General features: G+C 35.2%; 4 protein-coding genes across 4 annotated transcripts; all 4 read left to right on the top strand.

Moving 5' to 3' along the window:
- The first annotated feature begins 14,332 nt into the window (after positions 1-14,332).
- LOC145951677 (uncharacterized) lies at positions 14,333-15,439 on the top strand. Its single transcript, XM_083063501.1, has one exon. It carries the CDS (start codon positions 14,333-14,335, stop codon positions 15,437-15,439), a length of 1,107 nt encoding a protein of 368 aa, XP_082919627.1.
- Positions 15,440-35,332: 19,893 nt separating this feature from the next.
- Positions 35,333-36,480, top strand: LOC145951674 (uncharacterized). Its single transcript, XM_083063464.1, has 2 exons — positions 35,333-35,915; positions 36,008-36,480. Exons 1-2 carry the CDS (start codon positions 35,333-35,335, stop codon positions 36,478-36,480), a joined length of 1,056 nt encoding a protein of 351 aa, XP_082919590.1.
- A 20,874-nt stretch (positions 36,481-57,354) lies between these two features.
- On the top strand, positions 57,355-61,033 carry LOC145949253 (receptor-like protein EIX1). Its single transcript, XM_083063375.1, has 2 exons — positions 57,355-60,624; positions 60,872-61,033. Exon 1 carries the CDS (start codon positions 57,355-57,357, stop codon positions 59,245-59,247), a length of 1,893 nt encoding a protein of 630 aa, XP_082919501.1. The 3' UTR covers positions 59,248-60,624; positions 60,872-61,033.
- Positions 59,662-61,033, top strand: LOC109788737 (receptor-like protein EIX2). Its single transcript, XM_083076241.1, has 2 exons — positions 59,662-60,628; positions 60,882-61,033. Exon 1 carries the CDS (start codon positions 59,662-59,664, stop codon positions 60,592-60,594), a length of 933 nt encoding a protein of 310 aa, XP_082932367.1. The 3' UTR covers positions 60,595-60,628; positions 60,882-61,033.
- Positions 61,034-72,089: the final 11,056 nt, after the last annotated feature.

Here is a 72,089-nt window from a genome sequence, read left to right as displayed (position 1 = left end):
TACGTGACGACGTAATCCAACTGTATATTTTCCATGAGAGGTTAGGTGTGTTACATGGGTTGATGACATGTTTCACCGAATCAACACTTGGTTTGGATGTGTTGAGGCCAACATTTGGTTTGGATGTGTTGGTTACATCATGGAATTATACAGTGGTGTGATTTTGGATTGGATGTGGAATATGTATGCATTTGGTATGGATTGTATACATTGGTTATAGATTATTTATTATCATAGAATATGTATGCATTGGCATGGATGTGTATACATTGGATTTTGGATTGGTTTATATTTGGCATGAAAATAACTGTTTATAATGTTGTCATTTCTTTGGTATGGATATATACTGTTAATGAAACATCTATTTTAATGATATTTTATTAAACTATGGTTGGTTTTATACGTGCTAACCCTTATATTTCCATGATGTGGACTGCGATGATCTCACTATGTGGAGGAGCAGATAAGGTGTGATGCTTTGAGATAACAAGGAGTCTTTTTGGGTAGCTGCTTTGAGAAGTGGCTAGGCTTAGAGCTTGACCAGCACCTAGGGTGTCTTATTTTGATGTCTTCATGACGTTGTAATTATATTCTTTTTGGATTACTGTATAACCTTACTGAGGATATTGACTCTGCTATAAAAATGTTATATATTTTGGAAACAATTTATATGTTATTGTATATTTACACTCTAGCGTAGCTGTCCCTTGCTCTATTTTCTTTATTATATATTATTTTATTTTGGTTGGTTCTGGATGTGACGGCCTAGGGTGGGTCGTTACAGAGTCCCACAAGAAGAACAAGAAGAAGGAGTCCCTGAAGTTGGAGACCCTGAAGTTAGAGTTCCTGAAGAAGAAGTTGGTCCTTTTAGTGAGGGCGAAGATGATGAAAAACTCCAACAAGAGGATGAACAAGATCGTCTTCTACAACAATCTCAGCATGTAAGCACATTCAGTTTCCCATCACACATGCCTAATGTTGATTTGCAGACAGATTTCACCAACCCAGAGTATAGACATGCACTTTGTAACGACCCGCCATGGTCTCTACACTTAGTGGAATCGCACTACTGCTAGTTAAACTAAGAGAAATATTAAGCTGGATAACTCAAACATACATGTACAAATAAAAATGAAATAACCAAGTTTCTGATTATAAAATAGAACTCCATATATGTATAGTCATCCCAAAAAAAATATTCCCTAGTGTCGGTCAAACACAGAAAAAAAACTGTTACCCAAAATGGTAACTCTAACACGAGGATCAAAACTCCCCGTCTCGCAGCGGACACCTCAACTCCAAGCTAGCCCTGACCTGCTCCCATACCAAGTATGATCATCGCAGTTCCACCACATGGAAATAGAAGGGTAAGCTAGAATTTAAAATCAATCATACAAGTACAGAATAAAATCTATATTACACATCATCCAACTATCAATCATATTCATAGTGTAACACCCCAATTTTCAAAAAGGTTATTATTATTATTATTATGATTATTATTATTATTATTAGATGGTATTTGGTCATAATTATTTTAATAATTATAGAGGAATATTATTTTGTACGTTTTAAATAATTATTATTTTGGACAATTATTTTGTACGTATTAAATAAGTATTTTTATTAGCATTTTTAAATAAATATTTATATGTTTTAAGAGAAGGTTGATTTTATATGATATTTTGTTATTGAAATTATATTATTATATTTAGGGTCATAAATATATTATTATTATAGAGAAAAAAAAATATTTTATAATATACATGTATTTATTTTATTTAATTATTTTGAGGAAAATTAGAAGTGGGTTAGAAGAGAAGGAAAATGGGTTGGGTTGACCCAGTCCAATGGATTAATTTTAAGAAAGGAGTCAGGTGGTGCTAACCCTATCTGCCTCATTTGCGTTCTGAAGGGTTAGGGAAAAAAAGAGGAGAAACAACGAGCTCTAAGGAAGAGTACTCAGGAACGATCTTAGATCACACCAAGACCATTCATCTTCTGCTCATCCAGGTACGGGGGAGATGGGTTTCTTCATATGTGAATATAGGGGTGTTCGGGTAGTGAGGGCAACCCCTAAGTCCCTCTAGGAACTCTATTTAAAATTCTGAACGATTATCTGTGCAATCGATGTTCTAAATTCTTAATTCATTTGGAAGAACTTATCTCTTGAATTGTCTTTGAATTCCATTGGGGCTTTCTTGTTAATTCTTTATCCTTAAATTTGATGACTTGAATTTTATGTGTTAAGAAGAGTTTAGATTTTTTTTGTAAAACCAATCGAAACCAATTTTTGAGGCTTGAGATGAGTATGGATTGATTTGGAACGTATGAAGAATATAAATGGAGTTAAAGTGAACCAACGGGGTGTAGAAGTAGTGAAAATTGGTAAAAATCTTGTTGAGACTCGTAAAACGCAGGTTTAATTTCACAGAGGGGAGTCTGGGCAGAGATTTGGGCGCTCAACGCCAGTTTTGGGCGTCGGGCGTCGAGACCCCGACATACGTTTGTAATTTTGCGATACCTTTCTGTGTAGTTATCCAAATCGAGTGTCGTTTGTTTTGTTAGAAACAAGACATCTGGGGCTACCATTTAGACACAAGAATCCTGTAAAAATATTAATATTTGATCAAGTTATGTGAGTTTCAATTTGAGCCTTCCAATCTGTGTGCGAACCACAACATCAATTTTTGTGAGCCCTGAATGGTAACCTAAACGACTTTATTAGGATTTGTGTTCTCCATGAAAGTTGTAGATATTGATGTTAGGATTCTAATGGAGTTGGGATCACTTAGAAAGGATATGTATATCTCGAGTTATGGTTAAATTATTAACTGAATGTCATAGATATTGTGATTTGTGTGAAGAATTATGTGAAATTTGTGGTCTATGATGTTGATAACTTAATGATAGGTACCTAGCATGTGAGGATGATATTGCATGGATTGTTATTGACATGTGATGATGTTATATAATGGAGATGCATTAATTATGAGTTACATGGGATGCATGAGTTGCATGAGACTTATGAGTTGCATGTGGTGCTTGAGAAGCCAGACGTGGCTATATTGCATTGGACCCTGGGCCCAGAGAGGGGTTGAGACAGGGGGGACCATGACGGGAGGCATTCCATGCGTGGGCCGTTGGGTGTTTAACTGCGCAGCTCACTGGCCACAGAGGGTTTAACGGTGGGTGGATTGCCTTTGCACGGGCCGTTGGGTGTTTAACCATGCAACATACCGGCCCTGGGAGGGTGTGAGAACGGTATGCCCGCATTGGCAACAACTAAGGGAATTGATGAGGTACGCCCATTGTGCAGAGTGCCAAGTTGAGACTCTTAGGAGAGGAGATGTGTATGAGCGTATAGTGAGCATGTGTATGAAAGCTTGTATGATTGAAAAAAAATGATGTTTGGTAATTATATGAGATGTATTTGTTGTTTATAGTTAATGATGATATTTTGGTGCACGGTGTGGGGTGGGAATTGGGTAGCTCTATGTTCATATATGATGTTATCTATCTCTCACCGTCCTGTTTTTATGTGGTTTTCTTTTAGGTGAAGATGAAGGCACTCATAGTGTTGAGTTCTAAAGGGAAAGGGTTCTGCTCTGATAGGATGTGACATTGGGGCATGAATTTAGGATGCTTTAGTTATGAATTGTTATTTGTCGTTTGAGGAGACTTATTTTTAGGAGTTTTATATTCACCTTATATTTGTAAATTCTGGATCCTTTTCATTTTTCTTTAGAGACCTTGATAATTTTCTTTTAAGAGTAAAACTTTATTATTATTATTATTATTATTTCTATTTATTTCAAGACTTGTGAACCTATGAGTTTTTATTAAAATATGTGGACCCTTCTTGATGTTATATTTATTGAATTATTCTTATTGTTGTTACTTATCTATTATGGGGTAGAAGGGTGTCACATTTAGTGGTATCAGAGCAGGTCGATCCAATCGGCCGTGAGTTATGAGTCTACTATGCTTGTTTGGTAGATGAATGATGGAATATGTTTTGCTTTATGATGAGGATAATGATGATGATGATGATGTTTCCCTTGTGTTGTTAGTGTTGTGCTTACACTTAAATTGTTTTCTCAGAATTTGGCTGAAAGACATGATATAGCTTAGTTGAGGCTATTCATGATTGCTTATTTGTTTTGATACTTCTTGCTTACGTAAGAAGTAGTGGTTGAGTGGTATCGCTCGTATTGCAAGCATATGTGCCAGTAGTAGTGGACGAAGCCTTGCTAATCAACTAGAAATTATTGGGACCTTAGATTTGGGTGAGACATTGATTTGTCGAGAGTTTACGGTTAATGGAGTTTCTAGAATCTATAGTTGTAGCGATTGAATCCAAGGAGGTTGTATATGAGAATTGGAGTTTTGGTATCCTTGATGAGAGATTGAAATGTTGGTAATTCCCTTGAGTGTTGGTGTTGGCATGTTTACCATTTATGGTTTAGGTAGCATGTGAGTTTTATTTTCTAAGTCTGTTGTGCTAAATATGTGAGTTGTTTGGTTTAGGATTGTAGTGGGAAGCTTGAATATGAAGTTGAGGTGTGAGTTTGGAAGGGTTGATGTATTTTTGTGGCCTTAGATATATTGATATACTATTGCTGTTTGGTGTAGAGGATATTTTCGCTGCAGTTTTGTTGTGCCATTATGACTACCATATTGACAGATTTAGATTTTATGATCATCATAAAAGTTGTAGCCTTAGACGTTATCTTTCCAATGGAATTGGAATCAGGTAAAACGGAGGTCTAGAACTCCAGTTATAGCTACTTTGGTGATCAAAGGTCTAGCTGTAAGCGCCGAATATATCTGCTGCGGTTTTTGAAATTTTTAGCTAAGAAGAGGATCTTTTAGAATTTTATGTCTTCATAAGAGTTTTAACTTATTCTCTTAGCTTTCTTTTGAGATAGGTTTGAGATCATTTGGATGAGTATAACTCTCTAGGTATCATTTTCTTTGATCATTGTTGAAGGGATATGTATGGTGTCATGATATTTTTGAATCGTTAGACAATGCAAGGATAAAAATTGATTTTTGTCATGATTCTAAGATGTTAGGTGGATTGAGAGGTTGTTTAAGATTGTATGATGTTATGTGGTAAAGTTGATTCATGCTTTATGGTGTAAACGATGATTGATTCGTATATGCTTAGGGATAGTATATATGAAGATTTTAAAGTAGGTATTCTAATATGATTTGATATGCATGTATGTATATATGAGGATAGATGACTTTATGGAACAATTAGTGGATGTTTGTGTATTAATGAGATTGATCTTAGGATGCGATATCACCATATTAAGAGTTAAGTGTGAAGATATATCCAAGATAAATTTAGGATAGATTATCTAAGTATGATTTTTGACTGTATGAGATGAGTGTTCTAGGCCATGTAATTTTCTTGCGGAGGTATAACGTAGATCTATCTAAGATAGAAGTTGTGCTTAAGTGAGAGATACATGAGTCTATTAGCGAGGTTATGAGTTTCTTGGATTAGCTCATTGTTGTTGGATATTTATTGAGTAACTTTCTAAGATAGCATTACCTTTGAACATATTGAGTAAGAAGAGTGTTATTTTTGTGTGAGATAGTAAGTGTGATAGTAGTTTCCAAATTCTTAAGGAAAGATTGACTAGTGCGCTAGTGTGAGCATTGGCCGATCTTAGTAAGCCTTTTGTGATATATAGTTATGCTTCTAAAGATATGTTTGGGAGGAGTATTGTGACAAGAAGGAAAGGTAGTAGGTTATGATTTTAGGCAATTGAAAATTCATGAGAGGAATTTTCTTATCTATGACCTTGAGTTAGTAGCTTTAATATTTATACTAAGATTTGGAGACATTATGTTTATGATTCTAAGCTTGAAGTATTTTTTGATCGTTAGAGCCTTAATTATCTGTTGACTGAGTAGTTAATTATGTGACTAAAGAGATAGTTTAATTTCTAGAGGACTAATATTTCAAACTTAGTTGTTAATTGAGTAAAGCTATTGTGGTGACCGATGTTTTGTGTAGGAAACCTTTATATTTATCTTCCCTTATGATTAGAGAGATGAATCCTTTTGGCTCAAATTAGAGATTTAAGTTTGGCTTATAAGGTTACTCTTAGTAGTGTGAGACTAAGTATGACTTGAGTAACGAATGGATTGTTGAAGGAAATTGGAGAAGCACAATTTTGGTGACAAGATATGACGCTATAGGATAAGGTGATGGATAAGAGTTTGACTTGGGTGTAGATGGAGTGGTGAAATTAGAGATTTGATATGTATACCTAGTGAACTTACGCTTAGGTGCTTAATCTTTAGAGATGATCATAGAAGTAAAACCAATGTTGTAGCAGATGCCTTGATTATGATAACCTCTGGTATATCATTTATGATGATTTAAGGGTTGGATTTGATTGAAGAATTTAGAGACTTATGCTTTGTGTGTGAGATTATCCTTAGGAGCATTGAATTGATTATGTTGAAAGTGACTAGTGAATTAATGGATGAGATTAGAGAAGCCTAGGAGTTAGAGCCTTTCTTAGAGAACCAAGTGGAAAAGATTGGTAGGAGTGTAGATAATTTTTTTGAGTAGAATCGATGTTATTTTGAGGTGCAAGAACAAATTTGGGTGCTTAGTAACCTTCAATTAAGAAAGATGATTTTAGAGGAAGGACATTCATTTAGGAGCTACTGAGATGTATCGGGACCTTAGGAGGATGTATCAGAGTGGTGCAGCGGAAGCATGGTGGCCTAAGGTGAAGAGAGGAGTAGAGAAATTGTATGCTCGTGTTTAGTATGCAAGAAGTCTTTTGGAATTTTGTAGCACTTAGACGTCCCATTTTGGAACTGTAATGGTGAGTGGATAGACCTTAATTGTAGGTTTGTCTGAGATACTTAAGAGATCGATTCTATTTGTGTTTTAGTGGATAGACTCGCCAAGTTTACTTGTTTTACCTTTAGATATCCTTTGGTGAAATTGATAGAGTTGTACATCAATAAGATAGTGAGGTTGCATAAGGATTAGAAAGTAAGAAGAGAGAAGTCTACCATTACAAAAATTTAGGGGACGAAATTTCTTAAAGGAGGGGAGTATTGTAACACCCCAATTTTCAAAAAGGTTATTATTATTATTATTATTATTATTAGATGGTATTTGGTCATAATTATTTTAATAATTATAGAGAAATATTATTTTGTACGTTTTAAATAATTATTATTTTGGACAATTATTTTGTACGTATTAAATAAGTATTTTTATTAGCATTTTTAAATAAATATTTATATGTTTTAAGAAAAGGTTGATTTTATATGATATTTTGTTATTGAAATTATATTATTATGTTTAGGGTCAGAAATATATTATTATTATAGAGAAAAAATATTTTATAATATACATGTATTTATTTTATTTAATTATTTTGAGGAAAATTAGAAATGGGTTAGAAGAGAAGGAAAATGGGTTGGGTTGACCCAGTCCAATGGATTAATTTTAAGAAAGGAGTCAGGTGGTGTTAACCCTATCTGCCTCATTTGCGTTCTGAAGGGTTAGGGAAAAAAAGAGGAGAAACAAAGAGCTCTAAGGAAGAGTACTCAGGAACGATCTTAGATCACACCAAGACCATTCATCTTCTGCTCATCCAGGTACGGGGGAGATGGGTTTCTTCATATGTGAATATAGGGGTGTTCGGGTAGTGAGGGCAACCCCTAAGTCCCTCTAGGAACTCTATTTAAAATTCTGAACGATTATCTGTGCAATCGATGTTCTAAATTCTTAATTCATTTGGAAGAACTTATCTCTTGAATTGTCTTTGAATTCCATTGGGGCTTTCTTGTTAATTCTTTATCCTTAAATTTGATGACTTGAATTTTATGTGTTAAGAAGAGTTTAGATTTTTTTTGTAAAACCAATCGAAACCAATTTTTGAGGCTTGAGATGTGTATGGATTGATTTGGAACGTATGAAGAATATAAATGGAGTTAAAGTGAACCAACGGGGTGTAGAAGTAGTGAAAATTGGTAAAAACCTTGTTGAAACTCGTAAAACGCAGGTTTAATTTCACAGAGGGGAGTCTGGGCAGAGATTTGGGCGCTCAACGCCAGTTTTGGGCGTCGGGCGTCGGGACCCCGACATACGTTTGTAATTTTGCGATACCTTTCTGTGTAGTTATCCAAATCGGGTGCCGTTTGTTTTTTTAGAAACTAGACATCTGGGGCTACCGTTTAGACACAAGAATCGTGTAAAACGATTAATATTTGATCAAGTTATGTGAGTTTCCATTTGAGCCTTCCAATCTGTGTGCGAACCACAACATCAATTTTTGTAAGCCCTGAATGGTAACCTAAACGACTTTATTAGGATTTGTGTTCTTCATGAAAGTTGTAGATATTGATGTTAGGATTCTAATGGAGTTGGGATAACTTAGAAAGGATATGTATATCTCGAGTTATGGTTAAATTATTAACTGAATGTCATAGATATTGTGATGTGTGTGAAGAATTATGTGAAATTTGTGGTCTATGATGTTGATAACTTAATGATAGGTACCTAGCATGTGAGGATGATATTGCATGGATTGTTATTGACATGTGATGATGTTATATAATGGAGATGCATTAATTATGAGTTACGTGGGATGCATGAGTTGCATGAGACTTATGAGTTGCATGTGGTGCTTGAGAAGCCAGACGTGGCTATATTGCATTGGACCCTGGGCCCAGAGAGGGGTTGAAACAGGGGGGACCATGACGGGAGGCATTCCATGCGTGGGCCGTTGGGTGTTTAACTGCGCAGCTCACTGGCCACAGAGGGTTTAACGGTGGGTGGATTGCCTTTGCACGGGCCGCTGGGTGTTTAACCGTGCAACATACCGGCCCTGGGAGGGTGTCAGAACGGTATGTCCGCATTGGCAACAACTAAGGGAATTGACGAGGTACGCCCATTGTGCGGAGTGCCAAGTTGAGACTCTTAGGAGAGGAGATGTGTATGAGCGTATAGTGAGCATGTGTATGAAAGCTTGTATGATTGAAAAAAAATGATGTTTGGTAATTATATGAGATGTATTTGTTGTTTATAGTTAATGATGATATTTTGGTGCACGGTGTGGGGTGGGAATTGGGTAGCTCTATGTTCATATATGATGTTATCTATCTCTCACCGTCCTGTTTTTATGTGGTTTTCTTTTAGGTGAAGATGAAGGCACTCATAGTGTTGAGTTCTAAAGGGAAAGGGTTCTGCTCTGATAGGATGTGACATTGGGGCATGAATTTAGGATGCTTTAGTTATGAATTGTTATTTGTCGTTTGAGGAGACTTATTTTTAGGAGTTTTATATTCACCTTATATTTGTAAATTCTGGATCCCTTTCATTTTTCTTTAGAGACCTTGATAATTTTCTTTTAAGAGTAAAACTTTATTATTATTATTATTATTATTTCTATTTATTTCAAGACTTGTGAACCTATGAGTTTTTATTAAAATATGTGGACCCTTCTTGATGTTATATTTATTGAATTATTCTTATTGTTGTTACTTATCTATTATGGGGTAGAAGGGTGTCACACATAGAGTCACACCATACACTCTATCCAATACTACTCATGCATAAAATACAATCCACCAATCATGAAGTCAAACACCACACTTCATCATATTAATAATCATGCAATAAATGCATCTCATGATTGATATCAATGCATATCAATCATCTAATGCGTCGTTACGCATACAACTAGGAGATCTCCATAACAATAGAGTTGTATAAGTGACATTCCATCCTACCGAAACCACCCCAACTGTTTTCATGCCCAATGCACCCGCTCGGTCACAGCTAAACAGGATATAATCCTCACTCGGGTTTAATCGGATGATGTCATCTACACAATTGGAAGTCCAGATCCACCGTCAGGTATAACACAGCTGGGTACGGGCTTACCACGACCTTGGCATGCATAACCAAGTCAATTATGGAGTTCGCCCACCGACTATCCGCAAGGATACACACAACCTTCCCGAGTACTTGGTTAAAGGAAAAACCCTCGACCTCATACCCCGCTCCAACACTAGCTAAGGACTTAGAGGAGACTCACCCAACCCAGTGGCCTATCTGAGCACCACTCTCCCAAATCCAGTGGCCTCCCAAAGCACCACTCTCATATATCAGTGGTCTATCCAAGCACCACTCTCAAGAGACTCTATGTGAGCTCTTCCAGTTCGAAAATATTTTTCCTCTCCTCAAGTCCTAGGCTAGACTCATGCCATAAGGCATCACATACAATTATGCATCATACATCATACATGGTCTACCCACCATCATGATCAATAAACATACTCATGCCATAAAGCATTACATGCAATAGTGCATCACACATCATACATGGTCTACCACCATTATGATCAATAAACATACTCATATGAACATATGCACATGTCATATCGTATTCAAACATTCATATATATCATCACTATGCATACATATGAATCACACCTCACCATACATCATATATCATACATACATGATCCAAATCTTCAACTTTAAACATGCATAAGCATAAATTTAAATCACTTACTTATAAACATATTCACGCACAGCGCAGTCAAGAGCTCTAAGCTCTTCCTCACCCGGTGCGCTCAACCTGTGCCGGCCTAATCCCATTCAGAGAGTTCAAAACTCACATCCAAACTAACAAATCCAACCATATGCAAACACAAAACACAATGCATAGGCTCCATACAACATAGAACAAACTCAAAATCAACATGCACCTCAAATTCACCAAAAACCCCATTTTTCCCAAGACCCAAAAAAATGAGCGAATTCTCCAATCCAGCCATGGATCCTCAACTTTCATGCATCAATTGAGTTTCTAAACTCACATGCTGTTGAGTGCATTTTTAGGCTTGTTTTGCACTCAACTTTTGGCACTCTTTTTGGGTAATTAGAGATAATATGTATGTTATTTCACTCTTTTTATTTAAATAATTAAGTTATATTATAAGAATAGAGGAGTAGTAGCAATTTTAAGGAATTTCCTCATATTTTTGCAGAATTTTTGGCTAGGCAGAAATCCACAGCTATAGTTGTGGATCTGGAGCTCGAGCTGTGAAAATTTGGGGAGAAATTGTGAAGTTCCAGAGACTTGAAGCTATAGCTGTAGATCTGGAGCTCGAGCTGTGAATCTGGAGCTCGAGCTGTGAATCTGAGGCTCGAGCTGTGGAAATCTGGAAAGCTGAAGCTCGAGCTGTGAATCTGGAGCTCGAGCTGTGGAAGTCTGAAAAGGGTCCAGAAAGTTGGAGCTATAGCTGTGAATCTACAGCTGTAGCTGTGGAGATAAAAATCACTTTTCTGCCCCTATTTTAAAGCTAATATAAACAAAGGAAAAGAGAGAAACAGTGGGGGCACAAAATTAAGGAAAGAAACAAGAAGCACATGAGCACTCAATTAAAAAGAAAGACAAGGAGCCTTAAAATAAGGAGAAACAAACAAGGAAAAAGGGAAAATCATTAGTGGAAAAACCACTAATTGAACCACTAATGCAAAAACAGCTGTATATACATTGATTGGAGACTACAGCTGGAAAAAAAAACTGATTGGGGGGGCTGCAGCTGGGGAGTCACGTAGGAGGAGTCCGGAACCTCTGTTTTTCATCTGCAACTTTGTACTCTCTTATGGAAGTGGCTGCAGAATTTGTAATGGCCATGAGTGGCTAATTTCATTGAGGATTGGTTGGATGTAACTACTAACTCTTCTCCTTCTTAAATATATGCATTTTAATCTCATTATTTGTGTATGATTCTTTACTTAATGCTTATATCGGCTTGATCACCCGTTGTATGAATTTTTGGTTTTTGAATCCAGTTGGAAAACGTTTTTGAAAACCCGAACTGAATCTTGCACCTAATCAATTCTTGTTCTAGGGATAGACTTGATTTGGTTAGTCACATTGTTCAAGTTCTTGTTCTTAATGCGAAGTGTTGAACTCAAAACATAGAGGAATCATGTTTTGAGCTTAATGACTTTAGGATTCAACCTTGAGGAATCTTGTTGGATTACTTAATGAACGTGGAAATAATGGAATTAGAATAGCATTTATTTTAAGAAGATATATGAGTTAGCAAGTGCTTCTGAACCAATCCTTGTTTCTTAATCATTGTCCTTATTACATTTGTTTTATTGTGTTGTTTTAATCTATTTTCACTCATCTGAAATTTGAACATCATTTTCTTATAAATCATTAGAGTAAGAATTACTAATCACTCAAATCCCTGAGGACGATCTTTAAATACTACTTCGAAACTTGGTTCACTTGCCAAGTGATAGGTTTGCAATAACCCCATCAAGTTTCTGGCGCCGTTGCCGGGGATTTGGTGCTAATTAGTAATTTTTAATCTTGTGATTTTTCAATTGTGTAGATAATCCATTTTGTGAATAGCTACAATATAGAGATATTTGTCTTGTTGTGTTTTGTGGATTCACCTTCCTGTGCAGATTTCTTAAAATTGTATGAGAGGAAAAACTCCAGCTGAAGAATTGCATTTTGACCCTGAAATTGAAAGAACAGCAAGGAGGAATAATAGCAGAACAAGAAGGCTGAGACAGTTAGAGAGAATCCTAGAACAACAACAGGATTTTCCAAGTTCTTCTACTTCATCAAATCAACCAATGGCTGAAGACGGAACAGGAAATAATAATGGTGGAAATGGACCAACTAGGCCTCCCAGAAGGACCCTAGGTGATTATGCACAACAACAGGGTCCTAGACATTTCTCTAGCATTGCAGCTCCAAACACTTCTAGAGCCATGGAGATGAAACCTGCCTTCCTTACCTTGGTTAGCTCACAACAATTTGCTGGCCTTGATCATGAAGACCCATACTCACACCTATCAAATTTCTATGAGTTATGTGGAACTATGGGAATTCCTAAGGCTGATGAGGAAGCTGTATATTTGAGGTTGTTTCCATTTTCTTTGACAGGAAAAGCTAAAGTTTGGTTACAATCTCACCCAAATCAAAGTTTGACAAGCTGGGGTGATGTGGAAAATAAGTTTGTGAACCGATTCTATCCTTCATCCAAGTATATTAAGGCCAAGTCAGAAATTACTACTTTCAGGCAAGGTGTAGATGAACCATTTTGTGAAGCCTGGGAGAGATTTAAGTCATTGCTCAGGAAATGTCCTAACCACGGGTTTGAAGATATAGCTCAACTGAATTTCTTTGTGAATGGAATCAAGCCTGAGGTGAAGATGTTGTTAGATGCAGCAGCTGGTGGCACCATGATGACTGTGAGTCCAGAGGAAGCCACTCAAATCATAGAATCTCTGGCATCTTCTGATCACCAAGCAGAGCATGGGAGACATCAATCTCATAAAAGAGGAGTTCTCGATCTTAACACTAATGATGCAATTCTTGCTCAGAACAAACTGCTGTCTCAACAGATCGAAGCATTGACTAAGCAAATGGCCAAGATTCCGCAACAGCTTCATGCTATTGCTTCTTCTTCAACCCAACAAAAACCTTCTTTAAAATGTGATTTTTGTGGAGGAGATCATCCTAATGGTCACTGTTCAGAAATTCCAAATGAAGAAGAGGTCAACTATGTGGGGAACCAACAACAAGGAGGTAATTTTAATTCCCGTAATTATAACACTAACAATTATATGCAGGGAAATCAAGGTTGGAGAAGCAACAATAACAACCAAGGATATGGATGGAGGAATGAAGCTGGATCATCCAATAGGCCACCACTACAACAACAACAGCAACACCAGCCTGCTTATCCTTCTATGCATGAAAGAACCAGCAAGTTGGAGGATACTCTGAACCAGTTCATGCAGGTATCTATGAACAACCAGAAGAATACAGAGGCATCCATCAAGAACTTGGAGGTGCAGGTGGGTCAGCTAGCTAAACAATTAGCTGACATGTCTAAAGGCCCATTTTCAGCCAACACCAAGACCAACCCCAAGGAGTATTGCCAAGCCATAACAACAAGAAGTGGAAAGGTGGTAGGTGGTGATGTTGGGGTAAGTGAGAAAAATGAAAAGAAAGAAAATGTTGAATTGAGGGGGGTTGAGGAAGAGATTGAGAAGAATGAGGGAGAAAGCAATAAAAATGAGGGTGTAGATAGTGAGAAAATAAAAGAGAAGAATGAAGTTGAGAAGGAGAAAAATAAAAAGAAGGGCAAGGAAGTCATTTCCACTGTTCCTATTAAAGACTTACCTTACCCTCATGCCCCATCTAAGAAAGAGAAGGAAAGACAATTTGCAAGGTTTCTGGACATCATCAAGAAGCTCCAGATAAATATTCCCTTCACTGAAGCCATGGAATAAATGCCTACTTATGCTCGGTTCATGAAGGATCTCTTGACTAAGAAGAGAAGAATTCTTGAAGAAAAAACTGTGGAGCTTGAGGCTGGGTGTAGTGCCATCATACAAAAATCTTTGCCTCAAAAATCCAGAGATCCGGGTAGTTTCACTCTCCCTGTATCAATTGGTAATCTTTCAGTGGGTAAGGCACTATTAGATCTTGGAGCCAGTATCAATTTAATGCCATTATCTATGCTGAAGAAGATTGGAGATGTAGAGGTACGACCCACAAGGATGACCTTGCAATTGGCAGATAGATCCATCAAGCTTCCATATGGTATAGTGGAAGATATGATCGTGAAGGTTGATAAGTTCATGTTTCCAGTTGATTTTGTAGTGATGGACATGGAAGAAGATGTGGAGATTCCATTGATATTGGGCAGACCCTTCATGAAGACAGCTAGAGTTATCATAGACATGGATGATGGAAAGCTGAAGGTGAGAGTCCAAGATGAGGAAGTGAGTTTCAATGTATTTGAAACAACGAAGTTTCCAAAAGGCAACAAAGATTGCTTTAGAATTGATGTATTAGATGATGTGTACTTGGAAACTCAAAATGATTTCAAGAGCTCATTGCCACTAGAGAAGGCTTTGCCTATCTCTAATGAAGAATTGGAAAAGGTCATTGGTAAAGCTTGTCATCTTCCAGTGGGATTGGAACATAAAGCATTTTGGGCTTTGAAGGCCTTAAATTATGATTTGAAGGCAGCATGGGAGAAAAGAAAGCTTCAATTGCATGAATGGGAAGAAAGGAGATTGAAAGCTTATGAGTCTTTTAAGTCCTACAAGCACAAAGCCAAGATATATCATGACAAGAAGATTCTGAATAGGAACTTCCAACCTGGCCAGCAGGTATTATTGTTCAATTCCAGGTTGAAACTCTTCCCTGAGAAGATCAAATCTAAGTGGTCAGGTCTTTTCTCAATTAAATCTGTCAAATCCTATGGAGCCATTGAACTTGAAGATCCTGCCTCTGGAAGGAATTGGCTAGTTAATGGTAAGAGGCTCAAGCATTATTTGGGTGGTGAGGTGGAGAGATCCACTACCAGCACATATTTGAAGGAGCCATGAACAAACAGGATTGTCAAGCTAAAGACATTAAATTAGCATGTTTTTGTTTTAATTTCATTAAGTTACTTAATTTTAGGATAATTGTGCTTGATGATTTACATGTTGTGGAATATGTTTAACATTTCTGGTTTAGTAAGTTTTGTTTGTGTTGTCAGTTAAGATTTTGGATGTCATTTTGTTTATGTGTGTGTGTTTAATATGTTGTGTGTTTATATGTTTTACATATCTTTGTTTATGTGGGGTTTGTAAGTAGTTTAATGATTTGAAGTGTGGAGTGAAAGATCTTTGTGCATAGAGAGGTTTGGTTCAATGTTGGTTGTGGTGTTATAATGGGTTTTGGATAAGTACATGTTGAACTTAATATCTAGTATGGAATTTTGTGATGCTTTGAGATTGGGCTGACTGGCAATCCTTGGTTTTTGGGGCATAACTCTGTCTGTGGTTATCCAAATGATACAAAATTTATGTAAATAGAAAGATAAGATAAAATACTATAACTTTTATGAAGAATCCAGTTTCAAATTCCTTCATCTACCATGTTAAATGTTCTAAAAACCGCAAAAGTTTTAACTCACGCTGGCAGCCTGACCCATGTTCACTAAAACAGTCATATCTGGAGTTATAGACCTCCTTTTTGGGTGATTCCAAAACGAATGCAAAGCTAACATCCACAGCTACAACTTTCATGAAGACCACATGACCAAATTCTGTCATATAGAAGCGCCAAATTCCACAGCTAGAGCGCCAGACTCACAGCCATAGCGCCAACTCGCTGTCTTGGCACAAATGACATACTTAAGTTCCACCGCTCCAGCGCTGGCTTCACAGCCATAGCGCTAAGTCTCTGGAGTTCCTTCTTGAACTCACGAACCCTCACAGCTGAAGCGCCCAAGGTCACAGCTAAGGCGTCAAGTTTCTGTTTGGTCCAGTTTTACATGCTAAATCTCACCGCTGTAGCGCCAAGAGTTGTAGCCATAGCGTCAACTCTCTGCCCATTTCTTTAGAACTTCAAATTCTCACCGCTCCAGCGCTGGATTCATGGCCTTAGCGCCAACTTTCTGGAGTTTACTTTGGTTGTTCAAAATCTCAGCGCTGTAGCGCCAGCTCCATGGCCATAGCGCCATCTCTCTGTAAGTGCCATAATACTCAGCGCTCCAGCGCCAGGCTTCACAGCCATAGCGCCAAGTCTCTGGAGCTCCCCTTTGATTTTGAAACTGCACAGCTCAAGCGCCACAATCTGCAGCTAAAGCGCTAAGTCTCTGCCAAGCTCTTTATGTGATTTAAATTCCCAGCGCTGGAGCGCCAGTTTCCACGGCCTTAGCGCCAACTTTCTGGTTGAATGTTGACTTTCCAGCGCTCAAGCGCCCAATTCCAGCGCTATAGCGCCACCTCTCTGGATTCCTTGAGCTTAAAAACTTCACAGCTGGAGCGCCAAGCTCACAGCCATGGCGCTAACTCTCTGGTAGCATATGCAATCCCCAGCGCTCAAGCACCAAAACCACAGCCTTAGCGCCAATTTTCTGGCGCCAATTTAAGACCAGGGAACTCCACCATTTGGGTCAGTTTTAAAACTGAACCTCTCTATCCACTCCTTTGTTTCTCTTCCTCTCCCACTCACGAAACTCATTAACCTCCTCACGTTTCATCTCTTCTCTTCATAATCTCCATAAATCCTTTGTTCTTCATCATCCATTTTGCACATAAACACGAAAGGATACATTTTTATTAGCATTACAAGGTACAATCTTCATCTTTCTAACTTCCGTGTGTAATGCATGAAACCTTTGCTTGCTCACTTCAACTTTTTGGAACCTTAAGCATGATTTTGTTATCTTTTTGAGTTCTTTAAAGCATGATGATGGCATCAGTTGTGATGTAGTTCACTTGTGGAATGCAATGCTTGAATTTGGATGTTTGATTCTTCAATATTGCACATGCATGATCCTTCTCATTTTCTGCCTATTTTGTGTTTGAAGAATTTCCTGAATGAGAAAAGTTTGTGATTTGAGCACAATCCAAGTTTTGAAAGAGGTAATCAATGAAATGTTCCAGTTTGTGAAGAATTTTGAACCTTGCATGACAAGCATTTGGCTTTTCTTTCTCATGTCCACCACGTGTTTGGTTAAATGCTTGAGTGACTACGTGTTCTTATTTAAAGTGTAAAATCATTGTGCTTGATTGATCATTGGTTCCTAGTAGGAAATATTTGCTTGTTCATTGGTGGCTTTGAAATAACTTTAGTGTTTCACATGTTAGAATGTTTATTGATCATTCCTTATGCCCCATGAAGAATTGTGTTGTGTTTGATCAACTTGTAGACTAACTTGGTTGCAAGAATTGGTTGTAAAATTTTCAGATAGTTGTTCAAGAGGTGGCGGTTCAAGCGGAAGCTCTAACGCCACTCATAAAATCCCAGATGCACCAACCTCACCACCACCATCTGAAGTGGCCTGGGGACAGTCCTATATTTTCTGGAGGGGGTGGAGATCAAGGAGATCAAGGTGAACAACTTTATGGTGGGGAGCAAGAGCATGAGCAAGCAATGATGAAAAGGAAAGAATGGAGGGTCATTGTCACCCTCGTTTTAAGGAAGAGAAGTTCCACTTTAATTTTATGCCATTTTAAATTCCAGTCATTTTAAATTCTAGTTGTTTTAGGTTCTGTTTTGTTAATTGTTTGAACTATGTGGTAGTTTATATACTTTTTGTGAAAAAAAAAAATGTTTTGGGAAAAATTGAAAATCATTCTTGAAAGGTAGTAAATGAGATGACTTTTAGATCAACAAATAGTGAAAACACATCTTTTGATTCACCTTAAAATGGTTTGTTTTGAGACTTGTTTTGAGGTTGCACTCATCCAACTTTGTTTGATCATGAAATTGTGAGTTATTTGATTAGCATGGCATGAAAGATCAATAAATGAACATTTAGCCAAGCTGGTGAGTGAGAGAGACCAAACAGTGCATATATCATATATTTCCACTTTTGAGAGCCATCATCATAGCATATGTGTTTGCATTGGTTGAATCTTGAATGATTGTTCTTGTGAGAAAGTTTTGGACAGGATCAAGGCATTCCATTGTAAATAACTGAAATCTTTTTAAGCCTAGAACCAAACAGCCAGCCAGAATTGAATCTATTCTTCAAAACCTGTTTGAGCTTTAACCTTCAAATCACCTTAAACCTTTCCCAAATGCCAACTCATCACCCTCCAAAACTTTTGAGAGTGAAATGAAAATGAATTGGGAATTAAGTTGGGGTAGTTGGTTAGAGTTGTCAAGTTGAGAGAAAATGGAGAAAGTAAGTCAATGCAATTTGAAGGGAAGAGTCACCTCTCTTTCATGTTTTTTTGCTTATAGTCAAGTGTGCTTGTTAGTTTCATCTTACCATTATCCTGTATTCATTAAAAAAAAAAAAAAAATCAAAACAAATCAAGAGCCAAATACGCAAGCACCTGTACAAAAAGTCTTAAAAGAGAGAGAGACCTCTTGAAATCTAGGGAAGGAATCTTAAGGAAGGAGAGTGTGTAATGTGAGGAAGAATTTGGGACTGAGAGATTTGGTTGGAGTTGAAAATTTAGAGTAAGCAAGATGGAGTGTTTGGTTCATGTTCATTTTACTCTCTTGAGTTTAAACCTTGTTAATCTAAAAAACCACATTCCTTTGTTAACCAAGCCTTACTCAACCCTCTACCTTCAAAAAGTCCTTGTGATCCTTAATTTTATCTCAAAGAGCAGTAATGAAGAGATGATATCAATGCTTATGTTCATAGAAATGTTGATTGGAAGTAAGAGAAACACTTACCCTGGAGAGTCATTCTTATGAGAGTATGTTCAATTGTTGATTTGTAATGTTTGTGTTATGATTTATCTTGCAATTTTTTTTGGTTAAGCATGATTGATATAGTGGGCACCTCAGTGAGTCAAAAATGAATTGTGATAGTGAATTGATTGAATGTTTGCCTTATTGTTGATCCAGAAAGAAATCTCATGATGGGCAGTATTTTTTTATTTTGAGTGGTATCTTGTTGGGGGACCAACAAGAGATTAAGTTGGGGTAGTTGTTGAGTGCATTTTTAGGCTTCTTTTGCACTCAACTTTTGGCACTCTTTTTGGGTAATTAGAGATAATATGTATGTTATTTCACTCTTTTTATTTAAATAATTAAGTTATATTATAAGAATAGAGGAGTAGTAGCAATTTTAAGGAATTTCCTCATATTTTTGCAGAATTTTTGGCTAGGCAGAAATCCACAGCTATAGCTGTGGATCTGGAGCTCGAGCTGTGAAAATTTGGGGAGAAATTGTGAAGTTCCAGAGACTTGAAGCTATAGCTGTAGATCTGGAGCTCGAGCTGTGAATCTGGAGCTCGAGCTGTGAATCTGAGGCTCGAGCTGTGGAAATCTGGAAAGCTGAAGCTCGAGCTGTGAATCTGGAGCTCGAGCTGTGGAAGTCTGAAAAGGGTCCAGAAAGTTGGAGCTATAGCTGTGAATCTACAGCTGTAGCTGTGGAGATAAAAATCACTTTTCTGCCCCTATTTTAAAGCTAATATAAACAAAGGAAAAGAGAGAAACAGTGGGGGCACAAAATTAAGGAAAGAAACAAGAAGCACATGAGCACTCAATTAAAAAGAAAGACAAGGAGCCTTAAAATAAGGAGAAACAAACAAGGAAAAAGGGAAAATCATTAGTGGAAAAACCACTAATTGAACCACTAATGCAAAAACAGCTGTATATACATTGATTGGAGACTACAGTTGGAAAAAAAAACTGATTGGGGGGGCTGCAGCTGGGGAGTCACGTAGGAGGAGTCCGGAACCTCTGTTTTTCATCTGCAACTTTGTACTCTCTTATGGAAGTGGCTGCAGAATTTGTAATGGCCATGAGTGGCTAATTTCATTGAGGATTGGTTGGATGTAACTACTAACTCTTCTCCTTCTAAAATATATGCATTTTAATCTCATTATTTGTGTATGATTCTTTACTTAATGCTTATATCGGCTTGATCACCCGTTGTATGAATTTTTGGTTTTTGAATCCAGTTGGAAAACGTTTTTGAAAACCCGAACTGAATCTTGCACCTAATCAATTCTTGTTCTAGGGATAGACTTGATTTGGTTAGTCACATTGTTCAAGTTCTTGTTCTTAATGCGAAGTGTTGAACTCAAAACATAGAGGAATCATGTTTTGAGCTTAATGACTTTAGGATTCAACCTTGAGGAATCTTGTTGGATTACTTAATGAACGTGGAAATAATGGAATTAGAATAGCATTTATTTTAAGAAGATATATGAGTTAGCAAGTGCTTCTGAACCAATCCTTGTTTCTTAATCATTGTCCTTATTACATTTGTTTTATTGTGTTGTTTTAATCTATTTTCACTCATCTGAAATTTGAACATCATTTTCTTATAAATCATTAGAGTAAGAATTACTAATCACTCAAATCCCTGAGGACGATCTTTAAATACTACTTCGAAACTTGGTTCACTTGCCAAGTGATAGGTTTGCAAAAACCCCATCACATGCAACTTAAATAACAAACATCCTAGCTTTCCTTACTTGAAGATTGGCTCAAAATAGCCAATAACTGAGAAAAAGTAGACTTCCCTTCCGAAGCTCAACCCGGAACTTCAATCCTCCCAAAGCAAGCTTCCTAATATGAATTTCCAGAAAAGGCAGAAGGCATTAGTGATCTAGAGGAGAAAAGAAATCATACAGAGAAATTTGGGAGAGAAAGGAGCTCACAGACCCAGAGTCCTTCTCTCTAAAACTTCTCTCTAAAAACTCATTCTCCTTAACTGCCCCCAACCCCTATTTATAGAAGTTCCAGAGTGGCCAGAACGGCCTCTTCCGAATCCAGAACGGCCCATTCTGCACCCCTTCATTATGGGCAAAAATCACATGCAGAATAGTCCGTTCTGAAATCCATATGGGCCGTTCTGGGACTCATCCAGAACGGCTCGTTCTCCATCCAGAACGGCCCGTACTCCCTCTGAAACGGCCCGTTCTCCAACCAGAACGGCCCATTTTGGGGTTTGGAACGACCCGTTCTCCCTCCAGAATGACCCGTTCTCAACCACATTTTTCAGGTCAAATTAGTAGTTTGGAACGACCTGTTCCAGATTGGGAACGGCCCGTTCTGGGCTACTAAATCACCCATATTTTTTTTATATTTAAAACCTACTACGTTACAATACATAGGAATTTTCGTCCCCGAATATAGGCTTACCTGAAAAGAGGAATGGATACTATTCCTTGAACTGACTCTCCACCTCCTAGGTAACCTCACCAGTAACTGCATCCCAAACAATCCTCACCAAGCTGATGGACTTGCCACAAAGCTTCTTCAACTTGTGATCAACCACTGCTGCCGGTCTCTTCTCATAGGTCAATTTTTCTCTAACTTGCACCTCATCCATCTCTACCACATAACTCGGGTCTCTGATGTAGTTCCTCAACTGTGAAACGTGAAACACATTCTCTCCCTCTTCAAATTCTAGAGGTCTCCTCCTCTTATCACATAGGACTTTTATCGACTCTGGGTAGCCCTCAACCTTTCTTGAATCTATCTCACCATCTTAAAAGTCTAAAGAACTAACTCTAGACCAACCACTACTGACTCACCCTCCTGATAGCAACAAAATGGAGTCTTACACCTCTTGCCATACAAAGCCTCAAAAGGCGCCATGCCAATACTCGAGTGATAACTGTTATTGTAAGTGAACTCTACCAATGGTAACACCTCCTCCCAGCTACCTAGATGATCCAACACACAAGCTCTCAAGAGATCCTCCAGTGACTGAATTGTCCTCTCCATCTGACCATCTGTCTATGGATGATAAGCAGAGCTCAACCTCAACCTCATCCCCAAAGCCTGATGCAAAGTCTGCCAACCTGGAAGTAAACCTTGGATCTTTGTCAGAGATAATACTGGAAGGCACTCTATGCAACCGTACTATCTCTCTAATATACAATTGTTCAAGCCTCTCCAAGAATCACCTCTTGACAGGAAGAAAGTGCGCACACTTTGTCAACCTATCAACAATCACCCAGATAGAGTCACTGTTACTAGCTGTCCTAGGCAACCCAACCACAAAGTCCTCAGTGACACTATCACACTTCCACTCGAGAATCTCCATCAGTACTAAGCTCAAAACCAAGCAATCCCAAAATCCTCAACAACTCTAAATCTTGTAATTGCTTAGTTCCCACTTGTCTCAAGAACTCATCGGTTATAGTGATCATACCACAACTAACGTGTTCTTGAACAACCTCCACCTCTAGTATCAAATCTCTGAACTACTCAATCAGCTCCAACTCCCTAATCATCATAGCCAACATGTGAATGGATCTCCTAATCAATACATCTGCTACCACACTCGCCTTCCTAGGATGATACATCAACTAGAAATCAAAGTTCTTTAGGAATTCCATCCACCTCCTCTGCCTCATATTCCACACCTTCTGATCAAACAAGTACTTTATACTCTTGTCATCATTGAATACACTGAATCTCGCACCATACAGATAGTGTCTCCACGACTTCAAGGCAAACACCACAGCTGCAATCTCCAAATCATGAGTAGGATAATTCCTCTCATGAGTCTTAAGTTGCCTTGAAACATATGTCACTACTCTCCCTCCCTGCATCAACACACCGCCCAACCCCTGGTGAGAAGCATCACAGAACACTTCAAAATACTCACCAGTGTCAGGTAACACCAAAACTGGAGAAGTAGTCAATCACCCCTTTCAATTCCTGAAACTCTGCTCACAAGCGTCCATCCAAACAAAAAGCTGATCCTTTCGAGTCAGTTAAGTCAAAGGCATTACTATTCGAGAGAAACCTTCTATGAATCTCTGATAGTAACCCGTTAACCCAACAAAATTCCTAATCTCCGCAACAGTCCTCGGACGCTCCCACTAAATCACAACCTCCACCTTGAATGGATCCACTACAATCCCCTCTTTCGATATCACATGCCCCAAAAACCTCACCTCAGACAACCAAAACTCACACTTGGACAGCTTGGCATACAACTACCTCTCGCTCAGCACCTCTAAAACCAACCTCAGATGCTCACAAAAATTTAGCAAATGAAACACAAGAGTTTACAAATTGTTTTCAAAATAATAGGTTCAACTCCATATACAAATACAATTCATGCCCTAGAAATCCTCTGCCCCGATGTCACAATATTAGAGCATACCCATAAATCAACTGTTAGCATTCTAGATGCCACTCAAAGCCAGATCTTCCTCACCTAAAACATCCACAAATTGTACGGTGAGAAAAGAAAACATCTATATGTAAAGCACATAAGGAAAACACAACATAATCTCATCATTATTCATTAATGAAATATTCACAAGCATTTATACAAATCATAATTTATCAATCATTCAACATCTTCACATCTCAATTACATCAATCCATCAAAATCCACACAAATCTTACAATTAACACTATGCCAAGGCCACGCCACAACTGACATAAGTGATACGGGTTAATTGCCTCACTCATCCCACACCATGCCAAGGTCACGCCCTCCCTGTAGCATCACTTACCCAGAGGGCGTGCCATCTCTAGTCATTGATGTGAGGAACCACAATCACATCACAATTCACACAATCTCTTGCAATTAACCCTATGCCAGGGCTGCCATATTTGACATAAGTGATACGTGTTAATTGTCTTACTCATCCCACACCATGCCAGGGTCACGCCCTCCCTGTAGCATCACTTACCCAGGGGTCGTGCCATCCCTGGTCATTGATGTGAGGAACCACAATCACAATCATGATCACATCCATACAACATCTCATCTCATAGCTCAATACCATACACACATCAAATAAGTCCAAAATAATGGGTTTCATACACATCAAGCAATTCACATCTAAATCATCAATTTTTATCAAGTAATATAACAATAACATTCATAAATTAATATAATACTTAACGGAATTACCAATTTAATATAATTTCAACATAACGGTAAAACCCCCAATTGTTCCAAAATCTAGCTCACAGGCACTTTTCTACAGTTTCGTTCTCCCTCTCAGATCATCATTCTTACAAATTAAATATATATTTCTAATCCTCAATGCATACAGAATCTAATGGGATCATCAATTTCTCAAACAGAAATAATCCATTTTTTCCAAAACCTAACTTACAGGCACTTTTCTATAATTTCGTTCTCTCTCCCAGAGCATCATTTTTACAAATAAAATATATATTCATAATCCTAAATTCATAAAGAATCACATAAAACCAATAATTCTCCAAACAGAAATAATTATAAAATTAATCATAATCTTAAGGGCTCTTCCTCTACCCAATTTCCTCATGTAACTCTACATATAAATAATTCCCTTTTCCCCTGTACCTGAATATGTTGAAGCTGAATCTAAAATAGAGATCTCCTTGGTCCCCTCCTTGGTGTACCTCGGTCTTCAGAGAGTGTAGAAGGAGAAGAAGAGAGCAAAGAAGAAAAGAAGAGAAAAGTGAAAAGTGTGCCTTTTGGAAGTGTCAAAGTGCTCTATATATAGGCATCAGGTGTCTCCAGAACGGCCCGTTCCAAATCCGGAACAGCCCGTTCTGGACCCTTAAATCATAAGCAAAATTCACATCCAGAATGACCCGTTCTCAAACCAGAACGGCCCGTTCTGGGTTTGCATTAAAAACTTTCAACGGTCATAATTTGGAACAGGCCATTTTGAAACCAGAACGGCCCGTTCTCAATAAGATTTAAAAGGCCATTTCTGAAATCCGGAACGGCCCGTTCCAATTGGGAACGGCCCGTTCCCAACTAAGAAACACAGACAAATTTTATGGTTTGGAACGGCCCGTTCCGGGCTACCAAAAGAAGGTCTAATTAGTAAGTTGGAACGACTCGTTTCAATTTTGGAACGGCCTGTTCTGAGCTACTAAACCACCTTAATTGGGCTCTAGGCCCAGTGAAAATTGGGCTGTTACAATTCTCCCTTCCTTTATGAAATTTCATCCTCGAAATTTTTGCAATGGTAGACTCCTCGCATCTTGCTTTCTAATTCCTATGCAACCTCACTACCTTATAGATGTACAACTCTGTTAATTTCACCAAGGAATGTCTGTTATCAACAAGGGTAAGACAAGTAAACTTGGTGAGTCTATCCACTATAGTCCAAAAAGAATCAATTTCTTAAGCATCTCAGACAAACCTATAACTAAGGTATATCTATACACCATCTCGCTTAAAAAATGGGACGTCTAAAGGCTGCAAAAGTCCTAAAGAATTCTAGCATATAGTAAACACGAGTACAAAAATTCCTCCACTCCTCTCTTCACCTTAGGCCACTATGCTTCCGCTATGCCACTCTGATACATCTTATTAGCTCTTTAAATGAATGTTAAGAGTACTCTTATGTCTTTCCTCTAAGATCATCTTTCTTAATTCAAGATTACTAAGCACCCAAATTTTTTCTTGCACCTCAAAACAACATCGATTTCTACTCCGAAAAGGTTATCTATACTCCTACCAATCTTTTCGACTTGGTTCACTAAGAAAGGCTCTAACTCCTCGGCTTCTCTAATCTCATCCATTAATTCACTAGTCACTTTTAACATAATCATTTCAATGCTCTTAAGGGTAATCTTACACACCAAGCTCAAGTCTCTAAATTCTTCGATCAAATTCCAATCCTTAAATCATCAAAAATGATAGATCAATGATCACCATAATCAAGGTATCTACCATAATATTAGTTTTACTTCTATGATCCTCTCCAAAGATCAAACAAATCTCTAATTTCACCACTCAATCTACACCCAAGTCAACTCTTATCCATCACCTTATCCTATAACCTCATATCTTGTCACCAAAATGAATCAAGTAATTATGCTTCTCCAATTTCTTTCAACGATCCACTTGTTACTCAAGTCATACCTAGTTTTACACTACTAGGAGTAATCTCACAAGTCAAACTTAAATCCCAAATTTGAGCCAAAAGATCTATCTGTCTAATCATAAGGTTTCCTATTTAAAACATCCACTACCATATTGGCTTTACTCAGATAACAACTAAGATTGAAATCCTAGTCCTCTAGAAATTCCAACTATCTCTTTGTCTCATATTTAACTACTTCGGGTCAATCTAATATTTACAACTCTTATGATCAATAAATACCTCAATATTATAATCATATAGGTAGTGTCTCCAAATCTTAGAATAAATATTACAACCGCTAACCCAAGGTCATGGGTAGGGTAATTCCTCTCATAAATTTTCAATTCCTAGAAACATATGCTACTACCTTTCCTTCTTGCACCAACACACCACCAAAACCCATCTTAGAAGCATCACTATATACCACAAAATACTTACTAAAATTTAGTAGTATTAAACACTAGTCAATCTTTCCTTAAGAGTTTGAAAACTACTCTCACATTTGTTATCCCATACAAAGGAAACTCTTTCCTAGTCAATCCAGTCAAAGGTAATAGTAAGCGACCCAGAGAAGTAAGTGAAGAAATGCTTTGGGGAGTTAAAAATAAGCATGGGTCCAGGAATTCCCGATATAGATTAACCTTTCGAACTACTGCTGAATCCATGGGTAAGCTAGAGACAACCTGGTGAACTGAAACATCTTAATAACCAGAGGAAAGAAAGCAAAAGTGATTCCCATAGTAGCAACGAGAGAAATGAGAGCAGCCTAAACCGTGAACCGCTATCTTAAAAATTTACTCAATAAATTTCCTATAAACTATCCCAATAAAACTCCTAACCTCACTAATTGACTTTTGGTATCTCCCACTTAAGCACAACTTCTACCTTAGGTAGATCTATGATATATCTCTACAAGAAATTACAGGGCCTAGAACACTCACCTCATACAATCAAAAATCATACTTAAATAATTTAGCTTAAATCTATCTTGGATATATCTTCACAATTAGCCCTAATATGATGATATCACATCCTAAGGTCAATCTCATTAAACACACAAACATTCACTAATTGATCCATAAGGTCATCTATCCTCATATCCACATACATGTATATCAAATCATATTAGAACACCTATTTAAACTTTCTTATATATCCTTCCCAAGCATATATATGAACCTATCACTATTTTACACCATATAGCATGTGCATGAACTTAACCTTACCACATAGCATCATACAACCTTGAACAACCATTCAATCCACATGACAACACCTCAGAACATCATAACAAAATCATTTTTATCCTTGCATTGCCTAATAACTCAAAAACATCATGATAGCATACATATTTCATCAATAACTGTCAAGGAAAATGATACCTAGAGAATTATACTCATCCAAATGATCTCAAATCTATCTGAAAAGGAAGCTAAGAGAATAAGCTACAACTCTTATGAAGACATGAGATTCTAAAAAAAATCCTTTTCTTAGCTAAAATATTCAAAAAACATAACAGATATATTCAGTGCTTACAGCTAGACCTATGATCACTAAAGAAATTATAACTAAAGTTCTAGACCTCCGTTTTATCTAACTCCAATTCCATTGGAAAGATAACATCCAAGGCTTCAAATTTCCTGAAGAGTACAAAATCTAATTTTGTCATTATGGTACTCATACTGACACAACAAACTGCAGTGAAACATCCTCTACACTAGACAGCAACATTATATCAACATCTAAAACCACGAAAATACCTCAATCCTTTCTAGCTCACTCCTTTCCACCTCAAACTCATATTCAAGCTTCCCACTACAATCTTAAACCAAAACAGCTCACATATTCCACACAAAGACTTATATCTGAAATAAAATCCTCATGCAACCTAACCCCTAACTAGGTTAATATGCAAGCATCAAAACTTAAGGAAATCACCAAGACTTTGACCTTCCATCAAGAATGCTCAAAGCTCTAATGCTCAACACATAACCTTTTGGATTTAATCACTACAACTATGGCTTTCGGAAATTCCACAAATCGAAAACTCTTAATACACTCGACAAATGAATGTCTCACCAACATTCCAGGTTCTAACAGTTCTAGTTGGCTAGCACAAGGCATATATGCTCGCAACACGAGCGATACCACTCAACCACTACTTCTTACGTAAGCAAGAAGTATCAAAACAAATAAGCAATCATGAATAGCATCAACTAAGTTATATCATGTCTTTTAGCCAAACTATGGGAAAACAATATAAGTGTAAGCACAACACTAACAACGCAAGGAAACATCATCATCATTATCATTATCTTCATCATAACGCAAAACATTGTTAGAGTACACACAATTAAATAAACAACAAACATAGTCGTTCATCATTAGCACATCAATAAGTTCCACAATTCATTTCATCATTCATCTACCAAACAAGCATAGTAGACTCATAACTCACGGCCGATTGGATCGACCAGGCTCTGATACCACTAAATGTGACACCCTTACTACCCCAACACATATATTGTAACTTTACAAATAAATCTTTGTTAATTCGGTAAAAGGGTTCACATGAGAAACTTCAAAAATTGTTCTTTAATAACCATAATAATAAAAATTTAGAAAATGAAACACAAGAGTTTACAAACTGTTTTCAAAATAATAGGTTCAACTCCATATACAAATACAATTCATGTCCTAGAAATCCTCTGTCCCGATGTCACAATATCAAAGCATACCCATAAATCAACTGTTAGCATTCTAGATGCCACTCAAAGCCAGATCTTCCTCACCTAAAACATCCACAAATTGTACTGTGAGAAAAGAAAACATCTATATGTAAAGCACATAAGGAAAACACAACATAATCTCATCATTATTCATTAATGAAATATTCACAAGCATTTATATATATCATAATTTATCAATCATTCAACATCTTCACATCTCAATTACATCAATCCATCACAATCCACACAAATCTTACAATTAACACTATGCCAAGGCCACGCCACAACTGACATAAGTGATACGGGTTAATTGCCTCACTCATCTCACATCATGCTAGGGTCACGCCCTCCCTGTAGCAAAACTTACCCAGGGGTCGTGCCATCCTTAGTCATTGATGTGAGGAACCACAATCACATCACAATCTATACAATCTCTTGCAATTAACCCTATGTCAGGGCTGCCATATTTGACATAAGTGATACGTTTTAATTGTCTTACTCATCCCACACCATGCCAGGGTCACGCCCTACCTGTAGCATCACTTATCCAGGGGCCGTGCCATCCCTGGTCATTGATGTGAGGAACCACAATCACAATCATGGTCACCTCTATACAACATCTCATCTCATAGCTCAATACCATACACACATCAAATAAGTCCAAAATAATGGGTTTCATACACATCAAGCAATTCACATCTAAATCATCAATTTTTATCAAGTAATATAACAATAACATTCATAAATTAATATAATACTTAACAAAATTACCAATTTAATATAATTTCAACATAACGGTAAAACCCCCAATTGTTCCAAAATCTAGCTCACAAGCACTTTTCTACAGTTTCGTTCTCCCTCTCAGATCATCATTCTTACAAATTAAATATATATTTCTAATCCTCAACGCATACAGAATCTAACGGGATCACCAATTTCTCAAACAGAAATAATCCAATTTTTCCAAAACCTAACTTACAGGCACTTTTCTATAATTTTGTTCTCTCTCCCAGAGCATCATTTTTACAAATAAAATATATATTCATAATCCTAAATTCATACATAATCACATAAAACCAATAATTCTCCAAACAGAAATAATTATAAAATTACTCATAATCTTAAGGGCTCTTCCTCTACCAAATTTCCTCATGTAAGTCTATATATAAATAATTTCCTTTTCCCCCATACCTGAATATGTTGAAGCTGAATCTAAAATAGAGATCTCCTTGGTCCCCTCCTTGGTGTCCCTCGGTCTTCAGAGAGTGTAGAAGGAGAAGAAGAGAGCAAAGAAGAAAAGAAGAGAAAAGTGAAAAGTGTGCCTTTTGGAAGTGTCAAAGTGCTCTATATATAGGCATCAGGTGTCTCCGGAACGGCCCGTTCCAAATCCGGAATGACCCGTGCTGGACCCTTAAATCATAAGCAAAATTCACATCCAGAACAGCCCGTTCTCAAACCAGAACGGGTCGTTCTGGGTTTGCATTAAAAACTTTCAACGGTCATAATTTGAAACGGCCCGTTCTGAAACCAGAATGGCCCGTTCTCAATAAGATTTAAAAGGCCATTTCTGAAATCTGGAACGGCCCGTTCCCAACTAAGAAACACAGACAAATTTTATGGTTTGGAATGGCCCATTCTGGGCTACTAAACCACCTTAATTGGGCTCTAGGCCAAGTGAAAATTGGGTTGTTACACCAATATATCATTGATGAAGACCACCACAAACCTGTCAAAGAATGACCAGAAAATCCTGTTCATGTAATCCATGAACACTGTTGGAGCATTAGTGACACCAAAATGCATCACTACTTACTCATAGTGACCATACCTAGTCCTGAAAGCAGTCTTCGATATTTCACTCTCCTTTACCCTAATTTGATGGTATCCGGATCTCAAATCAATCATCAAAAACACTGAAGCTCCCCTCAGTTGATCCATCAAATCATCAATCCTCGAAAGTGGATACTTATTCCTTATCGTCAACTTATTCAATTGCCGATAATCAATACACAAACGGGTCCCACCATCTTTCTCTACTAACAGTACCAGGGCACCCCAAGGAGAAACATTGGACCTCACCATCTGTTTCTCCAACAAATCCTCAATCTGTTTCTTCAGCTCTACCAACTCAGCTGGAGCCATCCAATAAGGAGCCACTGATACCGATCTTGCACCCAGTACCAGGTCAATGCTAAAGACAACATCACGTATAAGTGGCAATCCCGACACATCATCTAGGAAAACCTCAAGAAACTAACTGACAACCCAATCCCAATGATGGCCATCTTCCTCTCAACACTCAAAACGAAAAACAACATGAAGCACTCAGCTCCATCTCTCATCAACTACTCAGCCTGACCCGCTGACAACAACACCTCATCCTCCAACTGAGGAAATACCAATTCTCTTCGAGCACAATCTATAAGGATGTGATGGGTAGATAATCAATCCATCCCTAAGATTATGTCAATATCTACCATGAGTAACACAATCAGGTTCACTCAGAACCTTCTACCAAACACCTCTAACGGGCATCTCACACACATCTCTGATGTCACCAAAGAAATTGAAGCTGGAGTAGATACATACAAATCAACGTGCCATGCAGACACTGACAACCCAATCTCCCCACACAATCAATAGAAATAAATGAATGTGTGGCACCAGAATCAAATAGGAACAAAACATCCTCACCTGTTATTTTCCCCTTCCTCTTCACCAAATTTGATTAAGTGGAAGCCTCTACACCTGATAAAGAAAATTACTCTTCCCTCAACCGTAGGCCTGACTGGCCTCGAGGCACTCCTAGATGGAGTCGATGGCATCTGACAATCTCTGGAAAGGTGGCATGGCCTGCCACATTTGAAACAAACATTCCCCGGATGGAAACAATCTCTAACCATGTGGCTTCTCCACATCTGTAACACTGTACCGATTGTGCTCTACCCTGAGGAGTAGTAGGACGAGGTCCCCTACTAACAGCTCCTCTCTAAGACTAAACAAGCTTGTCATAGGGCCCCCTCTGCTTACCTCCCCTCCTAGATCTGGATGATCCCTCTTGAACTCTAGCAGCCTTGTCGCTGCTACCACCACCCTTCAATCTCTCAACAGTCTTTTCCTTCTCAACCAAGGCAGGAAACTCCACTATGGACATAGGAACTATGACCCTCTTCAGCTCATGCCTCAATCCATCTGCAAACTTCCTACATCTCCAAGCCTCAGATACACCTTGAGAGTAGAAACGAGCCAAACGCTCAAACCTCATAGCATACCCAGAAATAGATAAGCTCTCCTGATGTAGTCTCATGAACCCAGCCTCCTTAACTATCTAACGTTGTCCAAGAAATACTTCTCCAAGAAAAGTCTCTTGAAGCAATCCCACTCTACAACCACACCTCTACTCTCCATCATCTGCTTGGTATCTCTTCACTAGTACTCAACCTCGCCTGCTAGCATGTAAACTGCATAAACCAACTTTCTCTGCTCAGAAGATCCCAAAACACTGAAGATCTTCTCTATCTCACACAACCACTAATCTGCCACATCAGGATCTAAAACCCCCCTTAAACTGAGGAAGCTAACATCTCCTAAACTCTGCTAAATCTCTCCCATCCTGAGAGACCACCAGTCTAGCTGCCTCAACTGCAGCTCTACCTGCCTCCATTTGAACAAAGTGAGCACTTTTTTGCTGCATCACCATGGCCATCATCTCCACAGCCCTAACGATCTGATCAAACTGAGGCCTCACCATATTAAAAGAATTCAAACATTCTTTTACTAAAACTTCACCACAACAACTCACCAAAACTAACACATATCAAAGATATGACACAACAGAAACCTAGAAGAATCACTCCCCACAGAGTATCCCAAAAGACTCGACCGACTCTGATACCATAAAAGTGTAACGACCCACCATGGTCTCTACACTTAGTGGAATCGCACTACTACTAGTAAAACTAAGAGAAATATTAAGCTGGATAACTCATACATACATGTACAAATAAAAATGAAATAACTAAGTTTCTGATTATAAAATAGAACTCCATATATGTACAATCATCCCAAAAATAATATTCCCTAGTGCCGGTCAAGCATAGAAAAAAAACCGTTACCCAATGCGCCTGCTCGGTCACAGCTAAACAGGATATAATCCTCACTCGGGTTTACTCGGATGATGTCACTTACACAATTGGAAGTCCAGATCCACCGTCAGGTATAACACACCTGGGTACGGGCTTACCACGACCTTGGCATGCATAACCAAGTCAATTGTGGAGTTCGCCCACCGACTATCCGCAAGGATCCACGCAACCTTCCCGAGTACTTGGTTAAGGGAAAAACCCTCGACCTTATACCCCGCTCCAACACTAGCTAAGGACTTAGAGGAGACTCACCCAACCTAGTGGCCTATCTGAGCACCACTCTCCAAATCTAGTGGCCTCCCAAAGCACCACTCTCATATATCAGTGACCTATCCAAGCACCACTCTCAAGAGACTCTATGTGAGCTCGTTCAGTTCGAAAATATTTTTCCTCTCCTCAAGTCCTAGGCTAGACTCATGCCATAAGGCATCACATGCAATTATGCATCATACATCATACATGGTCTACCCACCATCATGATCAATAAACATACTCATGCCATAAAGCATCACATGCAATAATGCATCACACATCATACATGGTCTACCACCATTATGATCAATAAACATACCCATATGAACATATACAGATGTCATATCATATTCAAACATTCATATATATCATCACTATGCATACATATGAATCACACCTCACCATACATCATATATCATACATACATGATCCAAATCTTCAACTTTAAACATGCATAAGCATCAATTTAAATCACTTATTTATAAACATATTCACGCACAGCGCAGTCAGCTCACGCCTGGCCTAACACCAACCCCAAGAGCTCTAAGCTCTTCCTCGCCCGGTGCGCTCAACCTACGCCCGGCCTAATCCTAGTCAAAGAGTTCAAAACTCACATCCAAACTAACAAATCCAACCATATGCAAACACAAAACACAATGCATAGGCTCCATACAACAAAGAACAAATTCAAAATCAACATGCACCTCAAATTCACCAAAAATCCCATTTTTCCCAAGACCCAAAACTCACATGCAACTTAAATAACAAACATTCTAGCTTCCCTTACCTGAAGATTGGCTCAAAATAGCCAATAACTGAGAAAAAGTGGACTTCCCTTCTGAAGCTCAACCCGGAACTTCAATCCTCCCAAAGCAAGCTTCCTAATCTGAATTTCAAGAAAAGGCAGAAGGCATTAGTGATCTAGAGGAGAAAAGGAATCATACAGAGAAATTTGGGAGAGAAAGGAGCTCACAGACCCAGAGTTATTCTCTCTAAAACTTCTCTCTAAAAACTCATTCTCCTCAACTGCCCCCAACCCCTATTTATAGAAGTTCCAGAGTGGCCAGAACGGCCTATTTCGAATCCGGAACGCCCCGTTCTACACCCCTTCATTATGGGCAAAAATCACATGCAGAACGACCCGTTCTGAAATCAGAACGGCCCGTGCTGGGACTCATCCAGAATGGCCCGTTCTCCATCCAGAACGGCCCGTACTCCCACCGGAACGGCCCGTTCTCCAACCAGAACGGCCTGTTTTGGGGTTTGGAACGGCCCGTTCTCCCTCCAGAACGGCCCATTCTCAACCACATTTTTCAGGTCAAATTAGTAGTTTGGAACGGCCCGTTCCAGATTGGGAACGGCCCGTTATGGGCTACTAAATCACTCATATTTTTTTATATTTAAAACCTACTACGTTACACATTTGACCATGTTGACGTCGAGTATTCTCCTGACAACCTATTTCAAGGCGTGACTTTCAACACAAAGGAGGAAGTCCAACATGTTTTAAATGCTACCATATAAAGAAAGATTTGTATTACAGGGTGGAGAAATCGTCACCAACATTAATTGTTGCACACTGTGTTAACATTACATGTGATTGGAGGGTGTAGAGCAGCTTTTATTACTAGAAGCCAAAAATGGGAGCTTCGTAGCTATCAGGTGAACATTCTTGTTCATCCCCTATTATCACACAAGATCATGTTAACCTTGGCTATGTATATATCATCAAAAGTATTCTTGCTTTGGTGGAGAGTGATCCATCGATTTCAATTCCAACAATAATAGCACACATCAAAAGTGTTGAAGGGTATACAATCTCATACCGCAAAGCGTGGATGGCAAAGCAAAAGGCAATTGAAGACTTACATGGCAACTGGGAACAATCTTACCATGATTTACCCAAGTTGCTCAGTGCCATGAGTGGATTTCTTAATGGATTTGTTGTTGAGAAGCAAACAAGGCCACTATACAACCAACAAGGTGAGTTGGTTCATCATTATATTCAATTCCATAGAGTATTTTGGACATTTAAACCTTGTAACGATGGGTTCAAATACTGCAAGCCCATCGTTCAAGTTGATGGCACATTCTTGTATGGAAAATACAAAGGAACTCTCCTTGTGGCCGTGGCTCAAGACAGTAACAACAAAATCTTTCCAATTGCCTTTACAATTGTTGAGAGTGAAACAGCAGATGCATGGTTTTTCTTTCTACATTATCTCAAAAGACATGTTTTCCCTCAAGATGGCCTTTGCTTAATTTCGGACAGGCACAAGTCCATCAAAAATGCCTATGCTAGACAAGGCAGTGGTAAGACACCCGAGAATTCAGTGCATGTGTTCTGTATTTGCCATATTACTCAGAACTTCATGAGGCATTTCAAGAATACAGAACAAAAAAAATTAATCATCAATATGGGTATGTACTTCTTATTATTAATTACTTTTATTTGTTTTGACCATATTTCAACAATACTAAATTGTTCATTTTTTGCTAATCTCATTTCACAGCTTATGGGATGACTGAGCCAAGATTCAATTACTACTACAACACGTTAAGGAGCGAACCAGAAACCAAAGGTGTAATTGAATGGCTCAACACCATACCAAAAGAACAATGGACTCTTGCATGGGACGGTGGCCGACGATGGGGACACATGACTACTAACTTGGCTGAGGCAATTAACTCCATTCTTAAAAAAAAAACAAGAAATTTGTCAATTTCTGCAATTATCATGTCGACTTACAAGAGATGTAATGCCTTATTCATCCAAAGGGGGAAGGAAGTCGATGCTAAACTTAGGGTTGGCCAAGTTTATACTGAAATAATCAATAGGATCATGAGAGATGCAGAATCAAAGGCTAATAGTCATCATGTCCTCGAATTTGATTGTCGCGATACACATTTTCTAGTGCAAGAGACCATTAACCCAAGGGAAACACGACCTACTGGAACTTTCACAGTTAGACTACATGACAAGTAGTGTGACTGTGGGAAATTCCAAAAGCTACACATGTCATGCTCCCATGTTGTTGCTGCATGTAAGCATGTTCACCATGATTACAAATCTTACATAGATCAGGTATACACGTTACAATATGTTTCAAATGTGTATAACAAATTATTTGGTGAACTGCCCAATGAATCTTATTGGTCGGATTGTGAAGAACCGTAAATCATACCAAATCCGAAAAAGATTAGAAATAAAAAAGTTCATCCAGTCATCAAGAATACGCACTGAAGTGGTTATGGTTGAACCAGGACAACCAAAAAGATGTTCTCTCTATAGGAATGTAAGTCACTCAAAGAAAATATATCCTTACTGACAAGTGAGTTCAAGTCATCAAGCTTAAAATTTGATGGAACATTCCAAATGTTGTACTTTGTTTTTATTATTTTATATAAAAATAGTCTTTTTGTTTAAATTTTATTTAATATTTATTTCATTATTTAATCTTATTCTAAAAACTTAACTAAATAAATTTTTTTAAAAATAATATAATTTTTTAAAAATCTAAAAATTAAAAATTGAAAAACAAAAAAAGAAATATAAAAATCTGAAAAAAAAAAATAAATAAACCAAAAAAACAAAAAAAATCCAACAAAACGAAAAAAAAAAAACAAAAAACGAAAAAAAGGCCCAATAGAGAAATCGGTTACTAGGTAACCGATTTCCTAAAGGGCTTTTGAAATTTTTTTTAAAAAGATCTTTGATAAATTGGTTACCCACTAACCGATTTCTCACTTGAACCCTAAAAGTGGGTTATTTAAGTAAATAATTTGGGGCCCATGTTATTTAAATAAAAAAAAAAATTAATATATTTTAAAAAAAGTCATTTATAAACACATAAATCTGAATTGATAAATTTGATTGTTGCTCTCTTTTTCTTGCAAAAATCCTTAGATTTAGGGATATGGTAATGATGAATCTTTTTTATGGTGATTTGATGGTTCTACCAACAATCGTAAAGAAGAGTGTGGTAAAAGTGTAGTAAGGTCTACAATCGAGGGAAAATATTTTACTTTTTTTTTCTTTCTGTACTTTACATCAATAGATACTAGGATTCAAAATTATTAAAAGCAAGAGACAGAGGGAATCAAAATATTGGAAGTAGTGGACTCTAGAGTCCAAAATTTTAACAGTAGTGGATAAAAAATGGACCAACAATTTTTTTTATAAAATAATGGATGTCTTAAATGTAATGGGTATTGCAACTGACTTGTGTTGCAACCTAGAGGGTAAAATGCAATCTATAAAATGCAATGGGTGTTGCATTCTAAATATAAAATGTAATAGGTGTTGCAACATAGCGTTAAATGGAATGGGTGTAACAATCCAAAGTGTAAATTGCATTAAGTGTCATAACCCATAATGTAAAATGCAATGAGTGTTGCAATTCAAAGCATAAAATTCAATGGGTGTCATAACCTAGAGCGTAAAATGAAACGAGTGTCACAACCTAAAGCATAAATTGCAATAGGTGACAGAACCTAGAAAATAAATTACAATAAGTGTCACAACTCAAAACATAAAATGTAATAAGTGTCATAACCTAAAGAGTAAAATGTTGTCAAAGGGTGTCACAAGCCAAAAAAAGTAACACGTAATGAGTGTCCCAACCTAGAGCATAAAATGTCATGGGTATCGCAACCTAATTTGTAAAATGCAATGGGTGTTGCAACCTTGAAAGTAAAATGCTAAAGGGTGTCACAACCCAAAAAGCTTAAATGAAACCAGTGTCGCAATCTAGAATTTATGGGCATGTAGCCTTGAGAGGAAATGAGCATGAAGCTTGAAAATTATGTGATGGGTTTGTAAACTTGTGTGCATGGAGTCTTAAAAAAATGAGTTTGGAGCTTAAAATCAAATAGGCATAAAGCCCTAAGAGGAAATGATAATGACACTCGAAGATAATAAGCATGAACCCTTAAAATCTATAGCCACAAAGGTATAAAAACATTAAACACAAGAGTAAACAAAGATAAATGTGGAGATACATAAATCCAAAAGTGGTATCTACATGTAATTGTTGGATGTATGTTGGCATTCAATATAAGTGTGACAAAAAAGTGTTAGGCAAGTATTGAATTTAATGGAAATGATGTCAATGTCTAACAAACACTAAATTTGATGCAAATCATGTATATGCTATACAAGTTATGGATTTGAATACACGTGTTGGGAAGGTACTAAATTTGAATGCATATGTCACACCATAATGTAAATAAAGAAAATGCTAAAGTAGTACAAGACTCAAACGCAAATGATGTAAATATTTGATAGGTATGAGATTTTGATGTGAATGATTCACTTGTCAAGCAAGTACTAGACTTTTATGCAATGTAAAATTTCATGTTGATGAGTTGATGCGAAATACAATGTTGGGATAATCGTGAGTTGTTGTTTACAAAACTTTTTTATTTATTTTTTCTTTTCTCATTCTTTCTATCACACACAATTTTTTTCTAAAAAAATTTATTTTGAATTGGTTACTTTCTTTGGATAAACAAATTCTTGCAAACCTTACACCTTTCTATTGACTCTATTTTTTCCACCCAATTGCTCAATTTTTATCCTTGATTGAATTCATGGAGTTCCCTTCCTTTTCGTCTATCACTGCTAATTGATCTCACAAATGTCATCTTCCAATCATGTTCCACCTAAGATCGATTGAAACTTTATTTGGGTTAACTTGTCAATTGATGATCTAGCTATCACTTTTGAAGCATCATTTGATTAACATGTATATTTGTGGTAGATGTTTTTTTTAGATATTATTTTTGATCCGATAAAGGTATTTGATGATGGAATATTAATGATGGAATTTCCTCTTAATCTAAGAAACATGAAAATATCTCAATGTAAGTGGATGGATGAAAGGTGCCTTGATTTGTGATGAAATAGAGAATGTGAAATAAAGTGATATACCCCAATTTGAGGTTAAGGTGGCAAGGTAATGAAGGTAATGAAGTGAAAGATAAGAATATTTACACCAGATGGTGGAATTTGTATATATCCTTTTAGACTCGAGGGGATATGATCAAAGGATGAGATAGGCATAAGGGACAACCCTAGTTTAAAATTGATGGAATAGTGATAACATGTAGATCAACCTAATTAATCTTGAGAAAAAAGGGATGGAAAACAGATTGTCCTCAATTTATGTAGGATAAGGGTTGGAATGAAGATGTGATGACATACGGGACATAGGGGTACGTGTAAGTAGTTTGGATTGGGTTGTGTTTGAATTGATCAATTATCCAAATCGATCAAAATTTAATGGGTTGAGTTGGGTTAGATTTATACAATTTTTTTTAAAGCCCAACTCGATTACGAACGAGTTAAGTTTGATCAATTTGGTCAACATAATTAAATTTATTTATTTTTAAAAAAATTTAAATATTTAAAATGGATGTAAATTATTTGATACATTGTTACAATTACAATGCTATCAACCTATAAAGCAAATAGTGATATAAACTAAATTCCAAAATAAATCATTTAATTTGTTACATTAATATCAACTCAAGAAAGCAACACTAATTAATACAAAATAAAATTTAAAATAAGTATTATATTGTTAGAATTCTAACAACCTAAAAAATATATAATTCATTCTAAGTAAGAGTGACAATGAATATTATCCTGAACAAAAATTATTGAAACATTATTATTATTATTATTATTATTATTATTATTATTATTATATGATTGAGTCGGGTTGAGTTATAAGTCAAAACACAAAATTCATTAATCGATTCATAGAGTGTCAGGTTGGGTTGGTTTTGACCTAAAAATTGAAAATATTCTACTCAAACTCATTAGGTCAATTTGGATTACTTGGGGTCGACAAGTTATGCGTACCCACTTACACCTTTATCGAGACATCAACCTTAATGCGGAGGGAGTGGTATGAGTTGCCTCGATTTGTAAAACAAGCATGGAGTGAAAATGGATTAAACAATTATTCTAGTTATTTCGGTTGTGAAGTAGGAGATGAAAACATTGCCCCAAGGGTAAATAGTTAATTTTGGGCTTGAAAAGTAGAAGAGTGGGGAACAACACGGAGGTGATTGTCCTTATTTAGACTGGAGAAATATAATTAAAGGATAAATTAACTGTGGAATGAATCACAAAGAAAAGGTCTCTTTTAGCTTAGACAGGAATCAAAAGAAGAAATAGAAAAAGGATTACGGATGAAATGACATATGAATAACTCCCAATCTATCCTTCTTTAATCCCACATTTCTTTTTGTCATTGCTTAATCCTTATTTTTCTTTTCTTTTCTTTCTTTTTCTTTTCAACATTACCTTTCAATTATTTGGCACATTTTCCTTTATTGTTAGTTGTTCATTGTTTTGAAGAAGTCATGAGTAGGCTAGATTCCATGCGAACACAATGAATGCATGAAAGACTAGTATAGGTTTAAATATAGGTTTAAATATGTGGAGAAATGTTAGTTAAGAGGATATCAAAGTTAATTATTTGTCAAAAAATATAAAAAATGATATTATTTTTATTTTATTTTATTATTTATGTTATATTTTTTTATTAATTCTGATAGTATTAAATGTATTTTATAAATTCATGTTTTTATGCGAAATCCTTTAAAATCTTATGATATCAATTCATCAACAATTTATTAAAATCTATCAAAATCTGAACTATAAATTATTGATTAAAACCCATGTTTTAAAAAAATTAAAAATTACAACATTCTTTCAAAATCTTTTAAAATTGATTAGAATTCACACAAAAAAAATTTATGCTAAAATAATCTTTTGAAATTCTAATCTAATAAATCTCTTAAATTTCTTAGTTGTTGTCACTTATCATGAATATGAAAACAATACACTTTCATGAACTAAAATATGATATAATCCACTTGAAATTGAAATCAAAATAACACATTAAAGACATTGCTTCCTTTCAAATAAAAATATACTCAAGAATTAAAATATTATTTAATTTATTACTTTTTTTTTACACCGTGGTACCCAAATTTATTTGACTCTCTTAAAACTTTAATTTTATTAAAGTGAACTCTTTTAAGATTTTCTGTATCAAATTCAAATATTGAATCTTGAGAACTAACCGTAATATTAAATAAATTAACTAACAAACATTAGTATTTGACAAGAGTATATGCCTTTATATACATGTTTATTTTTAACATTTTGAGAATTAAATTCGAAAAATTTTCAAATATGAATATTTGTGAAAATTAAACTTTGGAAAGGATAAATTTCAGCATACATTTCTCAAATTTATCATTTCCAAAATTTAATATTCAAAGGTATTAAAATTTTATCCCTCTAAAACCTATACTCTTTAGCTAGTTACAACTCCTAGTTCAACCATGAATTAAAAGAAAACATGAATCATACAAACAAACTCAACCTTCAAAGTTTGAATATGTGTCCATCATTCACACAATTTGCAAAGCACTTTCCAGTTGACCCTTCTCTCGTCGATTGACGTCTTTAGATAAATTTAATTTGAAAGCACTTTTATGAAGAAAAAATCAAAATTAAAATCAAAATTTTTTAATAAATTAATTTTAGCTTATGCATAAGTTAAAAATAAAATTTTGAAGAAATTAATAGATAAAAAAGTTTCCATATAAATTAATTTTATACATAAGTAAATTTTAACTTAATAAAAATTTATTTGATCTTTTCTTCTAATATTTTTTTAGAAGTGTTTTTGAAAAAAAAAAGTAATCAAATTAAAATAATTATGAGATGATTTCTAATCCTCATTTTTTGTAGTCATAATTTAAGGGTGTGGGTCATGTAGAATCGTGTTATATGTGCAGAGGCATGAATGAGTGTGAATGTTATTTTCTTTACTTATTAAGAAACTAAGAATAAAAAATAAAAAGCCTTACAACGCATCCCTTGAATAAACTATAATATTTTGTTGGCCTAATATATTTATTGACCCAACTTATATACTCTTTAATTATTTTATTTCTAATTGATGTGAGACTTGAGGAAAATCTTTTAATTCTTAAACTTATATATATATATATATACATTGTTCTTGCAAATTAAAATTAGCAGGAAAATCTACAAGAAAAGTTACCTGCAAATTTTTTTTACTATTTAGTAAATATTACTTGCAAATTTATTTTTACAAGAAAATCCGTAAGAAACAAGATAAAATTGTGACAACATTTTCTGCAAATTTTCACCATGAAAAATTTTGTCTATGATCATTAAAATTGTACCAAAATTTACAAAAAAAAAAAAATTGTGGATTATTTTTTATAAAAAAATTTGTAAGAAATTTCTGTAAATTATTTTTCGCAAATAAATTTGCAATAAAATTTATAAAATTAATATTGCAAGAAAATTTGTAAAAAAAAATCTGCAAATATTGTCTACTCATTTTTTTTACACCATGGTACCCAAATTTATTTCACTCTCTGGAAACTTTAACTTTATTAGAGTTAAAAAAAAAAAAAACATGAATCATAAAAACATAGTCCAACTTCAAAGTTTGTATATGTTTCCATCATTCACACATTTTGCAAAGCACTTTCCTGTTGACCCTTCTCTCGTCAATGTCTTTGCCGCCATCTTTGACGACGCTCTGGCATTTTCCATGAAATGGTAGTGTGAAGTGTGAAATAAAAGTTGTAAAAATGTTCCATGACCAAAACCAATGAAATTTATATTATAACCTTGTCATTTTAAATGCTTTATTTGCTTTGAAACTTCTGAGTTACGATTGTTAGGAGACTCTTCGAAGTAGACCATGAATCCAATTGAGAGATAGAATCCCATCACAAGTTAATCCTTTATTAAGAATCCATTTATTGTTAGCTGACAATACGATCGATACATTTTTACACAAACAAATATATAAAGTTTTCAATAATTATTATTTAAATACCCCCACATCATGATCTAGTTTAATTAATTTTAGAGGATATATTAAATAGACTTTCAAAAGAGTAACAAATAATTAATACAATATACTTTTATATGATTCCAAGATTTAAATGCAAGAAGTGTTATTTCATAACTATAGAAATTTAAATTCTGAAATTCACTTCGCACTTCTTATTTTCGGAATAATGAAACCACAATCGTTACTAAAAATACTATTGAAAACATTACAGAAGATTAGGGTGTGTGAATAGTAAAAATTGAAGTGAAAAAACAATCTCAAAATAAGAAATGCGAAATTGTGCAATGGCAAAATAGTTCTAATTATTTTATTTTAATAAATTTAATTGTAACGAAAATAATATTTGAAATCAGTTTCATCAAATATTTTTGCCTAGCTGAGGATAAATCATCAATATTCATAACGATTATTATGAGTTATGAAATATTGATATATCTGTTTTCTAATTTAAATATCAATTATATAATAGATAAATAGTTTGATACATAATTTTATTTACTATATACATATTAATATATTTCATTCATCAGTTGTATCGAATTTTAAAATTTAAAAAAAAAACCATGTTCTAATGTGAGATACAATAGCAAAAAATATAATGACTATTTATCATAAATAGACGCAATTTTCTAATTAATTATCCTTTGAATAGGTAAGGAAATTACGCAATCACATCAAATTTAAAAATTAAAACAAGTGCAAAGACTTGAAATTGCAGTAGTATATGCAGAAAATTCATGTAAAGAAAAGTTAATCTTTCATTTCCCTGACTTAGCAAAATAACAGGCATTTTGACCATTATAGATAAAATAAAAATAAAAATTTCTAAAATAAATTTTAAAAAAAAACTATTTACCAAAATAAATAATTTTTTACACATAGGATAAAGAAGAAAGAAGAAAACGTTAAATTGGGTGACGATTTGTGGAAAACGTCATTAAGACTGATGAGAGTGCACTGTTTACACAGAAAAATGTGTTGTTTTTGTTGTTGCAGAACGGCTTTGGAACGGACCGTTCTGGTATGGAGAATGGGCCGTTCTGGAAGCAGTACGGGCCGTTTTGCTGAGTCTGGGAACGGGACGTTCCGGTTTTGGAACGGGCCGTTCCAGTTGAGAAATTTGCACACATTTGAAGGTTCCGGAACGGGCCGTTCCGAAATCAGTACGGGCCGTTCCGGTTGCGCCAGGATGCCTATAAATAGAGGGGTAGGGGGTGAAAAATTTTAAAATGAGTGAGAAGGTGAAATTTTAGAGAGAGAAAGAGAGAGAGAGAGAGAGAGAGAGAGAGAGAGAGAGAGAGAGAGAGAAAGAAAGAAAGAAAGAAAGAGAGGGAAAGAAAAAGGGAATCCAGAGGAGGAGGCCTTGCCCAAGTTTCAACTCCGCTTATCCAGGTAAGGGGGGAGTGAGAACCTCGCTCAGGGGTGTGGGAATAATTGTTGGATAGTTGTTTGTCGGATTGGCCCACAATCCCTTGTCGTTGTTCTGTTTGATTTTCTATTTACTCTATTATGTTCTTTGTTGAAGATGCCGTTGTTCTGTTTGATTTTCTATTTACTTTACTTTGTTCTTTGTTGAAGGTGTCGTTGTTCTGTTTGATTTTCTATTTATTCTACTTTGTTCTTTATTGAAAGTAATAAATGAATATGAAATTAATGTTAATAATAAATAAGTTTTAATATGAACAAGAATGCTCTCTGGATCTCTGTGAATTCCTATGCGGACCTTATGAGAAGTATTTATGACATGACCTTGTGAAATATGGACAAATGACATGAGACATATGAATGGACTATTGAGACATGTTGTGATTATGAGAATATGACAAATGAGGACATATGTACTAAATGAAATTATGTAATAAGTTAAATGTTGAGTCAATGAAATAATGACTGTATGACATGCATCATATGCATATATGACTCCAGGTGTGCCGCTGAGGCCGCATACCCATGATGCTAACGAGGTGTACCTTAGGGTCACCCACGACTAACAAGGTGTATCTTAGGGTCACCCACGATGTAACATGCTAGCCAGGTGTACCTTAGGGTCACCCACGATGTAACATGCTAGCCAGGTGTACCTTAGGGTCACTAGTGATGATATGTGAAACTTCCTTATGGCGCCACATGCATGCATTTATGAGTCGAGTCCATGACATCATAACATGATAAATGAGTATATATGTGATATTGATTATGTATGTGTATTGTTTACAGGTGATTTATATTTGTTGTGTGTGTGTGCTATCTAACCTTTGTTTCTGCACCTGAAACTGAGTGAGATGTTTCTCACTCCCTTGTTGCTTTTGTATGTGTTTAAATTATGTTGCAAGCGATCAGCATCATGAGGATGTTGTTGATGAGGCTTAAGGCTTCAGTTGGGCATGCTCTGATAGGATGTGACATCGTGACATAGTTAGCTTAGTTTAGTTTAATATGTTATTGTTTAATAACTTTAGTTTATCTTATTTTGTAATTTCTAACGAAGAGATAACGTAGATAAAGTTTATAATTCAAGGAAAATGTTTGTTAAGAATTGTAATTTGAACGTTATTGATAAAAGACCAAAATGTACATCTTTGTTATATTTTTATTACATGATTTGGAAAATATAAATTAATTCCTAAGTAGGAGGCACTGCCACCTTTATTGGATGTTAATTTATTATTATTACCCAAATTTATTTCACTCTCTGGAAACTTTAACTTTATTAAAGTTAAAAAAAAAAAACATGAATCATAAAAACAAAGTCCAACTTCAAAGTTTGTATATGTTTCCATCATTCACACATTTTGCAAAGCACTTTCCTGTTGACCCTACTCTCGTCAATGTCTTTGCCGCCATCTTTGACGACGCTCTGGCATTTTCCATGAAATGGTAGTGTTTAGTGTGAAATAAAAGTTGTAAAAATGTTCCAAGACCGAAACCAATGAAATTTATATTATAACCTTGTCATTTAAAGTTATCTTTTATCAACTTTCCTTGCTACTTTGTCTAGTCCTTTTTTTTCTATTTGCCTAATTTTGTTGTTTTATGCATTTTGTTTACCTTTTGTTATTTTAAATGTTTTATTTGCTTTGAAACTTCTAAGTTACGATTGATAGGAGACTCTTCGAAGTAGACCAGGAATCCAATTGAGAGATAGAATCCCATCACAAGTTAGTCGTTTATTAAGAATCGATTTAGTGTTAGCTGACAATACGATGGATACATTTTTACACAAATATATATATATATATATATATATATATATATATATAGAGTTTTCAATAATTATTATTTAAATACCCTACATCATGATTTAGTTTAATTAATTTTAGAGGATGTATTAAATACACTTTAATCAAAAGATTAACAAATAATACAATATAGTTTTATATGATTCCAAAATTTAAATGCAAGAAGTGTTATTTCATAATTATATATAGAAATTTAAATTCTGAAATTTGTGACACCCTCTACCCCGCATATCATAACTCAATAAATTTAAATATAACATTTAATAATCAAACATGTTTAAAGAGTATCACATTTTTAACAAACACAATCAGCAGAAATTACAAAGAAATAAATCTCAAGTTTCCAAAATAATAACATTAACATCCTAATCTAATCTTATCTATGCCCCGATGTCACATGTCCTATCAGAGCATAGCCCATAAAGAAGCCTAAGCTTCACGACCAACATTCTCAGCCTCATACTGATAATCACCTGTATAACAGTCAGAGAAAAACAACACAAAGAAAAAGGGAGTGAGAAAACATCTCACTCGGCTCACAGTGTAGAAATATATACCAGATAGCCAAGCACAAACAAAATATGTATAACATAGATTAATAACAATATCACATCTTACTCATTCAAGGCATATTCATTTGTCATATAACATCAAAAGACACATGTATGGACACGGACTACATTTTATCATGCATGTGGCGCTAGTCACTTATCACGTAGTATATTGCCGCTAGCAATACACAAAGAGTAGTCTAGGAGTACATGCCGGGACACAACCTCTGCGCACTCTCACTAGAAGGACATACTACCAGAGTCTCGTCGGGATAGCTAAGCCGCGTAAGATACATCCCATGCACAGAATGGGCGAGACTGGGACTTCCAAACCGAGCCATCCCCAAGGACTGATCCCCACAGCTTTTACACTAGGGGGCCTTCTCTGGCGGCGTATTCCATATCGTACCCTTATCACTTTATGCAAATGATGCATGTCAAACAAGACTCTATGCATTCTCATATCACTTTATCACTTTCCATGGTCATTTCTCTTTATCACATTTCATATCTCATTGTCACATTATCACATTATCTATCTCATGGTCAATCATATCTCATGGTCATTTCACATCATATTTCATCATCACATCATATCATTAGAAACATCACATTCACATTATCATATCATATTCATAACTTTCACAATCATAATCTCAACAGAATTTCTATTCATACACACATATTAACCAAGCAATTAGAACATACAAACAATATAACATACAACAAACACAGGATTGGGGGCCAATCCCACTACCTAGCATACAATCCCACACCCAGAGCGAGATTTCTCACTCCCCCCCTTACCTGGATGACAAGCGCTGAAACTAAAGAAGAGCTTCCTCCTCTAGGCTCCTTCTACTAGGATAGAACCACCTCCTATGGATTCCTCTAGGTCTTCAAAGAGAAGAAGAGGAGAAGAAGAGAGTATAAGAGAAGAGAGAATGAGAATTGAGGGATGGTTTGCAATGGAGAAGTGAAGGGCTATTTATAGCCTTCAAGACACATTAAAAAAATGGAAAATAATGAAAAAATCTTAGACAAAACTAAGTGGAATGAATTAGTGAGATGAATTATTAAAGTTGGTGGGATGAATTAATGGAGTTGGTGCCATGTTCTTTTCCTCATCGACTTTAGCTACTGATTTGGACCTTATAGACAGCCGAATCTGAAAATATTTCCTTCATGAAAGTTGTAGGATTTTCTCTTATCTTTCCATAGCCACCACGTTTGTATCATTTGAACAACCACCGACCAAGTTATACCCCACAAACCGAGGCTTGCCAATCAGTCCAGTGAGAACCAATTGTATCAATCAAATTCCAATTTTGACCTCCTAAACGACCGATTTTGCAAATGGCTATTTCTGCAAAAGTTGTGCGTTTTTCTCTTAGATTTCCATTGACACCAATTTTGCATCATTTGGACCATCACAGCCCAAGTTATGCCCTAAACACCGAGGTTTGCCAGTCAGCCCAGCGAAAACGATTTTATTGAAAAGAAAGTTTACAACTATCTAATTAAGCCCAACAATATACATATATTTCTAAAGCCTACAATTAAGCATAAATGAAATGTGAATTAGCTACAATTGAAGTAAAATATAATCACAAAATTATGACCAAATACCATATAATAATAATAAAAACTGGGATGTTACAATTCTCCCCTCCTTTAAGAAATTTCGTCCTCGAAATTTACCTGAAAACAGGAATGGATGAGCTTCCCGCATTTTGCTTTCTAGTTCCCATGTAGCGTCTTCTTCAAAGTTTCCTCCCCAAACAACTTTGACTAAAGGAATTTCCTTACCTCTTAGTTGCCTTACCCTCTTGTCCTCAATTCTCAAAGGTATGGTTTCATAAGTGAGGTTATCCTTTAACTGAATGTTGTCGGGTTCCACAATATGAGATGGGTCATGAATGTATTTTCTAAGTTGAGAAACATGGAAGACATCATGAAGATTTGATAGGGATGGAGGTAACGCAATTTGGTAGGCTACATCACCAACTCTTTTAAGGATCTGGTAGGGACCAATGAATCTTGGAGTAAGTTTGCGAGATTTAAGTGCTCTACCAATTCCAGTCCAAGGAGTTACTTTAAGGAATACATGATCTCCCTCTTTAAACTCAAGGTCTTTCCTTCTTTTATCATAGTAGCTCTTTTGTCTACTTTGGGACGCTCTCATTTTATCCTGGATCATCTTAACCTTTTCGGTGGTTTGTTGAACTATCTCAGGTCCCAAAATGGCACTCTCTCCAGGTTCTACCCAACACAAAGGTGTTCTACATCTCCTACCATACAAAGCCTCATAGGGTGCCATCCCAATACTGGAATGGTAGCTATTATTGTAGGTAAACTCTATCAAAGGTAGGAAACTATCCCAAGTACCTCCATGTTCTAAGATACAAGCTCTCAACAAGTCTTCTAAGGATTGTATGGTCCTCTCAGTCTGGCCATCTGTTTGGGGGTGATATGCTGAACTCAACCTAAGCTTAGTGCCTAACACCTTATGCAAGCTCTCCCAAAATCTAGAGGTGAACCTAGGATCTCTATCAGAAACTATACTAGTAGGAACCCCATGCAACCTTACAATCTCACCTATGTACAACTTGGTTAATCTCTCCAAAGGGTATCTAATGTTAATGGGAATAAAATGGGCAGACTTAGTTAATCTATCCACAATGACCCATATAGCATCCAAGTTCTTCCTTGTCCTAGGTAATCCTACTACAAAATCCATCGAGATGCTATCCCATTTCCACACAGGCACATCTAAAGGTTGTAGCAGACCTGAAGGTTTCTGGTGTTCTACTTTAGCTTTCTGACATACTAAGCAAGCATACACAAATTCCTCTACCTCCCTCTTCATCTTAGGCCACCAGAACATTTTCCTAAGGTCTTGGTACATCTTAGTGGCTCCTGGATGGATACTAAGGCTGCTCCTATGACCTTCTTCTAGGATTGCTTTCTTAAGCTCAGGCACACTAGGAATGCATAACCTGTCCTTAAATCTTAACACCCCATCTACTCCAACTTTAAACTCACTTTCCACACCTTGATTCAACTTCTCTACTTGACTCAATAAGAAAGGATCTGCTTTCTGACCTTTTCTAATCTCATCTATCAAGTTATTAGTCACTCTCAAGGCTCCCAACTTAATACTCCTAGAGGTCAGTTCACACACTAAGCTCATATCTCTAAACTCTTCAATCATGTGCAACTCCTTAATCATCAAAGAAGAGATTCTCAAGGATTTTCTACTCAGAGCATCAGCTACAACATTAGCCTTGCCAGGGTGGTAATTTAATTGAAAATCATAATCCTTAAGGAACTCTAACCATCTCCTCTGCCTCATATTTAGTTCTTTTTGGTCAAATAAGTACTTAAGGCTCTTATGATCACTAAAAACTTCAAATCTAGACCCAAACAAGTAATGCCTCCACAACTTAAGAACAAATACTACTGCAGCTAATTCAAGGTCATGGGTAGGGTAGTTTTGTTCATGGATTTTCAATTGCCTAGAAGCATAGGCTATTACCTTTCCCTTCTGCATAAGTACCCCTCCTAAACCCATCTTAGAGGCATCACAATACACTACAAAGGTTTCATTAGGGTCAGGTAATGCTAAAATAGGGGCACTAGTTAACCTCCTCTTAAGTTCCTGAAAGTTCTCTTCACACTTAGAGTCCCACACAAAAGGTTGATTCTTCCTAGTCAATTTGGTCAAAGGTAATGCTAATTTAGAAAAACCCTCTATAAACCTCCTATAATACCCAGCTAACCCCAGAAAACTCCTGATCTCAAAAACTGACTTAGGTGTTTTCCACTCAAGTACAGCTTCTACCTTAGAAGGGTCTACAGCTATCCCTCCTTCAGAAATCACATGTCCCAAAAAGCTTACACTATTGAGCCAGAATTCGCACTTAGACAATTTAGCATATAACTGCTTCTCCTTAAGGGTTTGAAGGACAATCCTAAGGTGTTCAGCATGTTCTTCCTTAGTCTTAGAATATACAAGGATGTCATCTATGAAGACTACTACAAATCTATCCAAATAGGGGTGAAAGATCCTATTCATATAATCCATGAATACTCCAGGTGCATTAGTTACACCGAAAGGCATAACTAAATACTCATAGTGCCCATAGCGGGTTCTAAAAGCAGTCTTTGGGATATCCTCGGATTTCACTCGGATTTGGTGATAACCTGATCTCAAATCTATCTTACTAAACACACAAGCCCCAACTAGCTGGTCCATAAGGTCATCTATTCTAGGCAATGGATACTTATTCTTGATGGTTACTTTATTTAGTTGCCTATAGTCTACGCACAACCTCATGCTCCCATCTTTCTTCTTGACCAACAAAACAGGCGCTCCCCAAGGTGAGACACTAGGTCTAATGAATTGTTTCTCTTGAAGTTCTTCTATCTGTTTCTTGAGTTCAGCTAACTCCTTAGGGGACATTCTATAAGGTGCTATGGATATGGGTGCAGTACCAGGTACTAAGTCTATGGAAAACTCAATCTCCCTCTCAGGTGGTAAGCTAGATATGTCCTTAGGGAAAACTTCAGGAAACTCTCTTACTATGGGAATCTTACTAGGCTCATGGTCTTTCTCAAGAGTTAAACAGGCGAGAATCATGTAAACCTTTTCATTTTCCTTTAAACAAGTTTTTATTTTGTTAGCACTTAAAAACTCTGCGCCCTTATTCTCACCAAAAGATATGGATTTTTCAAAACAATTTAGTAGGACATGATTGGAAGATAACCAGTCCATTCCAAGAATGATATCGAGTTGACTAAGAGGCAAACAGATAAGGTCAACCAGAAACTGTCTTTCAGAAATAGCAATTGGGCATTTGAGGCAAATACTAGAAGTAGATATGGGACCTTCTGTGGGAGTTTCTACCACTAGATCATAGCTCAAATAAAACACTGGCAATTTCAATTTTTGGACACAGGCAAAAGAAATGAAAGAATGAGTTGCACCAGAGTCAAACAGTACAACCAAAGGATTCTCAGCTATGAAACAAATACCTTGTATTAAATTATCGGACTGAGTAGCTTCAGCACTACTAAGAGCAAATACTCTTCCAGTAGTTGTTGGACGTTTAGGTTGAGAATTAGCTCCTGTTCCCATCATACGTTGCTTTGGCGATTGTGGACACTGAGTACTAATATGACCTTTGCCATTGCAATTGAAACATGTTATTTCTTTGTCGGGACAGTTATAGTGTTCATGCCCACGCAGCCCACATTTCTTGCATCGATTAGTAGGGGTAGAAACAGAGCCTCCTACACTAGCAGCACCACTTACGAAAGAATTTCTAGCAACGGATCTACTCTTAGCATGATTTCCTTGAATTTTGGTAGGAACAGAGTAAGGCTTACTCTTACCCAGAGCACTAGAACCTGCAGCACGTATAGGACCTCCAGCCCCTTTGTAGAAACTAGCACGTGCACGATTATCACGATCATAGATTCTACTCTTGTTGACAAGCGTTGGATAGTGATAGATCTCTTGATAATTAATTGCTGTTTTTATCTCCGGACGAAGGCCATTCACGAACTTAATACACTTAGCCCTTTCACCACCCTCACCATGGTAATGAGTACAATAGCGAACCAAGGCATCAAATTTTGCAGCATACTCTGCCACTGTATCATTTCCTTGTTTCAGCTCGAGAAATTCAACTTCTTTCTGGCTTCTTACATCATCCGGGAAATACTTTTCGAGGAAGACTCTCTTGAAGTTGTCCCAATTCAATTGCACTCCTCCATCAATCATCCTTTGAAGAGCTCCTTCCCACCAAAAATGGGCATCAGCAGTCAACATGAAGGTAGCCAGCCTCACCTTCTGAGCGAAAGGACACTCCATGGCATTAAAAATCTTTTCGATTTCCATTAGCCAATTCATCGCAACATCTGGGTCATATCCTCCTTGGAAAGTAGGTGGATTATTTTGTTGAAATCGCTCTAACCAGTTAGGAGTGATTTCAGCCCTATTATTGTTACTCACGGCTTGTGCTAACGCTTGAAGAGCATCAGCAATTGCACGATCATTTCTACCAGCCATAATCTAAGAAAATAGTACACATGACAACAAACATAATCAACCATCATGCTAGTATAAATTTCTCAACTATCACACAAGCACAGTAGACTCATAACTCACGGTCGATTTGATCGACCTGCTCTGATACCACTAAATGTGACACCCTCTACCCCGCATATCATAACTCAATAAATTTAAATATAACATTTAATAATCAAACATGTTTAAAGAGTATCACATTTTTAACAAACACAATCAGCAGAAATTACAAAGAAATAAATCTCAAGTTTCCAAAATAATAACATTAACATCCTAATCTAATCTTATCTATGCCCCGATGTCACATGTCCTATCAGAGCATAGCCCATAAAGAAGCCTAAGCTTCACGACCAACATTCTCAGCCTCATACTGATAATCACCTGTATAACAGTCAGAGAAAAACAACACAAAGAAAAAGGGAGTGAGAAAACATCTCACTCGGCTCACAGTGTAGAAATATATACCAGATAGCCAAGCACAAACAAAATATGTATAACATAGATTAATAACAATATCACATCTTACTCATTCAAGGCATATTCATTTGTCATATAACATCAAAAGACACATGTATGGACACGGACTACATTTTATCATGCATGTGGCGCCAGTCACTTATCACGTAGTATATTGCCGCTAGCAATACACAAAGAGTAGTCTAGGAGTACATGCCGGGACACAACCTCTGCGCACTCTCACTAGAAGGACATACTACCAGAGTCTCGTCGGGATAGCTAAGCCGCGCAAGATACATCCCATGCACACAATGGGCGAGACTGGGACTTCCAAACCGAGCCATCCCCAAGGACTGATCCCCACAGCTTTTACACTAGGGGGCCTTCTCTGGCGGCGTATTCCATATCGTACCCTTATCACTTTATGCAAATGATGCATGTCAAACAAGACTCTATGCATTCTCATATCACTTTATCACTTTCCATGGTCATTTCTCTTTATCACATTTCATATCTCATTGTCACATTATCACATTATCTATCTCATGGTCAATCATATCTCATGGTCATTTCACATCATATTTCATCATCACATCATATCATTAGAAACATCACATTCACATTATCATATCATATTCATAACTTTCACAATCATAATCTCAACAGAATTTCTATTCATACACACATATTAACCAAGCAATTAGAACATACAAACAATATAACATACAACAAACACAGGATTGGGGGCCAATCCCACTACCTAGCATACAATCCCACACCCAGAGCGAGATTTCTCACTCCCCCCCTTACCTGGATGACAAGCGCTGAAACTAAAGAAGAGCTTCCTCCTCTAGGCTCCTTCTACTAGGATAGAACCACCTCCTATGGATTCCTCTAGGTCTTCAAAGAGAAGAAGAGGAGAAGAAGAGAGTATAAGAGAAGAGAGAATGAGAATTGAGGGATGGTTTGCAATGGAGAAGTGAAGGGCTATTTATAGCCTTCAAGACACATTAAAAAAATGGAAAATAATGAAAAAATCTTAGACAAAACTAAGTGGAATGAATTAGTGAGATGAATTATTAAAGTTGGTGGGATGAATTAATGGAGTTGGTGCCATGTTCTTTTCCTCATCGACTTTAGCTACTGATTTGGACCTTATAGACAGCCGAATCTGAAAATATTTCCTTCATGAAAGTTGTAGGATTTTCTCTTATCTTTCCATAGCCACCACGTTTGTATCATTTGAACAACCACCGACCAAGTTATACCCCACAAACCGAGGCTTGCCAATCAGTCCAGCGAGAACCAATTGTATCAATCAAATTCCAATTTTGACCTCCTAAACGACCGATTTTGCAAATGGCTATTTCTGTAAAAGTTGTGCGTTTTTCTCTTAGATTTCCATTGACACCAATTTTGCATCATTTGGACCATCACAGCCCAAGTTATGCCCTAAACACCGAGGTTTGCCAGTCAGCCCAGCGAAAACGATTTTATTGAAAAGAAAGTTTACAACTATCTAATTAAGCCCAACAATATACATATATTTCTAAAGCCTACAATTAAGCATAAATGAAATGTGAATTAGCTACAATTGAAGTAAAATATAATCACAAAATTATGACCAAATACCATATAATAATAATAAAAACTGGGATGTTACAAAATTCACTTCGCATTTCTTAATTTCGGAATAATGAAACCACACTCGTTAATAAAAAATACTATTGAAAATATTAGAGAAGATTAGGGGGTGTGAATAGTAAAAATTGAAGTGAAAAAACAACCTCAAAATAAGAAATGCGAAATGGTGCAATGGCAAAATAGATCTAATTATTTTATTTTAATAAATTTAATTGTAACGAAAATAATATTTGAAATTAGTTTCATCAAATATTTTTGCCTAGCAGAGGATAAATCATCAATATTAATAACGATTATTATGTGTTATGAAATATTGATATATCTGTTTTCTAATTTAAATATCAATTATATAATAGATAAATAGTTTGATACATAATTTTATTTACTATATACATATTAATATATTTCATTCATCAGTTGTATCGAATTTTAAAATAATAAAAAAACCATGTTCTAATGTGAGATACAATAGCAAAAAATATAATGACTATTTATCATAAATAGACGCAATTTTCTAATTAATTATCCTTTGAATAGGTAAGGAAATTAAGCAATCACATCAAATTTAAAAATTAAAACAAGTGCAAAGACTTGAAATTGCTGTAGTATATGCAGAAAATTCATTTAAAGAAAAGTTAATCTTTCATTTCCCTGACTTGGCAAAATAACACATGCATGTTATTTCTTCGTTGTAATTCTTCATAGACTTGACTTTTCTTAGTGTACAAATTGTAACAAAAAAGCCTTTAGTGTAAAACAGCCTATGTCATTAGAAAAGTAAGTGTGAAACAGAAGTACTTTAATCTGCAGTTCATGTGCTATTTAGTCACATTACAAAAAAGAATTTTTTTCTCAAATAATATTTTTTTAAAAAAATTACCAAAAAATATCTATTACACATTATTTACTCAAATAGACTTCTTTACTGTTCACACTCAGAATTTGGTCCAGGAATGTGTCAATTATGCAATTGGAACGGACCGTTTTGCTTGGAACGGCCCATTCTGATCCATTTGTCATGTGTATATTTTTTATCTGGAACGGCCGTTCTGAATCCACTTTTCCTCTTCCTCAGAAACTAAAATGAAAAAAAAAAGAAAAAGAAATCGGGAACCGAATTCTGAGTGTGAACAGTAAACAGGTCTATTTGGGTAACTAATGTGTAATAGATATTTTTAGGTAATTTTTCTTAAAAAAAAACTGTTATTTGAGAAAAAAAATTCTAAAAAAAAGTCTTTGATAATATAAAAATAAAGCATGTTAATTATATATGCTTTTTGTTAAAATTACAAATTACCCCTTTCAACATCATTTTTTTTTGTATCTCCTAAAATTTTTGTAGTAGAAAGTTGCAAGTACAAGAAGTAGAATCCAATTAATGAACATATGATCACTATACAAAATAATATTAATTTCACAAACATTTAATCATTTAAAAATGATTTGAGTATAAATCATATTTTTTGTTTCACGAAGAATGATGAGATCATATAACATTTTTTAAAATCCATGACTTTTTTAAAGAAAAATTAAATCAAATCACAAGTATAAATTTATGTTAGAACATTAACTGTTATGAGTATTTAATATTGAACATCTATTATTATTATTATTATTATTTATATTTTATTTTAATATTAAAATATTTGTAAAGGTAATTTATTTCTATAAATGGATTATTTTTTTTCTTTTCTTGTCTTTATTTCTTTACATTAAAAAAAAGCTATATCATTGTAGGAAAGAAGACACTTCTCAATCTCTCCCTTATATCTATCTTTTCAATCTCGCTTATATATTACTGTTTTTAGTTTTATCTTGATTTTCGTAACAATAAGCACAAAAAACAAAAGTATAATTTTAAATCTAATGTTTTGAAACTTCCTATTGCTTTGTTATTTAGCTATACTGTCTGCGCTATATAAATCTTGTATTGGCTCAATCTTTCATACCTTAATGAGTAGTTGTTTTGTGAAACTATTTTATGCACTTGTGCTGCTTTTATCGAATGCTGCAAGATCTATTCTTAGTGCAGAAATAAAGTGCATAGAGAGTGAGAGACAAGCACTCCTCAACTTCAAACAAAGTCTCGTGGATTACTATGGCATGTTGTCTACATGGAAGGACGGTGACAACAATACAGATTGTTGTAAATGGAGAGGCATACAATGCCACAATGAAACTGGTCACATACAGTTACTCGATCTTCATGGTGATTATCAGTATGTAGGTGGACAATATTTGGAAGGTCCAATCAACCTCACTTCATTGATTGACTTGCATAATATTCAACATCTCGATCTGAGCAATAATTATTTTCGAGGGAGTCACATCCTAGAAGAACTCATTAACTCCTTCACCAACTTAACGTATCTCAATCTCTCATACTCTCTGTTTGGCGGGAGCATTCCATGTGAGCTTGGAAAGCTTACACATTTACAGTATCTGGATCTATGCAACAATTTTCTCAGTGGGGAACTCCCTTCTCAACTTGGAAATATCTCACAGTTGAGGTATCTTGATCTTTCAGGAAATTCATTTTCTGGAGCACTCCCTTTCCAGGTTGGGAATCATCCTTTCTTACACACTTTTGGACTTACCGGAAATTTTGATGTCAAATCTAAGGATGCTGAATGGTTCTCTAATCTCTATTCCCTAACAATTCTTCGCTTGGATTCTTTTCATAATCTTGGCTCCTCCCATCATTGGTTACAAATGATCAACAAGCTTTTTCCAAACTTAAGAGAGTTGAGGCTGGTTGATTGTTCTCTTTTAGATACTGATCTTCAATCTCTGTTTTATTCAGGTTTCAACTTTTCCTCTTCTCTTGCCATCCTTGATCTTTCTTCTAATATGCTGACATCCTCATCATTTCAACTGTTGTTAAACATTAGCCTTAATCTTCAGGAGCTTTATCTTTCAAATAATAACATTGTTTTCTCATCTTCTTTCTTTCCAAGCTTTCCTTCTCTTGTGGTCCTTGACCTTTCTTATAATAATATGATATCATCAGTCTTTCAAGATGGTTTCAACTTCGGCTCAAAACTTCAAGATCTTTATTTGCTAAATTGTAGTCTTATGGATAGAAGTTTCCTTATGTCATCTACTTCCGTTATGAATTCTTCATCTTCCCTTATCTCCCTTGATCTATATTCCAATTTGTTGAAATCATCAACTATATTCTACTGGCTCTTTAACTCTACCACCAATCTTCGTTCCCTTTACCTTTATTATAACATGTTAGAAGGTCCCATCCCTGGTGGATTTGGAAAAATGATGAACTCTCTTGAAACTCTTTACCTCTCTGGTAATAAATTGCAAGGCAAGATTCCGTCTTTCTTTGGGAACATGTGCAGGTTGCAGATATTAGACCTCTCGTATAACAAGTTGAATGGCGAAATTTCTAGCTTCATTGAAAATTCTTCATGGTGCAACCAACACATATTTCAAAGTTTGGATTTATCTTATAACCAGATTACTGGCGTGCTGCCTAAAAGCATCGGATTGCTATCTGAATTGAAGTATCTTCATTTGAAGGGAAATTATTTGGAGGGCGAAGTCAATGAATCTCATCTTTCTAATTTTTCCAAATTAGAATCCTTAGACTTATCAGGGAACTTATTGTCTCTGAAATTTGTTCCAAGTTGGGTTCCCCCTTTCCAATTAAAATCCTTGCGACTAAGATCTTGCAAGTTGGGCCCAAGTTTTCCAAGTTGGCTCCAGACTCAACGCTCCTTAAAACTTCTGGATATTTCTGATAACACGATTAATGGTTCGGTACCAGAATGGTTTTGGGGGAAATTGCAAAGTATGGCGACATTGAATATGTCACAACAATCTCATAGGTGAAATTCCGAATTTATCACTCGAGCTTCATGCTAGACCATCAATAATTCTGGATTCAAATCAAATTGGGGGCAAAGTTCCGCCGTTTATGTTACATGCTTCAGTGCTATTGCTTTCAAAAAATAAAATTTCAGATTTCTTTTCATTCTTATGTTACCAAAGCACAACTTCAAACTTGGCCACTTTAGATTTATCAAGCAATCTAATAACGGGAGAACTCCCAAATTGTTGGAAATCAGTAGAGTCATTATTGATTCTTGATTTAAGCAACAATAAATTGTCAGGGAAGATTCCTATGTCCATGGGCACCCTTGTTAAATTGAAAGCTTTGGTTTTAGGAAATAATAACTTAACGGGTGAATTGTCTTCTACTTTGAAGAGTTGTAGCAATTTAATTGCCTGGATGTGGGTGAAAATATGTTATCTGGTCCAATACCATCATGGATAGGAGAAAGTATGCAGCAATTGATAATCTTGATAATGCGAGGAAATCACTTCTCTGGAAACCTTCCTATTCATTTGTGTTATTTAAAACATATTCAATTGTTGGATCTTTCAAGGAATTACATGTCGAGAGGAATTCCAACATGCTTAAAGAATTTTACCGCAATGGCTGAAAAGAGCATCAATAGAAGTGACACTAAGCAACGTGCATATATAATCAATGGTACTTTCTATATGATTTATGGTCATTTGAGTTTGGGTGGTTATACGTTTGACATAACATGGATGTGGAAAGGTGTGGAACAGGGGTTCAGAGATCCTGAATTGAATCTTATGAGCATTGATCTCTCATGCAATAATTTAACTGGTGAAATACCAAAAGAGATAGGCTATTTACTTGGGTTAGTTTCTTTGAACTTAGCAAGAAACAATTTGAGTGGAGAAATACCTTCAGAGATTGGTAATTTAAGTTCACTAGATTACCTTGACTTGTCAAGAAATCATTTCAGTAGGAGAATTCCTTCTTCTCTTTCTGAAATTGATCATCTAGGCAAACTAGACTTGTCCCACAACTCTCTTTCTGGAAGAATCCCAACGGGAAGACATTTTGAAACCTATGATGCGTCTAGTTTTGAAGGAAATGTTGATCTTTGTGGTGAACAAATTAACAAAACTTGTCCTGGAGATCGGACAACAACAGTTAAACCTGAAGAAGAAGAAGCAGTGAAAGGTGAAGATTCAGATTTCTATGAGGCATTATACATGAGCATGGGTGTAGGGTACTTCACTGGATTTTGGAGCTTAATTGGGCCAATACTTCTTTGGCGTCCTTGGAGAAATGCTTATCTCATGTTCTTGAATAGATTCATTGGTTACATGTATGTATGGTTAAGGACCTTATGGTGAATGTTGCAAAGTGTTGCTGCTAGCTCGAAGGTTGGTATGTTATAGCTTCTATTTTTTCAAATTCTTGGTTTTTTTCTGCTGCAATTACATAAATCAAGAATTGCTTCGCATACATGAAAAAAAAAATGTGCTGCACTCATTAGCTATCTCTCAACTCTAATATTTATTGCTTTAACATGAACGTAGCTTAAAGAGGCGACATCAGAAATGAAATAATTCAGTTTTTTTTTTTTTTTTGTAATGTTAAATATTGTTTAATAATTCATTTATGCAATAGTTTACTGCAGAGGTGCTGCACTCTTCTGATCTGGGATGAAAGCTTTGCTGGTTGCTACAAGTGCAAGATATTTATTTAGTATTAGAGTTTAAGATATGTTGTATTTAATTAAGTAAAAAATTGTGAAATTTAATTTCCAGAAACTTACTATGATGTGATTGTGATATCTAAAATTTGATCCTTTATATTACATCTTCAAAAATAACTAGCTTTTACATTTAAGATCTTTAAACCAAATTCTTTCAATTTAAAGAATCAAGCTACCCCATTTGTTACTAGTCTTTCAGTAGTTTTGCATATGCTGCGTTAGAAACTTGTTCATACACTTCTGCTTCATCAAAATTTCACAATAACATTAAAATTTGTATTTTTGAGTGAATTATGTCGCTATATTGTATTTTCATTCATGTTCACACTCATCTCAGCTATTATGATAAAATTCTGTAAACATTTTTGCAATTTGCTCTCATAAGTGATTTTCTGAAAGATCCAAAACTCTGATCTGAATAAGATAACAATGCTGTAATGGCAAAATTCTAACGACATACTAAAGATTGCCAATAGAATTAAGGCTTTCAACATACCATGAAGGAATTTAGCCATATAATATCTTTTTTCCCCACATTTAACAATGTTAAATTTTATTCAAGTTCCTCATGGAAGAAAGTAATTATGCAATTTAGACTATTAAAATGTGCCTGGAAATCCAACTTTGGTATTAATTAGGGTAATGGAAAAAGGAAAAACTAAAATATAATGAAATGAATATTACCAAACATATGTTTCTGATTTGCAAGTAACTACATTCTTTTATGTCTTTTTATCAATTTTTTTAATCGAATAAAAGCAAAACATTTAGAATGGTGATTGGTTCAACATATAGAAAGCAATAAACTTGATACTAATAGTCATCGAAGTGGCTACAAACACATGATGACATGAAGCATAGCTAACACTATTACTTGAAAATTTTCTTGATAAATAAATTCCTTGATCTGTTTTTCTCTCTTGGATCATCAACCAATCTCATTAAGTTTCTTCATAAAACATGATATCCAGCTTTAGTTTCTGATAATAGTTCTTGGCAGAGACTGTTTCACTTCCCCGATCGATCCTGTTGTTTGGCTTGTTTCCTTATTGCTAAATATTTTTATCTTTTTATGCAATTAAATTTGTTTTAAGTATTAAAATTTAATTCATAAATAATTATAATAAATAAATATTAAATTAGATATGAAGTTAAAAGAACTGTTAAAAAAAATTATTAAAAAAAACTTTCTAAAAAAGTTATTATATTTCAAAGTTATATCATTTTAATATTAATTGCATAACTAAAGAAATTTTAAATAAGTGTCTAATTTTTAGTTGTTTCATCTTAATTGTTATACTTAATCATTTATTGTTATTAAATATTTATTAATATTATCATTTTAAGTCATTTTTTTTTCAAATTTTCAATTAATGTAATTTATGAATTTTACGCTCAAGAATTTATATTCTTAGTTACTGTTACTAATCATCAATAGTACAACACTATACACATTCATAAACTAAACTATGATGTATTTCACTTGTAAAAGACATTTATATCTCGTCATTAAAGGATGATCCGGCATAGGCATATGATAAGAGTATATGTCTTTATAAGCATATTTATTTTAAACATTTTGAAAATTAAATTATAAGTTTTGAAATTTTAACATTTGTGAAAATTAAATTTTGAAAATGAAAAAAATTTCAACATGCATTTCTCAAATTTTATCATTTCCAAAATTTATTTTTCAAAAGCATTAAAATTGTATCGCTCTAAAACCTATACTCTATAATCACAACTAGCTCAACCATGAATAAAAAAAAAATGAATAAAAAAACAACTCCTACTTCAAAGTTTATATATGTGTCCATCATTCACACCTTTTGCAAAGCACTTCCCACTTGACTTCACTCTCGTCAACCCACTTCTCTATTGATGTCTTTGCCATCATCTCCGAGAACACTATGGTATTTTTCCACCTCGAAAACAAGTGTTCTGAAAATTAACAGATATTTCTAAAACACCCATAAAAATAAAAAATAAAAATAAAAATAAAAATTAAAATCAAAATAAATTTTTCTGAGTTAATACTGGCTTATCAATAAATTAAACATAATTTATGAAAAAAATTATTTTATGTTTTCTTTCTATTTTTTCTTCTAAAAGTGTTTTTAGAGAAGTTTAATCAAACACTTAACTCAAAATAATTACGAGATTATTTCTAATCCTCTTTGTATTTTTTTGTAGTTATAATTTAAGGGTGTGGGTTATATAGAGTGGTGCTACATGTGGAGAGACATGAATTAAAAGTGAGTGTTATTTCCTTTACTTTTTAAAAAACTTTTTTTTTTTTATAAAAAGTTGAAATGAAATATATTCTTAGATGTAAGATTATTATGTCTCCTGTGAGAGACATGTGATGTATAAAGGGAGTAATGAATAAATAATTAAATGATTAAGGACTAAATTGTAAATAGACTTAATGGAACAATTTCTGGGAATAGTTATTATTTGATAGAAATAACAATTTTAAGAAGTTATAAATTTTCACTAATGTGAAACAAAGTCTCCTCCTTAGCAAAAAGTATTCTTTCAAACCTTAGTCATTACAGAAGATAAAGAGAATAGAATGAAGAGTCAAAATGAGTGAAATCTTGGTTTTCCATTTCTCTCAAAAACATCAAAGTGTTTTTTATAATTTGTTTGGATGGGAAATTTAAATGGAGTTATTCATTTTTTGAAAAATTTCAAATTCTTTGAAGTGAAATATTTTGTTTGGATGGAGAATTTACAAAGAATTTGAAATCCAAGCATTTGTGAAGTTTCTTGAAATAGTAGACTTTCAAATTCTCCCAAAAAAGTAAGAATTTAAAATTTCTCATATATATATATATATATATATATATATATATTTCTTATTTTTCTTATATATTTTATCTTATCCCATATCTCTTACTGTTTTTAATTATTGAATATTTAAAAATATTTTTAAAATTAGTAAATGTTATCTAATATTAATTTTTAAAGTCATTAAATATTTAAAAATTGATTAATATTTTTTTTTATAAAATGTAATTTAAAAATCTCAACATATAAATATATTTTGAAAATTAATTTTACCATGGTGAAATCAAATTATCATATCCAAACTAAAAATTTAAAATTTAAGAAATTTGAATTGATTTATCAAAACAAAATATTTTAATAATGATAGAAATTAAAATCAAAGTAATTCAAATATCAAGAATTTCAAATTCCTTGAATTTGTAAAATTTCTCATCCAATCACACCAAGTTTCAAGGGAATTTCTACTATGGAGAAAGTTACACACAGTAACACATTGTTTCTTTGTTATGTAAGAATTATGAATTTCAAATATCCTTTTAGTTCTCTATAATTGATAATCTTAAAAAATTATAGAACTTACATGTGGTATCAAAACATGTGTCATGAAATTGTATAATTCTTTATGAATGACATTTTTTTAAATTATGTACTCTAATTATAAAATTTAGGAATTCTTTTTCGCTTCATATATGAATGATTAATGGAACGCATATGATAAACTTATGTTTTGAATCGTGAAACTTGTATTTCATAATAAATTGAAATTGAATGGCTTTTGTGGCCTGAGGGACTCTGATTGAATGAATTCTTGTTTTTCATATGTTTTATTTCAAATACAATTTTGTATCCTCTTGTACCTATAAAATGATTATTGGTTTTTACAATCGATGGTTAAAGCCTAATTTGCTTTAAAGTTTCGTAGGATTATAGTTGATTTGCATTCAAATTGTTTTTCGATTGCCATTAGTAATTTGCATTAGAATTGATGATGAAAGGCAAGTATCAATATGTTAAATTCTTTTTGAATTCTAAATCAAGAAACTTTTAAGTCAGTTTTAATTTTTCCAATTCATTTGAATTGTTAATCATGATGTATGGTTATGGAATTAAGTGTATGATAAACTTGTTAGTTGCTAAAATGGCCAAATTTCTATATTTATTTAATTTTAAATTAATGATATTTAATTTAATTATCTATAGAATAATGGATGCTAAATAATATGATTATTAGTTTATAGGTATACTGAAATTCATTATCATAAGATATTTATGAATCGCTCAAAAATTGATTAGTAGCTAAAAAAATTCTCATCTAGCATTTGTTCCAATTTTTAATGGCCCAAATTTCTCTAACTAAAATGAGCAAGTCCAATTTCACCTCAATGTCTTGGATCTAGACCTTGTTGTATTAGAAGAGAAGCTTGTTACTATTACTGACTTTAGTAGCAATGAAGAGAACACTTATCATAAAGCTTGGGAAAAGTCTAATAGACTCAACCTAATATTCATGAGAATGATTTTCATAGATAGTATTAAGACAATTCTCTCCAAAACTATAAGTAGTAAAGAATTTATGGAGTTTGTGAGAGAGCACTTTCAAACAACTGATAAGTCTTTTACTTAGACACTAATGAGTATACTAACCACCATGAAGTTTGATGGTTCACGTACTAAGCACAAGCATGCATGTCATTGAGATGACAAATTTTTCAACAATACTTAAGTCCTTGGAAATGGCTATGAATGAAAACTTCTTTGTACAGTTTATTCTTAAGTCATTACGACTAGGTATGGATTGTTTCAAATGAGCTATAATACCATGAATGTAACACCCTAGTTTTCAAAATGGTTATTATTACTATTATTATTATTATTATGTGGTATTTGGTCATAAATTGGTGGTTATATTTTACTTCAATTGTAGATAATTTACACTCCATTTATGCTTAGAAAGATATGTGTGTTGTTGGGCTTAATTAGATAGTTGTAAACTTTCTTTTCAATAAAACCGTTTTTCGCTGGGCTGATTGGCAAGCCTCGGTGTTTAGGGCATAACTTGGGCTGTGATGGTCCAAATTATGCAAAATTGGTGTCAATGGAAATCTAAGAGAAAAACGCACAACCTTTACAGAAATAGCCATTTGCAAAATCGGTCGTTTAGGAGGTCAAAATTGGAATTTGATTGATACAATTGTTTCTCCCTGGACTGATTGGCAAGCCTCGGTTTGTGGGGTATAACTTGGTCGGTGGTTGTTCAAATGATACAAACTTGGTGGCTATGGAAAGATAAGAGAAAATCCTACAACTTTCATGAAGGAAATATTTTCAGATTCGGCTGTCTATAAGGTCCAAATCAGTAGCTAAAGTCGGTGAGGAAAAGAACATGGCACCCTCCATTAATTCACACCAACTCCATTAATTCATCCCACCAACTTTAATAATTCATCTCACTAATTCATTCCACTTAGTTTTGTCTAAGATTTTTTCATTATTTTCCATTTTTTTAATGTGTCTTGAAGGCTATAAATAGCCCTTCACTTCTCCATTGCAAACCATCCCTCAATTCTCATTCTCTCTTCTCTTATACTCTCTTCTTCTCCTCTTCTTCTCTTTGAAGACCTAGAGGAATCCATAGGAGGTGGTTCTATCCTAGTAGAAGGAGCCTAGAGGAGGAAGCTCTTCTTTAGTTTCAGCGCTTGTCATCCAGGTAAGGGGGGGGAGTGAGAAATCTCGCTCTGGGTGTGGGATTGTATGCTAGGTAGTGGGATTGGCCCCCAATCCTGTGTTTGTTGTATGTTATATTGTTTGTATGTTCTAATTGCTTGGTTAATATGTGTGTATGAATAGAAATTCTGTTGAGATTATGATTGTGAAAGTTATGAATATGATATGATAATGTGAATGTGATGTTTCTAATGATATGATGTGATGATGAAATATGATGTGAAATGACCATGAGATATGATTGACCATGAGATAGATAATGTGATAATGTGACAATGAGATATGAAATGTGATAAAGAGAAATGACCATGGAAAGTGATAAAGTGATATGAGAATGCATAGAGTCTTGTTTGACATGCATCATTTGCATAAAGTGATAAGGGTACGATATGGAATACGCCGCCAGAGAAGGCCCCCTAGTGTAAAAGCTGTGGGGATCAGTCCTTGGGGATGGCTCGGTTTGGAAGTCCCAGTCTCGCCCATTGTGTGCATGGGATGTATCTTGCGCGGCTTAGCTATCCCGACGAGACTCTGGTAGTATGTCCTTCTAGTGAGAGTGCGCAGAGGTTGTGTCCCGGCATGTACTCCTAGACTACTCTTTGTGTATTGCTAGCGGCAATATACTACGTGATAAGTGACTGGCGCCACATGCATGATAAAATGTAGTCCGTGTCCATACATGTGTCTTTTGATATTATATGACAAATGGATATGCCTTGAATGAGTAAGATGTGATATTGTTAATCTATGTTATATATGTTTTGTTTGTGTTTGGCTATCTAGTATATATATTCCTACACTGTGAGCCGAGTGAGATGTTTTCTCACTCCCTTTTTCTTTGTGTTGTTTTTCTTTAACCGTTATACAGGTGATTATCAGCATGAGGCTGAGGATGTTGGTGGTGAAGCTTAGGCTTCTTTATGGGCTATGCTCTGATAGGACATGTGACATCGGGGTATAGATAAGATTAGATTAGGTTGTTAATGTCATTTTAAATTACTTTGAAAACTTTGAGATTTATTTCTTTGTAATTTCTGCTGATTATGTTTGTTAAAAATGTGATACTCTGTAAACATGTTTGATTATTAAAGTTATATTATTTGATTTATGATATGCGGGGTAGAGGGTGTCACAATGAAAGACAAATAGAATGCGCATAATTGCATAATATGTTGGTTCAAGAGGAAACGAGGCTTAAGAATCAAGGAAGTCACTCAATTCATTATGTAAGCCACCAAGGAAATCAAGGAGTTGGAAAGAAATTTGTAAAGAAACATGATAAGGGAAAATGGCCATTAAATATTAATGAGGCATCTACACAAATCCAAAAGAAAATCAATGGGTAATAATTGCCATTTATTTGGGAAATTTGGACAATTCTAGAAGGATTGTCCAAAATGTAAGGCTTGGTTTGAAAATAAAAGTAAGTTTAATGCTTATGTATGTTTTGAATCAAATTTAAGTGAAGTTCACCATAATAGAATGTGGATTGATTTTGGATGGATGACTCATGTTTCTAGCTAATACGATGTAGGGATTCATTACAATCCAAATGAGAAGTTCATCTTCTTGGGGAATAGAGTGGAAGCAGTTGGAACTTATCGTTTAATCCTTGACAATAGACATCATTTAGATTAATTGGAAACTTTTTATGTACGTAGTTTATCTAGGAATTTGGCTTCGTTATCTAAACTTGATGTTACTAGATACTCTTTTAATTTTGGTAATGGATGTTTCAATTGATTTAAGCATAATAATCTCATTGGTACTTGTATTCTTTGTGATGGTTTATATAAGTTGAATTTAGATGGTTTGTACGTTGAAACCCTTTCAACTTTGCATCATAACATCGGTACTAAATGTAGTTTAGTAAATGAATGTTCTTCTTTCTTATAGCTTAAATGTTTAAGTCACATTTCTAGAGAAAGGAATTACAAGAAGCATTCGACTTCTTGAAATTCTGCATATAACTACAAGAAAAATGCAAATTACAGACGAATACAAATCTGTCAGAAAATTTATATTTTCGACAGATTTTACCGACCGAAAAAATCCATAGGAAAAGTTATATTATCGATGGATACAAATCTGTCAGAAAATTTATATTTTCAATGGGTTTTACTGACGGATAATTTTTGATAGATACAAATTTGTCAAAAAATTTATATATTCGTCGATAATTTCTTACGGATACAAATCTGTCAGAAAATTTATATTTCTGACGGATAAAAATCTGTCAAAAAATTTATATTTTTGATGAAAAAAATTTGTAAGAAAAGTTATATTACCGATGAAATATTTTTGATGAATTTATATTTGTCGAAAATGTAAGAATTTTTGACAAAATATTTTGACAGATGCTTAAGTCAAAATTTTCTGATGGAATGTTACTAACGGATAATGGTTAGTGAAAAATTTGATCTGTCAAAAATGTTTAATATTCTAACGGAAATTGCATTCATCGAAAATGTTTAATATTCCATTCGGTAGCTTATCTCATTAGAATTTCACCCTTGAGAGGTTAAATATGAGGGGTGTTACATTAATAAATTTATTAAAGTTAAACATAAATTTTATGACGGATTTATTCGTCAAAATCACATAAAGATTTTCAAACAATATCGACGGATATATTCGTCAAAAATTACCGACGAATATTCTGTCAGTAATTTTCGACGGAAATATCCATTGATAATTTTGACAGCCCTTTTTTCAACGAATTTGCATCCGTCATAAATCTGTCAAAAATTCTCTTTTTTCGACGAAAATTCTTTTTACCGAAGAATTATGTCCATTAGCTAAACTCCTTCATTAACAATAAAATGGTGTATCAAAAAGGCACAATAGAACATTATTGGGATATGGTTAAGAGTATGTTAAGAAATTTAGCTTTACCCATATATTTATGGATGTGTGCCTTGAAAAAACCATGTATTTGTTAAACAGGGTTCCTAGTAAAATAGTTCCGAAGACACCTTTTAAATTATGGATTGGTAGGACACTATGTTTAAGGCATTTACATGTTTACGGTTTCTAGGCAGAAATAAGGATTTATAATCCCCAAGAAAAGAAATTGGATGGAAGAACAATCAATGAATATTTCATTGATTATCCAAAAAAACAATCAAAGAGATATACGTCTTATTGTCCTAATCATAGTATAAAAGTTGTTGAAATTGGAAATAAAAGGTTTATTGAAAATGGTGAAATCAGTGGGAGTATAGTTCCACAAAAAGTGGAAGTCAAAGAAGTTAAAGTGCAAGTTCCTTTGACTTATACCTCTAGCAATAAAATAAGTATTCCTATAACTACTGTGTCAAACAAAAATGAAGAAGAGCAACACAATAATGAACTCATGATTCAAAATGAACATATTGTAGAAGAACCATAAGAATAACATTAAGGAGGTCTCAAAGTGATAGGGGACCAACAATTTCGAACGACTATATGGTATATCTACATGGGTCAGAAGTTGACTTAAGCATTAATGACAATGATCTAGTTTCATTTTCACAAGCTGTAATAAGTTATGATAATTTAAAAAAAAATGGTTAAATTCCATTAAAGAAGAATTAAAATCCATGGAATTAAAGTACTTTGTCGTCATGAAAGAAGAAGTTCAAAAACAAATAGTGTCAATAGAAAATACTAGCACAAACCTTATAATAGCTAGCCCTTTAACAAAAGAATTACCGCCTAATACATTTATTGAGCATGTTGAAAATATGGGCATTATTGTTAGTAATGACCATTGAGTATTATATTTCTAATTACATGTTCTCTATGATTGCATGCATACTTGTGTTAGAGTAATGTAAACATGTATTATCTTGAGTAAAGATATTATGTTGGACCAATTTTGTGCTCCTTATTAATGGTCATGTTAATGAAAATACTAATTTGTAGTACATGGAAGGGATTATGTCGATTAAAGTAATGTACAATCGCCATGACTCAAATTAGTTCTTCTTAATTATGAAATTATGATGAACCCAATGTATAAAATGATTTAGTCATTCATTGCGTTAATTTTATCTTATTTTAATTAATTAATTTATTTATACATTATGTGAAATGTCACATGAGCCAAGTGGGAGAATGTAAGGTTATTATGTCTCATGTGAGAGACGTGATGTATAAAAAGACTAATGATTAAATAAATAAATAATAAAGGACTAAATTCTAAATAGACTCAATGGAGTAGTTTTTAGGAATACTTGTTATTTGATTATAAGGTGTTATAAATACCTATTAATGTTAAACAAGGTCCCCTCTCTAATAGAAAGTATTATCTCAAACCCTAACCATCATGGAAGATAAAGAGAATAAAAGAAAGAGTCAAAGGAAGTGAAATCTTGTGATGGAAATCTAATCCCCAAGGATCCCTTTGGAAGAGGTAAGACCAAGAAGGGTGAAGGGTGATCCAAGGATGCTCACACTTGAAGACCATTGGGCCTTTAACTAGGTCCATGGTTAGGAGGCTAGAGGAGGCTTCTAGAGAGGAGGTGCTTCTTAGACCTATGCTCAATATGAGTATTGAATATGATTCCTCTTGTTAGTCTCATAGTCTCTATTGTAAATACATTGTATAGTTTGATTTCTTGTACCTTGTATATAGTAGATACTTGTATAGGTGTATTTTTGCCTTTGTATTTGTGAGGCACTTTATTTCCTTTTTAGTAGCTATTGTATATTGTTTCTAGGGTAGGTTACTTGGACACTTTGACTCCATTTAACCTAACCTAGAAATACATTCTTTTCTTAGTTTTTCTAGTAGGAGTGGCATTAGCAAAATAGAGAGTGTCCTTAGTAAGCTAGAGAGTGCTCCTAGCAATTTAGCCAAAGGTGGTCCTAGGCTAAAATTTACATATTGGACTCATTTTACTCCTAATTTTTCATAGATTTGATTTAGCTAGGTTCCATTCACATTGAATGAACCTAACTAAACCAAATTAACCATTTTCAAACGTGATTGGAGTAAAATAAGTCCAAAAGGCCGCCCACCTAGATGTGTTCACACTTGTGTTCACACTTGGCCAAATTGCTTGGTTCTTCTCAAGCTTGGAAGCTTGAAGCACAAGCTTCTCCTTAGCTTGCTTACCAAGCAAGCTAAGTGAGTAGCTTGCACTCCAAGCCTCTAGACCATGAGTGGTTAGCTAGACCTTACCATGGTTCCTAGTGAACCATGGTTAAGACTAGCTTACTCTCCAAGCTTCCTATTCCTATATTTTCGTTTTTCCTTCATTGTAAAACACTTTTGATGGAATTAGAGATTGCATTTTCTGAGTTGAGTTCAGATTTCTCTCTTCCAAAAGTCCCTAAACCTCTTTGAGTGCATCCAATTCTCTTATCCCTTCCATAGAAGAGTGTGGTGAGAATTGAAGGGGCTTATCTATTCTTCAAGGAGTGGCGCCTCTTGGGAGAGTTTCTCCACCAACCGTGGTGGTCTTAAGGCCTCCTCCTCCATAGGAGACCTTAACCAAGCATAGGAAGAATCAAGGAGCCAAAGATCTAGGGAGGAACTTGAAGAGGATTCACATCAATCCGGATTCTCCAACAAGTTTTCCATCATCTTGCTTTCCTTCTTTTCTCAGGAAGATCAAAGTGCTTTAA

This window comes from Cajanus cajan, chromosome 1 (assembly GCF_000230855.2).
Source record: "Cajanus cajan strain Asha chromosome 1, NIPB_CcT2T_4, whole genome shotgun sequence".
In the NCBI taxonomy this organism is placed as follows: domain Eukaryota; kingdom Viridiplantae; phylum Streptophyta; class Magnoliopsida; order Fabales; family Fabaceae; genus Cajanus; species Cajanus cajan.
Note: the sequence above shows the minus strand (reverse complement) of the source record. Positions and strands in the feature narration are given on the sequence as shown.

Excerpts from the sequence above, each read along its gene's own strand:
- LOC145951677 (XM_083063501.1), top strand. The coding sequence starts at position 14,333 with ATGCCTACTTATGCTCGGTTCATGAAGGATCTCTTGACTAAGAAGAGA.
- LOC109788737 (XM_083076241.1), top strand. The coding sequence starts at position 59,662 with ATGTTATCTGGTCCAATACCATCATGGATAGGAGAAAGTATGCAGCAA.
- LOC145949253 (XM_083063375.1), top strand. The coding sequence starts at position 57,355 with ATGAGTAGTTGTTTTGTGAAACTATTTTATGCACTTGTGCTGCTTTTA.
- LOC145951674 (XM_083063464.1), top strand. The coding sequence starts at position 35,333 with ATGGCAAAGCAAAAGGCAATTGAAGACTTACATGGCAACTGGGAACAA. Across the intron at positions 35,916-36,007 it reads AAAATTAATCATCAATATGG|CTTATGGGATGACTGAGCCA; the intron begins GTATGTACTTCT and ends CTCATTTCACAG.